This window comes from Myotis nattereri (assembly GCF_964212035.1).
Source record: "Myotis nattereri genome assembly, chromosome: 14".
In the NCBI taxonomy this organism is placed as follows: domain Eukaryota; kingdom Metazoa; phylum Chordata; class Mammalia; order Chiroptera; family Vespertilionidae; genus Myotis; species Myotis nattereri.
In genome coordinates, this window is record NC_138089.1 from 49,596,853 (window position 1) to 49,647,701 (window position 50,849).

Below are 50,849 nucleotides of genomic sequence, written 5' to 3' on the forward strand. Positions count from 1 at the left end.
TTAGTCCTGGCAAAAATTCTAAGACATTCCTAGGCACAGACCGGTCAAGGACAACTACGCCATTTCCGAGAGGAAACGGTGCTTACCGGTACAAAGCTGACCTTATTTTTTAAAAAACGATGGGCCGTCCCACAGAATGGAGGGAACAGCCGTGGATGTGTGTCTGGCCACGCCTCACCTATCCCCCCCAAAATGTCAGTCTTAACTTCTCTCCAATTTCAACGAACAATTAAAAAGAAGTCTCAAAGCTTCCGGACTATGTCCTGGTTCTCAGCTCATTTGCCCTCAGCAACATCACATTAAAAGGAAATAACCCATTATTCCAGCGGTTCTCAACCTGTGGGTCGCGACCATCGGAAAATACATATAGCATATCAGATATTTACATTACGATTCATAACAGTAGCAAAATTACAGTTATGAAGTAGCAACGAAAATAATTTTATGGTTGGGGGTCACCACAACATGAGGAACTGTATTAAAGGGTCGCAGCATTGGGAAGGTTGAGAACCGCTGCTCCCATTCCCAACACTTAAATATCTGTATCCTAAATAACACTGCTCTCAAATACTCCATTTATTATGCCTATTGCAAAAATGTCAGGTCATGGAGGCAGTCATTTTATTTCTTAAGAAGAAAAGAAGACAATAGTATGATGAAGCAAGAGGTGAGTTTTGATCTCGTGGTGGAATTAGGGCCCAAGCCCAGGTCTGGGGATGAGTGCGATTCATTCCAGGGCAGATGGCTGAGGAGATACCGACATGTGTGATGACACCATCAAAGCTGTCCTGCCAGGTACCTCAGAGATTACTTCTCAGCTTAGAAAACAAAGACCTGAGAGCAAAAGGCAAGCCCTCGTCCACCTGTTTCATGCTCTAGTGAACGATCAGTGTTTACCAATGTGATGTATCACAGTTCGTTTTCCTACCAAGTGGCCTTGGGTGAGCCCACGCTACCGCTGGCTAGACCTTCTCCATCTCAATCTGCTGGTGGTAGTGCCTAGCCTGCCGCTGGCCAACGTTCAGCTTGTACACGGAGCTCTTGTGCTGGCACCTGCGGTAGCCCCACACGGCCGCCACGCCTGCCAGGAGCAGCAGCAGGCACAGGACGGTGACGACCGTGGCGATGATGGGGCCTCTGCTGAAGCTGGGACACTCGTCTCCTACACATGGCTCCATGGTTGGAAGAAGCTCCTCAGTTGCACCTGGACCAGGGCCTTCCTGTCCCAAGAAGTCCTCTGACAGCAGGTATGGGAAGTTATCCTGGACCTCGGGAGCCGTGGTTTCCATGGGGACCTGGGTGGCTGCCATGGTAGTTGAGGGAATATGGTTGGGCGTCTTTGGGACAGCAGTTGTTACTGTCTCCAGAGTAGAGCTGGTGAGTTCATAGGGTGAGGTGGCCACAGGAGACTTCTCTATGGCAAACCTCCAAGGGACAGTTGACTGGTACCTGGTCAAGCCACCATCTCCCTTGCTGGGACCCTCGGTTTCAGACACACTCTTGGGTCTGAGAGCAGAAGCTTCTGCATCTAGTGTTTGAGTTGGAAGAACTGAACTGTGGGTCGTGTCCTCATTTGGTGTGAAGGTGGTACTCCTGGGCTTATTAACTTCCACAAGAATGGGCTGATGGGAAGTAAAGAGAGCACATTCTTCCAACCCTACTGACCCATCTCCCTTGTCCCCATCTTCTACTTCCTCCTCTTCTGCCTCTGTCTTCCTCCACGCCCCATCAGTCACAGGGTAGCCGTCTAACCAGGACTCGTCGCTGCTGCTCACCATCGGGTCCCCTGCCTTGCTGTCATTCCTGCCTACATATGGCCCCGAGGGTCCACCAGTGCTGCTATAGGTCACCTTGGTTTCAGGTTCACCTGGGGCCAACGTTATGCCCCTGTGGTTGTCTCCAGCAGGAAGCTGCTTTTTGGTGTCATCATCCATCTCCTTTTCCAGCTCAAGCTTGTGGAAGGTCTCGGCAGGAAGCCAGAACAAGTACTTCCCTTTCAGTACCGATCCTGGCAGGTCTGTGGGAACGCTGCTCCCAGTGCTGGGCAAGCCTGTGGTTGGCACAAAGGCTGTATCCTGGGCTATGTTATCTCTGCCCGCAGAAATGGAGACCAGACGGTCCTGTTTTGGGGCCTCCTCGGGGGCTTCTCTTTGACCCCTGTCCTCCTCGGCCTCTGTCCGGGCATCCTCCCTGAGCTCTCGGAATGACACAGACCTGTCATCAGGGAAATTATCTTCATAGTCAATATGTGCCTCAGCCTCATCTGGAAGGAAACGGAGGGAAAACTGTGTTAGGTCCAAGTTCACAGAGCTGGTGTAGAACACGAGAAAGGAAAATAAGAAGGATAGGGACCGAAACAGATGAAATAAAACTGTCACTCACAGATGATATGACTGTGTATGACAGATTAACCCAAAGAATCTATAGTAATAAAAGTGTAATATGCTAATTAGACTGGACAGCTGAACGACCTTCCAGACATCCTTCCGGATGTCCTTCCGGACAACCTTCTGGATGAAGCCTGGGCTGTGAGGGCTGAGCCCCTTGCACGAATTTCGTGCATCGAGCCTCTAGTCTACATATAAAAGCTGTTATAATTAATATGTGACTATCAAGAACACTGGGTCTATAGTCCATATAAAATATCAATTGTATTTCTATCTACCATCAATGAACAGAAAACAAAAATGTAAAAAGATGCCACTTGCCATAGCATTAAAAAAAAATCAAACACCTAGGAATAAATCTAACAAAAGATGTGCAATATTTCTAATGGCACAAAATATTGCTGAGAAAAATTAAAGGAGACCTAAATAAATGAAGGGGTGGACCATGTTCATGTAATGGGAGGCTCAAAGTGTTATCAAGTCTGTCCAAATTGATCTATCTAGATTTAATACAATCCTAACAAATCTGAGACACTGACAAGCTGATACTAAAATTTATAGAAATGCAAAGGGCCAAGAATAGACAAGGTATTCTTGAAAAAGAAGAGAAAAGCTGGAGGATGTACACTACAGGATTTCCAGATTTACTACAAAACTGGAGTACTTTTTAAGACTGTAGTATTGGCCCCAAAATTAATAACAGGATTACATTAACATTATGAACTTCTTGTTCATCAAAGCCACCAGGAAGAGAGTCAAAAGGCTAGCCACAGAGTTGAAGGTATTTGCAATACATATAATCCTCAAAGGTTTGTATCCAGAACTTATAAAGAGTTCCTACAAATGTATAATAAATGGACAGAGAAACCTTCACAAAGTTGGCAAGACACTTGAATTGGCACAAAAAAGAAATCTAAATAGACATTAAATGTGTAAAGACACTCAATCTCAATTGTAATAGAGAAATGCTAATTACAGCCATAATGAGATACCATTACATAGCACCAGAATGGCTAAAATGCAGCAGGCCGACCATGTCGAGTGTTCACAAGGATGTGCAGCACCGTCGGTGGGAGTGGGAATTGGAACAATTATTATGGAAAACTGCCCAGGTATTGCTGCCGAAATTGAACATTGTGTGTGCTCTATGGCACAGCAATTCCACTACTGAATGTACACTCAGCAGCAGTGTGTGCACATGGGTACAGAAAGACAGGCACCAGAATGTGCATAATAACCAAAACCCGGGAACAATTCAAATGTCCCCGAGCTGCAGAGCTGACACCTGCACCGTTGTATAAGTGTGGGGCAAAAGTAGGCTCGCAGTTGTTTGTATGGAAACTAACACAAGAATACAAAACTCTGTTTTGCATACTCCCCACTGTAGACCTACTTTTGCCCCACCCTTTATTCACACAATGCACATGAACCAACCACCACTCCGACAAGGGCACGGACGACTCTCTCAGCCGTCATGTTGGACATAAGAAGCCAGGCACAAAAGAACACATTCTGGGTGATTCTATTTACATAAAGTTCAAAAACAGACAAAACTACTCTATGGTGTTAAAAGTCAGGAAGGTGGTATAGGAGAGAGGGGTGACGACTGAGTCTGGGCATAAGCAGGGCTTTGGGGCAACGTTCATTCTACTTCTTGACCTGTGTGGCGGCTAACATTTCTTGTTTCTTTTCTGATAATTTACTAGTATTGATCATTCCCTTGTAATGTGTATGTTATAATTAAGTGAAAAGGTGCCTTTTGATTTGCTCTTTGTAAGACTACTCTGTGAAGTATTCTGAATCCAGCTGAGTAGCCATGAACGGAGGCCTCACAGTCAGGAGGCCCAGAAAGTAAGGTCAGCAGCTCAGGAAGGCTCAGGACGCTGTGTCCTCAGGAGAGAGCAGCCTGCTAGGCTTTCCCCATTCTCGGTGGTCTTTACAAGTCAAGTTCTACAGGAAGACATACTTAACTATTACAACAGAAACCCTCCCTGGATACTGGGATATAAGAAATATAGATGTGTCTTTGCCCCTGGTTCCTGGCATAGGGCCCCTAAAACCCTGGGAATTTCCTGAGGGATAAAGATAAGAACAACTGTTATTAAGAACAAGCTTCTTCACCATAGAGGGAGGAGTTTATGTTAATGAGGTGATTTGGTGGGCCCCTCGGTAGCTTCAGGATGTTGGGGGGCTGGTTGTCAGAGGAACCAACCATGTAATTAGAGGGTTGGAACTATCAGCCCCATTCCCTAACCTCTGGGGGGGGGAGGAGGGCGGAGGGGGGAGGGAGGAGGGAGGAAAGAGGAGGGAGGACGGAGGATGGAGGAGCTGGAGACTGAGTTCACTCCCAATGGCCGCGATTTCATCCATCATGCCTATGTAATGAAACTTCCATGGAAACCCAGAAACCACAGGGTTGGGAGAGCTCCAGGTTGGTGAATGCATCCATGTGCCAGGAGGGTGACTCACCCCAGCTTCACAGGGACAGGAGCTCCTGTGCTCCGGATCCTTCCAGACCTCTCCCTGTGCACCTCTTCCTCTGTATCCTTTCTAAGCTGGTCATTGTTCTGTGAGCCGTGCTAGCAGATTATGGAGCCTGAGGAGGGGGTGGTGAGAACCCGCAATTTAAAGCCAGTCAGTCAGCAATATGGGAGGCCCTGGACTTGCGGTTGATGTCTGAAGTCGGGCGGGAGAGGGGAGGGGGGAGGGGGGACACGGGGATTTTGTGGGACTGAGCCCTTAACCCGTGGGGTTGGCACTAGCTCTGGGTAGTTAACGTTAGAATTCAATTCAGTTGTAGGACACCCGGCTACTGCGGGGAGACTCGGAGAATTGGTTGTTAGCGCGAGACCCCACCCATCCCCCTCCGATGCACATTTTTGGTGTCAAAAGTGTTCTGTGGGCAGAAACAGATTTTAGTTTTTCCCACTTGGCTTTGCACCTTGGAAAGCACAGTGTAAGGAGCTTCAGAACCAAGGTCTGGGGCGGGGGGGTGGGGGGGGTGGGGGGGGTGGGGGGGTGGGGGGGGGATGCTGAGGCATCGTGTGGCACGTTCCCCGGCTCCGAGACCCGATTCGTGGACATTTGGCTTATTTCAAATGTCCACAGAAGAATGCCCAAACCTATAGAAAAGTTTCATAAGGGGCTATTTGAGCCAACATTTTGAGGACATGCCCGGAAGCAAGATCTCAACAGGCTGAGAAGATGGCCCAGAGAATGGCAGTTTTGCAGCTCATTTTACACTTTAGCATCAGAGGAGAAGGCTTGGAGAGGGTTACGTGAAATCCATCGGTGGCAGATTAAGGAGGCTGGAGAAAGCAAAGCAGGGGAATCTCTAGAATTGGATAAAAAGTAAAATGGAGAAGCGCTTCCTTAGCTAATAATTAACATTTACTGCAGGTAGAGATGGTATGCGGGAGAACAAGATAACAGTGAGGGGTCCGTGCTCCGGTGCCTGCTCTTGTGCCCTGAGGGGTCCAGATAAGAAAACCACTCTGTCATTTCAAAGGTATGTTATCCTCCATGCATAAGAAACAGGTACAGGGCTCACTTAAGGGCAAGACTGACCTTTGCTAGGGAAGCTGTAGGCCTGGCAGGTGACTACCCGCCACGACCTGCCCAGTTAGGGATTTATGATCCGAACACCCTGTGTGGTTGGTTACTTTTTGTCACTGAGCTTGTTAGGCCTGCCATGTACCACCCTACCCCCCTTCCTGAGCTTGCCAGGTTCATGACACTGATAAGACTCCATAGTGCTTGTTGCATGACTTGCAGAGTTATAAACAACATCTAAAATCCTTTCTAATCTGCTCCTGAAATTAAGGCCCATTCACTTGTGTCCTCAGTCAAAAAAGAAACGGTGGCTAAAGAGCAAACACCTCTGATAAATGTAAAATGCATGTATGTTTTATGCTAAAAAAAAAAAAAGCCCGGTTATCATTTCAGGAAATCCTTCCACCCCATGATGTCCCGTTCACCATCCCCAGACAAAAGCCACCTCAGATGGCTGGACCGTTCTTAGGTCTCATAGAATTCAAATGCGGGTCCCAGGGCTCGGTCAGGCTGCCCTCCTGCACCCTCACTGTGTGTCACTGCCTCGTTCTCGGTGCCACCGTCCTTCCGAGCACTGCACCCATCTACTCCCTCTTCCAACACTGAGTGTCCACTGTGTGTCTGATGGGCTCGGGGTCACTGGTGAATAGGACAGAGTCCCTGTCCCCATGGAACATGTGGTTCAGAATCCCTGCTCTGGAGACTGTCAGGTGGAGTTGCAAAGCTTTGTTGTGCACACGTTCTTGCCATCCTGCTGAGTAAACATGAGGTTTTGCATGGAAGTACCTCCCTTTCTTAAAAACACAGCAAATAAAATAAAACAAAAGCCACTATGACAAAACTTTCTCTAAGATTTACCAGTATATATATATATATATATATATATATATATATATATATATATGACAAGTCATCCTGAATCCAGATGGAGAGTCAAAGCCACGACTTAAATCTTTGACTTGAAGATAATGTGGTTGGATTGTTTCATGTGGTTTCTCTGACTGGTTATGGTAGACTGATTTAAAAAATGGCCGCAATTCTCTGCTCTCCCCCACATTAAGTCCTTTTGCAATGTGATTGTGTAGCTCTGGCCTTCAAGAAGTGGGGCCTGCCCTGGCCCGTTTGGCTCAGTGGATAGAGCATCAGCCTGTGGACTGAAGGTTCTAGGTTTGATTCTGGTCAAGGGCACATGCCTGGGTTGCAGGCTCGATCCCCAGTAGGGGGCATGCAGGAGGCAGCTGATCAATGATTCTCTTTTATCATTGATGTTTCTATCTATCTCTCCCTCTCTCTTCCTCTCTGAAATCAATAAGAATACATTTTTTTAAAAAGTGGGGCCTATTTTACCATTTCTTTTATATGGATGTGTTTATGATACAATTCAATGAGCTCTATAACCTTTGATTTTTGAAGCATTCTATATTTATGTTACTCTGAAAAATTTAAACAAACGATCAAAAACGGACACAGAATTTAGCTACTGAATGCCCAAGTTTAAAGGAATAATTCAATTGATAGCCAGGCAGAAAAGGCAAATCATGAGCAAGAACAAAAATTAAATCAGGCGTGCCTATAATTTCTCCTCAGCATTCAATAGAAGACAGAAGAACAATGCCTGTAATCTTCGAGGGAAAGGAAATTCAACAATATTATACTTTGTTAAGATGTCATTCAATTATAAACATAGTAGGCATTCATTTTTCTTAGGATGTTTTACTTTGAAATGTTTCAAGAATCCACTGTGTGATATTGTGTGTGTTACTGCCATTAAGCTGTAAACCAGTTGCTACCAAATAAGAATTTACAATTGAGGAGCAGACAGCATTTCATCAGGAAACATATTCTCTAGATGTGGCTACTATAAGTGCTTCTATTACCTGTATTTTTTTAAAATGTTTTTATTGATTTCAGAGAGGAAAGGAAAGGGAGAGAGAGATAGAAACATCAATGATGAGAGAGAACCATCGATCGGCTGCCTCCTGCATGCCCTCTACTGGGGATCAAGCTCGCAACCCGGGCATGTGCCCCTGACCAGAATTGAACCCGGAACCTTTCAGTCTGCAGGCCAACACTCTATTCACTGAGCCAAACTGGCCAGGGCTATTACCTGTATCTTGATCAAAACCATTGCTTTGCTAATTAGCACCCTGAATATCTAAAATGGCTTTCTATTGGTGACCGTAGTGGCTTGATAACTACAATAATAACCAAAAGAAATGGGCCGTCATGGGTGAAATGAAAGGTATTTATATTTATGATATGGGGATTGGCTAAGAATATTTCAGAGACACTTCTTACTTTTACACGGACAGGGTAAAACCAAACTCGACCTTGATGCTTGACACATAGACCTTAAATGGTCTCACTTGGAAGGAATGCGTTACTCACCGGAACTATGGGGACAGTACCCATCTGTGCTGGCAGTGACCTGCCACTTGACACGCCACCCTGCTCTCGCTGCACACCTGCCCAGCTCCCCTGCCCGGGGAACTCTGAGAACAGCGACATGTCTGCCTTGTGTTCCCAGCACACAGCCTGGTGCTTGGCACGTAGCAGACACTCCAGACCTGTCTGCTGAATGAATAAATGAGTGAGTGAAGAGGTGCATGAGTTTTGATACAGCTTGATTCAGTCTGGGAGTCCATCAGCCAGGGCATTATTTGCTTTGTGATAGTAGCAAAGAATAGTAAAGGACCCCTGAGTTCTAGTTTTGAACAGAATCCCTGCCTGCTAAATTCCTTCTCGCGGGCCACCCACCCCATGACCCTAAATACGCCGGAGTCAGAAGGTACCTGGAATATGGGCAGGAAACACTGGCCTAACATATAAGGTTAGAGCTGAGAATCTGGGAAAGGTCAGCCCACTGGCTATGGGGAGGCCTGCCTTGACCCGGACCCTTATGGTCAGTCTGAGCTCAGAGTGTGCGTATGTTTGTCTGTCTGTTGTCTGGAGGTTTTTGCCTCCACAGCTCCCTGAGCCAAAAGCATCTCTGGATGGCAGCCCTGGGCCCCGAGCTAAGCTCTTCTGATCTCCCCAAGTCAAGTCTCACAAGTCAAGGCTCTGGCTCAGAAACAGGCTCTCACTCGCTACGTCAGTTTTCCCCAAACCTCAAGTGAAGACGAGGACACCGAGTGTTTATAAATAGCCTGCTCATGAAAAAGTGTCCCAAGCCTGTTTTCCTCCTCATGAGCGACAGTCAAGTTTGTTACTCACTGAATTTCAACCAACAATGACGCTCCATCCCCCAGATGCAGCAGCCCAGCTCCTTGCCAGTTGAGGTGCTTTTTCTCTCTGCTCCCCTTGCGTTCCTGGGTCCCCACTCTCCTTCATCCTCCAGCAATCCCTTCCAGCCCTCCCCTCCCCTCCCCTCCCCCACCTCTCCCTGAAACCTGTGCGAACACAACACGGGGCCTTGTGAGTTAGACCAACGGGTCCAGGAAATGTAAACTTCGTGGGTTCTCTTGGCAAAAACCAGGCTGTTCCCTGTGTGTTTCTACCTTTAGGAAAACAGAGAGATAGAGCTGAGGGGTGAGAGGAGAAGGCTCACTTGTGCGCTGCCCGCGTTGTTTATCCGGGCGTGACAGGGTCAAGGGTGACGTACACAAGGCCGGAGCCAGCAGCCTGGCATGCTCCTAGGGCCGGTCATCTTTTTTCATGCTGTTGCATTTCTGGAAGCCCACACGGACCTTTTTTTTTTTCTCTCTCTCTCTGGTCTTGGCTACTCAGCCTTTAAAAATAGTAATTTTGAAAAAGACAACCAGACAAGCCAGAAATAACCACTGGCTCGATGAAGCTCTGAACAAATATGGCAATATTGACAAGGAAAGTCTGAATTCGGCTCCAGTCTCCTGTTTTATTCTGTAAAGGAAGTCAAGTCCCAGAGATGAAGAAAAATAGAAACTGAAGGTAATTTAAGGAAACAAAAGAAAAGCTTTAGAAATGACAGAAAAAGCAGAGGGACTCTCTGAGTGTTGGAACAACCCGTTTGCAGGGCGAGCCGAGGTTTAGACGCCCTGGCGGAAGCACAGACACGATACAGATGGTGGAGTGAGACCTGCCTGGCTTTCTGTCTTGGCCCTGCTTCTCTCTGGCTGTGTGACGCAGGCAAATCACTGAACCTTCCCGTGCCTCAGTTTCCCCATCTGTACATTGGAACGGGCCGTTTCTACTTGTGAAGATTAAAGGAGAAGCCCAGTGCGGAAGGCTCCTCGCCGAGAAAGGGGCACAGGAGGCCCGGGGAGGACGGGGATGGTCTTTGTTTTGGTTGTGGTGGTGGTTCCCTGGGTCACACACCTGTGACAGCTCAGAGACGTCTGTACTTTAAATGGGTACAGCCTACTGGATGCCAATTACACGTCAACAGAGCTGTTAAAGAACAGAATCTGGGAAAGGTCAGCCCACTGGACAGAGTCCCAACCAAGTCCCAGGACAGAGACAGCCAGGGCGCGTCTGGCCTGGTTGACGGCCACTCTTTTCTCAGGGCCTCACCGGGGAAGGCGCCCCGCTTCCACAGCTGCGACAGGCCTGGGGAGGGAGCGGCCGCCTATCTGCGGTTGAGCTCAGAGGTAGCGGGGCTGGTTGGGTGAGGCGTCACTCACTTTCCCGATCTACAGACTAGGAAGTGCAAGCAGAAGCCATGGGGCTTGGGGCGGAAGATCTTAAAGGCCTTTCGGAGCCTTTGTCACGGCAGCGTGGCCCACTCCCCACACACTCACTGGAAGTACCAGGCCGCCCGGACCTTCTCAGACTGCGAAGCCCAAGGTTGTTGAGCACTTCTTCCATCTGCAAACACACACTTCCTTTAAAAATGTCGCCTTCTGCGACACCTCCCCTCCCTTCTACTTCATCATCTGTCTCCTTTGAGGCAGCGGTTACTAGAGTTTTCTTTAGGGTTGGGACACTTTTGCCCAACTTGGCATACACAGCGGCGAGGACTCTGGCCAAGCGAAGGGATGTAGGGTGAGTGAATGAAGGAACAGCCAATCGGCCGGTACCAGGAATGTTGTTATCTGAACCCAGATGAGTCCAACTCCAAAACCCTTGTTTGACCCACTCTCCCAAGATGACTTTTCTCCAATTTCAAACAGTTCCTTTAATCAAACAAGGTGATGTTCACTGGAAAAATGCATGCGAAAGGGAGTGAAATACATGATGATGATATTCTTGTCTCATACACACACACACACACACACACACACACACTTATAATGACACGAAGACGTTAACTATTAAACCTACAGAGTATTGAAAACTGTAACGGTCTGTATACTCAGCCAAGTGTAGAAACCAAGATTCCTGCCCAGCAGCTGAAGGCTCTAACAACTCTGCTTTGCAGTGAGAAAATAAACACCATTTCAGACACACAAAACCCGCATTTAGTTCTCGCTCTACTGGGGCCAGTAAACATGTCATTTGGCTGGTAGGTGTGGCTCGGAATGGTGTGGCTTCGGTGCCTGAGCAGGAGAAAGCCAGCTCATGAACCATCTTGCGGTGAGTATGGGTGCGCTTTGAGGTGATGCAACAAACAGGAACTCGGGCTGGGCCTGCTGCCAGGTTTTCTGAGACAGGTGAACGATCAGAACTGACACAAAGGAAAGTGCTAGAAGATTGCTCCACTCATGCTTCTAGAACTTGTCCCAGTCGGTATCCCTTTGTTACCGGTATGCAACAAGGCAAGTAGGTACACCGAGAGGAAGTTTCTAGAGGCTTTTAAACAACATGACAGGTGAATTTTGTTCTTTTAATTTAACAAAAAAAAAATTGAGCTCCTATTTTGAATATCTTTGTTTAATTTAGTTTTATATTATTTCATGTATATTATTTCATTTTACTAAAGTATCAGTCTGCCAATGACTAGGAAAAAAATGTAATGGTTCACAGAAAATATGAGAAGTAGCAAAGTAGACAGTAATTAAAAAAAAAATATTACTCCACCATGTCAGGGCAGGTGGAGGCGGCCGGCCCAGGGCGGCTTACCTTTCCCGCAGGCCTGCACCAGGCCGTACCACTCCCCACAGCTGTTGCACAGCAAGGTGAAGGCGCTCTCGCGGTGGCCCGTGACATGGCCCGGGGCGCACACGTACAGCAGCTCATCCCCCATCTCCAGGCCGGTGCGTCCCTGCAGGATGGTGTGTGGGAATGAAGGCGGGTCTCCACATGGCTTCTCTGGGGAGGAGGAATCACAGTTAGCTTTCCCAAACGATGCAGACCTTGTGCAGTTTGGGAGAAAACAAAAGACAGCTCTCCCCCTCCCTGGGTGCTGCCTGCACCTTGACCTGGGATCACGGGGGCTGGTTCCCCTACAGGCTGGCATCCCAGGGCCTGGCAAAACACCTGGCACAGATGAGACACTCAGAAATATTTGTTGAATGAATAATTGTGCGTTTAAAATATGTATGTTCTCAGTAATACATCTATGCATTTTACTATTCCAGGCAACATTACCCTGTAATGGCTCCTTGAAAGGAGGAACCAGAGATGAGCAGCGCCCTCCCCCCCCCTTTTTTTATTGGCTGCAGAGAGGAAGGGAGAGGGAGAGAGAGAGAAATATCAATGATGAGAGAGAATCGTTGATTGGGTGCCTCCTGCACGCCCCGCACTGGGGACCGAGTCCACACCCCAGGCATGTGCCCTTGACCAGCACTGAACCCTGGACCTTTCAGTCTGCGGGCCGACGCTCTATCCATGGAACCAAACTGGCGAGGGCCAAGCTCCCCTTTTTGGCCTTATTGACATAAGTGAGTAGGTTCTCGTTGTCAAAAGCTAGAATGTTACCGACTGTAGAGTACAGCACTGGTGGCTCTCTCGTCCTCCAACCTCAGCCCTGATGATGGCAACTCTGGGATCAGTTGGTATATACAAACACATGCAGACACACACACACACACACACACACACACGGATAGATAGATATAGTTGTGTGTGTGTGTGTGTGTGTGTGTGTGGTTTTTAACATAAATGGGATCATATATGTGTTACTGAGAACATACATTTTTAAAAAGCAAACTATTTTTATAGCATTTTTAGGTTCCCAGCAAAACTGAACAGCAAGTACAGATAGTTCCTATGTCGCTACCCTTACGCATGCACAGCCTCAACACCCCATACTGAGTGATACATTTGTTACAATAGACGAACCTACACCCACACATGGTTATCACCCAATATGCAGCTTCCATTTGGGTTCACTCTGTGGGGGAGCCTTACTCTTGGATCTGAACATGGAGAAGATTCCCTACCTGGCCCTGGAACTTCTTACCATGCCTGCCCTCAAGCTGGCCCCAGAGTCAGTCTTGGGGGACACAGCCCATATCTCCTTTTAACTCCCTGCCCTAGTTCTCCCATGAGGTTTTTACTGGCGTGATTGCAAAAGGGACTATGCAATAAACCTGGCAAGCTCAGGGGCAGCCCAGGTGGCAGGCCTTACAGACTCCGTGACCAAAAGTACCCACACAGGATGTTCTGATCCTAAATCCCTAACGGGGCAGGCCGTGGAGGGCAGGCACGTCCTAGGCCCACAGCTTCCTTAGCAAAGGTCCATCTTTACCTGAAGTGAGCCCTGTCCATTGTTCTTATGCATCGAGAATAACGTACCTTTGAAATGTCAGATAGCTTTCTCTTCTAGGCCCCTTTGAGGCACAACCACAGGCATCAGAGCACAAGGCCACCAGCTCAGAGAACCCCTCACTGTTAGCATGTTCCCTGCATGCCATCGCTATGGCTGTAAATGTTAATTATTAACTACGCTGAACCCTCCAAAGTAAAAGAAGTATGTGTTTCTCCATTCTGCTTTTTACCCAATTCTAGAGATTTCCCCAGTTGGCTTTCTCCTGCCCTCTTACTCTACCCCTCTTGAATTTCACATGACTCTCTTTATGTCTCCTCCTTTGATTCTAATGTGTAAAATAAGCCGCTATTCTCCTGAGCATTTTCTCAATCCATTGAGATCTTGTTTTGGGGCATATCCTCAAAAATTTGGCTCAAATAAACTCTTAGAAACGCTTCCAGAGGATGGATATTCTTTCATTGACACTAGTGTATATATTTTTTTAAATTTTTCCCCCATGGAAACCAGCCTTTTAGAAATGAATGTAGACTGCTTTGTATTAAAACTTGTGAATTGCTTTTGAAAAATCTGTGGCTGGTCGGAGGCAGCCACTAAGGGACTCACCCTCGGCTTCAGCCAGTGAGGGAATCCAGAAGGTGAGGAGGGGAGGCCCAAGCCTTCCTCCTTCCACATCAGCGGGAGCTGCCACGCCCAGCTCAGGCGAGACTCTGGGCTCAGAGATCCATAGGACAGATCTAAACACAGCCCCATCATGGGAAATGACAGGTTCATTGATGTTAATTGAGGGAAGAGGTTAATGGTTACAGAGTTGGGGCCTGAGCCAACCAGGTCAGACTTCCAACCCCAAAGTGGCCAGTGGGTGTTCTCTAGTACTTACAGATAGAATCAATCCCATTTAAAATATAAAAAATATCTTAGTGGGTAAGCTTCAACGCCCCCCCCCCCCCCATTAAGCATGATGCCAGCTGTAGTTCTTGTTTGTTTGTTTGTTTGTTTGTTTGGTAAATATTCTTTATCAAGTTGAAGAAGTTGATAACTTCTATTCCTAGTTGGCTGAGTTTTATAACGGATGTTGGATTTTGTCAAATGCTTTTTCTGCATCTATCCATCTGCTCGTGTGCTTCCTCTTCTTCCTTGGCCCGTTTATGTGATGGATGACATTAATTGATTTTTTTAAATGTTGAACCAGCCTTGCACCCCTGGGATAAGTCCCACTCGGCTGTGGTCTATACATCTTTTTTTATATTGTTGGATTCAAATTGCTAATATTTTGTGGAGGACTTTTGTATCTATGCTAACTTGTATTGGTCTACACTTTTCTTATAATGTCTTTCTCTCCCTTTGAGCTTAGGGTTATGCTGGCCTCGTAGAATGAGTTAGGAAGTGTTCCCTCTGCTTCCAATTTCTGGAAGAGATTGTAGAGAAATGGCGTAATTTCTTCCTTCAATATTCGGTAGAATTCACCGGTGAACTCACTCTGTTTTAGAAGGTTATTAATTATTGATTCCATTTCTTTCCTTACAGGCTAAACCAGAAACTCAAAGTCATTTTCCCTCTAATATTTTAGCGGCCTTTCCACATGAGAACTACAAACTACCTCAGTCTTTTGAAAGGCTACATTACCACACACATTATTTAATCATTACACTGACATTTCTGTTGGTTCCAAGTTTTCACTGTTATAAGCAATGCTACAATGGGCAGCTCAGATGGACATTTTTGTACATATCTTATTTCATTAGGAAAAAACTTCTAGGCGTGGAATTGCTGCATCAAAGTGATGCACTGAGACCTTTTTCAAAAAAGGAAATAATATTAAGTTCAAATGTCCTCTTCTGGCTTTTATCTGTTGGAAAGGAAAGCCTTCAGTCCTTAGGCAGTCGAGTTACCTAAGCAGCATGTTGCTCAAAGGAAGACATGCTAAGAAAGGATGAAAATAGGAAATGACTTGTGCTGCAAGCCACCTGACTGGCCTCACAGCTTGTGGTTTGGGTGGCATTTTCTCAGAGAGCCATTGCTCTGCATGTTCTTTAACTGGAGGGGTTTTGAATGAAGAAGGGTGTGGTTGTGCTTTAGGAAGTCAGCACAGAATGTTGTGTTTTAACCAAAACTGCCTTGACTGTCGCCCAGGAGATCAGCTGTTTATCCCCTCCATGTGGCAAGGAGGAACAGGCTGCCATTTGAACGTGGCCACGAAGCCAGGGGCACCCCACTGAGCAGAGAGGCATCATCCTTGGGTTCACTTGGTCCGAGCAGGGCATTCTGAGAAGAATGGACCAAGTTCATGAGCCTCAGTCAAATAAGTTTGCGCCAAAGGCCAGCTGGTGTCTCAGGGGCAAAAGGCTCTGTCCCTCTCTCCAACATCCTCGGCCACCTACAGTTCATGCTGGACGTCCCAGTCTTTTCTCCTCGTACCAGATCCGGTTTAGGAAACGGTAGGTTCTTCATCAAACACTCACTCTCAAAGGACTAGTCAATACTTCCATCCTCTATCTGTGGGGCACAACACCAACTCTTCGGGAGGAAAAGCCAGGAGCAGGGTAACAGAGTCAAGGGGAACTTCTAGCCAAATCTACACCTTAGCAGACTCCTGGGACCTTCTCCCTCAGATGTCATTTCCAGAATGGCATGGGCTAGATTCTGGCTCAAAAAAACCACAGCAATGCTCCTGAGGCTGGCCACACATACCCTGTGTTTCTGGATTTCTCACAAATGCTGGAGACAGGAAACACTCCGCTTCTTAGGTGGTATGACTTCGGACGCTCCAAGATACCAATCCCATGCCTTAGCACAACCACCTGAGTGCCAAAACCACCACCCAAGGCCAGGTGCAACTTGAATTAGTTCCTTTCAGGAACCTTCCCACCTTTAACTTCACGAGGGAGCGATGGAAAACAGCTGTCTATATACCTGGGCCCTATTCTCCTCTTTAGGGAAACTTGCATTTGGGCCGTTTTCACTGCTATAGTCAGTTTATTCCACAGATAGTGATTGGAGTTTGGGGAGTCTCAAGAGCTGGGTTTCAATGGGAAGAGCAATCTCTATTATTTTCCCTTTCAAGGGATGAGATTTTATAAGAGATCTTATCTCTCGTTTAAAATATATATATTGATTTCAGAGAGGTAGGGAAAGGGAGAGATAGAAACATCAATGATGAGAGAGAATCATTGGTAGGCTGCCTCCTACTGGGGATGGAGCCCACAACCCAGGCATGCGCCCTGATGCGGAATGGAACCTTGACCTCCTGTTTTATAGGTCAGCACTTGACCACTGAACCACGCCAGCTGGGCAAAGCTCTTGTCTTTCAAACAAATAGTATTAATGAACAATGACTGATTTTCCATTTTTCTTTTTTTGTGCTTCCAAGTCCTGTATTGGGTGTGCCGCGCTCTCAGGCCTGCAGCATAGGCCGTGCCTTCTCTGCCTGCAGCTTCATTATGTCTTGGTCTCTGAGCTGGTCGAATCCACCTCTCCGCGCCCTCCAGGTGATCACCCCACCCCACCCCCGAGGGCGGAGCGCGGCGCAGGGCGTGGCTGCTCAGACCGCGGGTCAGGCGCCCACGCGGCGCTCCCGGCGCGAGATGAGCTCCCGTGGCCCACGGAGCCTGGACGTGCGCAGAGGCTGCCCTCGGGGCGCCTCGGCTTCTCCCGCGCAGTGGCTTCGCCTCGGGGGTCAGCGACGGGACCCAGAAGCTGGGCAGCATCTTGTCCTTGTCCTTGTCCTTGCGGGTGCCTGCGGGGCCCCGCTGGGTCCGGGTTGGGCAGCATCTGGGCGGGTCCCCCAGGAAGTCTTGGGCGTGAGGGGCTGGAGGGCCCGGCTCACCATGGCCGCCTCCTTCTCCAGGAAGCCCCGCACCTGGTCCTGCGCTGCAGCTCTTTGTGCTCCTCCCGCCGGACACCCGCTGCTTCTGAAGGCCTTCATCTGCCGGCATCTCCTTCTTCTGGTGCAGAATGTCCGCCGGGATTGCCTCGCGCATACAGGCAGCCATGTGGTGACGCGGGGTCATGGCCCGGCTGCTGAGAGGCGGCAGCAGTCCGCGTCCTCCAGGGCATCCGGCTCATCCAGTGCTGTGCGTCCCGCCACCTGAGGCCGCTGTGCCTGGCGGCCTCCTCCTCATGGTAGGTGCAGTTCTTGTCCAGTTGAGTCATCCTTGAGAGAGACCTGACGTTTGCTTGCAGAAGGGGGTGTCGGCAGGGTGTGCGTGAGGAGTTATCTGAAATCGCACGACCTTGACTCCTTGTTCCTTCCTTAATTCCTAGACTGTCTCATTTTCCATTTATTATTATTGTAAAAAATATATATATTTCTTTATTGATTTCAGAGAGGAAGGGAGAGAGAGATAGAAACATCCATGATGAGAGAAAATCATTGATTGGCTGCCTCCTGCACACCCCCCACTGGGGATTGAGCCCACAACTGGGGCATGTGCCCTGACTGGGAATTGAATCGTGACCTCGTGGTTCATAGGTCTATGCTCAACCACTGAGCCACCGTGGCTGGGCATTCCGCTGTGTTTTTGAGTTTCTCAGTCAGTAGGTCAAGGTTAGGGCCCAAGAATTTGCATTTATAATAAGCTCCCAGGTGATGTGAATAGTATTGGTCCAGAGACTACCCTTGGAGAACTACTGCTCTAGGTAACTATCACACCCTCAAAAAACAGGCAAAGTTAATATATGGTGACAGCAGTCAGAACAGAAATGGCCTCTGGCCCTAACCGGTTTGGCTCAGTGGATAGAGCGTCAGCCTGCGGACTCAAGGGTCCTGGGTTCGATTCCGATCAAGGGCATGTACTTTGGTTGCGGGCACATCCCCAGTAGGGAGTGTGCAGGAGGCAGCTGATCAATGCTTCTCTCTCATCGATGTTTCTAACTCTCTATCCCTCTCCCTTCCTCTCTGTAAAAAAAAAAAAATCAATAAAATATATTAAAAAAAAAAAAGAAAGAAATGGCCTCTGGCTCTGCTGGGAGAGGAGAGCACTTGTGGAAAAGGGCTCCCGGGAACTATCTGGGGTGAAGGAAATGTTCTACATCTGGACTGATTATGAGTGATTTTCACTTTCTTTATACTTTCCATAACAATGGCCGCATGTTCCTGTTTGTAATTTGGAAATATATTAAAATATAAAATGGAGCTAATGAAACCCATCTCATTAGGTTGTAAGCAGAATTCAATGAGCTTATGCCTTGCCCTGTGCCCAATAACATGTCTGGAACATAACAGGGACATAACTAAATATGAGTTCCATTTCCCAAGTAAGTTGAAGATTGCTAGTCTTTTGAATCATTCTTCAAGTAATGACGATAACTGAATGCCCAGTTCCCTCAAGCCAAATGCAGCCAAGCACAAGTTGGCTGAACAGGAAGTGAGGGAGAAAGGGCAAAACAAAATGGTTCGTAAGATCCATCAGAACACAGACCCATTGGCACAATTTCTCTGGCTGCTCAGACACCCTGTGCCGGGGTCCAACCCCAGCAGGTCCAGGGGTTCCCAAAGGCATAGACGGAGTCGGCGAAGAAGGAATGGCACGGAGACAGCGTTCAGTTGATCAGCAGCCTAGCCAGGATCTCCAGCCAAGTTCTGGTCTGGATCTCCAGAGAGGTTCTGCTTAGGATCTCCAGCGAAGTTCTGGTTAGGATCTCCAGCCAGGTTCTGTGTCCATGTTCTCTTGCTAGGTTCTCCAGCCAGGTTCAGTCACCAGGTTCTAGTCAGGTTCTCTTGCCATGTTCTATAGTCAGGTTCAGTCCAGGATCTTTTGCCATGTTCTCTCGCTAGGTTCTGTCTCTAGGTTCTGAGGCCAGTTTCTGTCCAGGATCTTTTGCCATGTTCTCTCCAGCGAAGTTCTTCTGTCTCTAGAGAATGTTCTGTGTAGGTTCTGTGCCTCCTGGTTCTGTCTTCTTACATCTGTATTTATACCAGTTGATTCCAATCCTATCAATCTCTATTACAAAGGTTAGGGCGTTTCTTATCTCCATTCCAGGGAGTAAAGATTATGTAGCTAAGCATGATTGTTCCTAGTTAAAGTGATTAATTACCCACCTGGCACTTAGTTAAGAGGTTTTATTCCCTCCCTAACTTCAGGGGAAAATCCCTACCTGGGGAAACAACCTTTCTCAGAGACCTTGGTTAAAACACATAGTGCCTAGAAGGTGAGCAAACATATTAAGAACAGTATGCCATATATGCCAGGTCCCTTGAAACAGCAAGCATGGACCAGCTCCCGGCAACCCTGTGTTCCTGGGAATTGACTGTTTGAGTGTCAGGACTGATCCAGCCTAGGTTTTTGGAAAGGAAGACCTGATACTGTCCGGGCCTGAGGTACAGGTGGCAGAGGAGGGGGCCTCACTGCTCACTGAGATGGGGATGATTTAGGCCAGTGGCCGGCAAACTGCGGCTCGCGAGCCACACGCGGCTCTTTGGCCCCTTGAGTGTGGCTCTTCCACAAAATACCGACTTCTGCTCATGGGCCACAAAGTTTCGATCGCACTGTATGTGTCGCCCGCACGTGATATTTTGTGGAAGAGCCACTCTCAAGGGGCCAAAGAGCCGCATGTGGCTCACGAGCCGCAGTTTGCTGACGACTGATTTAGGCTACCTCTGAATCTACCTCAGACATGCCCAGCAGCTACTCAAGCCACTGGGGATGTTCTGAATCCAACTCACTCTCCTGGAATGAGTACTATGGCTGTCCCAGAGCTAGTCTTCCCAAACCATTGTTCTCCCTGTCTGCCATGTCCTCTCCTCCCTTCCCTAATAATTATTTCCAGAAACAAAATCTTCAAATTTTACCTCAAATGGCATAGACTCAGGAAGTCTCCTAATTATTCTCCTCCTTTGTGTCAGGAAACATTCAACTCTAACTTACACTGTCAACTCCTTGAGGGTGGGGATGAGACCTCTATATCCAGCTGTCTGTCTATCTATCTATCTATCTATCTATCTATCTATCTATCCATCTATCCATCCATCCATCCATCCATCCATCCATCCATCCATCCATTCATCCATCCATCTATCCTTCCACTGAATCACCCACAAGTCTGAGCACTGGACTTTACATTACCCTCAACAAATAAACAAATGGCCAAGGTCAGGTCAATGGTAATAAGCTCAGAACCTTCCACACTCCCTTGGGTGACCCTGAACTAAATACGTCCTATCAGGTGTTCAAAGCACTACAGTTGATTTCCGTCGCCTGACTGCAGCCAAATAATTTTCCCCAAAGCCAATCCTGAGGCCTGGGGCCTCCTCCAGGGAGACCTGAGAATTGGTTACTCTCAAAAGTCCCTCATAGCTCTCAAGATGAGCATCCAGTTCTCTTCTTGATGACATAAAGAAGCGAATGATTCCACTTCTGTTTTTAAGGGAAGCATAGGCAATAGATAAATATGCAAGGGAGGTAGAACACGGTGCTCAGAAGGTGGGGTGGGTGAGGTGGGCTGGCAGGGAAGAGCAGCCAGCCAGCCTGGCTTGGGAGGTGGCGGACAGAAGCACACTCAGAGTGGAACCCTGTGGGTGCACTCCAGACCCCACACGTCGACCCCAGACAAACTGCCAAGAGAAGCAGAGCCAGAGAACCCAAGTGGAGGCAGCTTATTTCATCCACATCCCGTTGGTTAAAAATAACTTCACTTATTAGTTTAAGTGAGATCACCGCAGGACTGGAAATTCACTCTCGGTGAGACAAAGTACTGGAAGGAAAATGAGAAAAGTCTACATTCATGAAGGACTTTATTTCAAAAAAGAAACAGAGGAGGAAGCTGTCTAAATGTTCCACGGGCTCTGTTTTCCTTCTGGGCTCTTTATAAGGAAGCCGCCTGCCGTTTTCGGAGTTGGCACGCACAGAGCTAACCAGCACATGGAGCAGCATTGGTGAAAAGGCAACCTTTGGAGACGATACTGTGCAGGGTGGTATGCTGGACCAGACCTCGCAGACACTCACTCCTGAGGGACCACATGGAACCACCTGTCTCAGCTTCTGCTCGGGCACCACGCCTTCCTTCAGCACAGATTTCCCTATCGACCGCGCTGTCAACAAAGGCTCCACGAAGCAGGGCGGAGGACCATGTGGGCGCAGCTTACATGCTCTTCCTAAAGGATGAAAGGCGGGGGAACGGGAGCTCTCCCTGAGTGCCCAAGAGAGCAGCCCTCTGACCTCAGTCCCACCTCAGCATTCCTGGGTCCCCTAAACGGCCCACCTGCAGCCTCCTCACAATCAGGCCATTAGGACTAAGACTCCAGTCCACTCCACACAGCCTCTCCCGGTGACCGGGAGGTGGCCGGAGGCGAGGCTCAGGCAACTGCTCTGGGATGCAGGGCTCTTGAGCACGTTGACTCGAGTGATCCACATTCCGTGCAGGTTTCACTAAAACGGCATCAATCTTCACATACATTGATCGGCATCATGAATTTCCTTCACAGGCTGGCTCTTCATGACTCGGATTCCACACACACACACACCCGCCGTTGTTATAGTTGTGTTGTTTTTAGGAGTATGTAGATCATTTTATTTTTTTGACGTTTCTTATTTTTATATAATTTCAAAGTTACAGGAAAAGTGTAAGACTAAGTAAGGAACTCCCATAAAACCCTTCATCCAGATTGACCAGCATGTTTTTATTTGGCCCCATTTGCTTTATCATTCTTCTCTCTAGATAGATAGATAGATAGATATGTATAGATATATATCGATATCTATATAGAGAGACAAATATATGGAATATGTATGTATGTGTGTCAGTACCTGTAATTCTTTTCGGGACCATTTGCGAGGAAGTTGTAGATATGCCGTCCCTTTGTCCCTAAAAACCTTGGAATGTGTTTCCAAGAGCAAGGATATTCTCCTACATAACTGCTGTGCAGTTACCAAAATCAGGAAAATTTAAACATTGATACAATACTATTATCTAATTCATAATCCATATTCAGACTTCATCAATCATAGCTATTTTCTCATGGTCCAGGATACAATCTAGGATCGCAAATTTCATTTCATTGTCAAGTCTTTTTTAGTCTATTTTAATCTAGAAGAGTTGCTTAGTCTGTCTTTGTCTTCCTTATCCTTATACACGTTTTTAAAGAGTATAGGCCAGTCATTTTATAGAACGTTTCTTAATCTGAGTTTGGCTAATATTTCCTCACAATCATGCATTTGGGGCAGGAATACTACTGAGTTGAAGTTGTGTTCCTCTGAGTGCAATATATCAGGGGGCACATTATATTGGCTTGGCGATTACTCAAATTTGGAGTCACCATCACGGCTTTGACCTTGGTGCCCTATAGGATGTGAATGGATGTTTTCTACCTCTGGCTTCATACACTACCATTCTAGGTAAAAGGGGCACACACTTGCATACACACAACCTATGAAGTGGAAAGCCCAGGCTATCCTATGGACGATGAAAAATGCATGGCTCAGTCACCCCCAACACCCCAGCCAACAGCCAGCCCTCTCCCAGAAGCAAGGCCACCTAACTATCAACTCATGAATGAGCCCAGCTGAGCCCAGCAGACAAATACAACTTGTTGGCAAAAAAAAAAAAAAAAAGATCTAAATAAACAGTTATTGTTGTAAGCCACTACCTTTGGGATGCTACGTTACACAGCAAAAGCTAACTGATACCTCTTGTTTATCAGAGGAAGGAGAGAAGACTCAGACGCCCTGCATATTCACTTAAAAGCCCTAAAGAATGAAGGCCATGCTGCTTTTCTTCTCGCCCTGTCTTGTCTCCCTCAGGGATCTGAACCTTTGCCTGTTTGGGATTCATTTAACTTACTTAATGTGATTTTAGAAAAACAGCAATCTGCGAATACAGACCTTCCTGGAGGAAAACCCCATAGCGGCAGAGAATCCTGTCACTCACAAGCATCTAATAAGCACCAGCCAGGGCCTGCAGCCCTACTGTGGCTCCTGGACTTTTTAAAGGTTAGAATTTGGTGCCTCTAGAGTGCAGCGTGAGGGTTTGTATCTCTAAGAAGTTCACCTGGTATTTCCCATCTTCAGAGATTTGGGAAACTCTGCATTAGAGAAGCAGCTCTCAAACTGCTCGACATGTTAAAGTCACCAGGGAGCTTAAAAAAAACACCCCAATATGCAGAACATTTATATCAGATTATCCAGGGCTGACATCCGGGCATCAGTGTTTCTTAAAACTTCCCAGGTGAGACCAGTGTGCAGCGAAGGGGCCCCTGTGCGGAGGCCTGTGACTGATGGGTACGCAGCTGGCTTCCTCTCCATTTGCATGAACATTCCCTTCAAACAGCTTGTGTTTCTGGTAATGACCGTGGACTTATTTCAGTGCACACGAAATGCTGCCCTGCAGACTCCTTTATGGTTTTTCTCCTCATCACTCAGCTGATTTCCCAGGAGGAAGTTGAGTTTTCCTTCCTACGATCAGTTTCCTAAATCCTATACATTCCATTTGGGGGAAAAGGAATGTGATTTTTTTCCTTTTCAGTGTGCTGACTACCATGAAGAGAGACAGAAGGGTAGGCTGTATCAGTGACTGTAACAGACACATTTAGGGGTGGCTCACATTCCCTAGATCAGTGATGGCGAACCTATGACATGCGTGTCAGAGGTCACACGCAAACTCATTTTTTTTTTGTTGATTTGTTAAATGACATTTAAATATATAAAATAAATATCAAAAATATAAATCTTTGTTTTACTATGGTTGCAAATATCAAAAATTTCTATATGTGACACGGCACCAGAGTTAAGTTAGGGTTTTTCAAAATGCTGACACGCCGAGCTCAAAAGGTTCGCCATCACTGCCCTAGATACCTTTACCCTGCCCATGCACAGGGGCTCCTGGCGGGCACCTGTGCACCTGGGTTGGAGTGTGGCACCCAGGCTACTGGAACCCTTTGCCTGTGCACATCAAAAACCAGAGGAGCCCAGGAATTCACATCTCCCTGAAGCAGCCCTTAGCCAATGACTGACAGGTGCATTGATGTAAATACCCCTGCTCTCATACATGAGCCAAAGTTACCCCCCACCCCCACCTCAACGCCACTGTGGACTCTGCTTAGCATTTCACTATTGCTTGGTCTGCTTCCTTTTCCTGTTCCCTTCTCCCCTGTATTATTGGCTTTTCTTTGGAAGTCTCCCCGATACACCGTGTTGAGTGAATCCTCACCTCAAGGTCGGCTTCTAGAGAACACAACCTACGGTGGCAAACCCCACGGCCACACCCTCCAGAACCTTGACAAAGGCTCTGGCACTGACCTTCATCCTTAATACAAAGGGCATTGTATGTGCCGCCAGGAGCCGGGTTGCTCTCAATTCTCACGTCCACAGCTTTCATGATGTGCTGTTCACCACTCCCCTTGCTGCACACGGTTGTCCTGAAAGAGACAAAGAAGACAGAAAAAAGAAAGATGACAATTTTAGAAGAAAGGGTAGGAGAACTGACAGCTTGGAAGCAGCAGATATTTCTCTGATTCAGGAGCTTTGGCTGAAAGCATCAGAAACATTCTCCCCAAACAAAGGTCTAAAGTCAGGAAGACATAGGTGATGCTTAAGGTGAGGTCGTATGTATGAATTCAAGTTTCAGAGGCCATACATACATTGTGTATCTCTTCTAGTATATGTTTTTTTTTTTAATTTCATAAAATTCTGCTCTTCTCTTTTTGAGGGGGTTTGTTTTGCTCTTCATGTTCATATTTCTTTAGATGAATCATTAGTCATGAACCCTAAGCCTTTCCCCTCTTCTAACAGGAGCATTTAAATGCTTTACATTTCCCTCTAGGTATAGCTTTAGTAGCATCCCATGGGGTATGTTATATTTTTAATATCATACACCTCTACTGCCTGACCGCCTTCAGGAAGTCCCCAGGTTGTGCTGTTGGGCGGTGCTGTTTCCGAAGCCAGGCTGTGGGCAGAGATGGCAATGCTGCCCCTGGGAACCCTCTACTTATATGCGAATTTCCATTATAATTTATTTTTGTCCCATGGTTTATTTAGGAATACTGTATCTTTTTTAAACAGCAAATAGTAGAATTTTTAAAAATTCATATTTAATCTTTGTTTTCTAATTGGAGTATCTCATCTACTTAATTTAATCACAGATCTCTTTGAATTTAAGTCTGCCATCTTTCTACTGGTTCTTCCCATTCTTTCTTCCTTTCTCCCTCTTTTCTTTTCCCTATTTTGATTGCTTTAATTATGTTCTTGGCATTCTCTTTCCTCTGTTTTGGTTTGGAAGTTACATATCCTTTTACTATTCTTTTAGTGGCTACCCCAGAAGTTATAACATGTTTCCTCTACTTACTAAAATTTAATATTACTTTTACTTTCTTCCCCAATGACACAACTTAAAATACTTAAAATACTATGTACTAACATTTTTAAAATACTTATTGGTTGATAATACCATTTTTTAGTATTTAGTATTATTATTACTGCTTTATGGAATTATGGAATTTCAGTTTATTCCCACCTCCATTTACTCTTTCCATTCATTCTTTTGCATCTGCAACCTTCCACCTGCAATTATTTTCCTCCTGCCTTTACTGTTTCTTTTAGTGGAGGTCCAATTTGATGAATTTTCTTACCTTTTGTATGAAAATGTCTATTTTTTCTTTGTTCTTAGAAAATATCCTCCCTGGGTATAGAATTCTAGGCTGGCAGTAATTTTCTTTTAACACTTTGAAGGTATCATTCAATTATCTTTGGGCTTTTATTGTTGCTCCTTTGAAGTACTTTTTCTTATTATTACTTTTAATATTTTTTTTCTTCGTATTTGACTCTAATCAGATGTGCCAAGTTGTGAATTTCTTTTTGTTTGTCCTACTTGGGCTTTGTAGGGCTTTTTGAATCTGTGCCTGGATGTTTTTCTTCAACTGTGGATAAGTCTCATATTACTTTTCCTTCTCTTTTCCTTTGGAATTCAAATCACATACATCTTCTTTGCCTTTTATCCTTTCTTCTAAAAATTTCATCCTTTTTTTTTTTTTTTAAATTCTGAACATCTTCCTCTAAAATATCTTCCAGTTCACTAATTTTTTCTTTGGCTCTTTTTAATCAGTTGTTAGAACCATCTATTACATTCTAAATTTCAATGATTATATTTTTCATTTCTAGGGTTTCCATTTGGTTATTTTCATAGTTTTCAGTCTTCTGCCAAAATTACCTTTCTTGGCTCTGTATCTCTGAACACTCTAAAGAGTTATTTTAAAGAGTGCTTCTACCACTGCTAATACCTAGATTTTCTACTGGCTATTTTTGTTCTTGTTGGCTTAGCTTCTCATGAGACTGGTTATTTTATATTGTGTGACAAACCTTATGCTTGCTAAAATTATTTGTGGAAATCAACTGCCTAGGATAATGTTTTCTCCCTCTAGAAATGATTTTTAAAATCAGTTCTGCTAGCTACCTGGGGCACTGGGACTCCAGTATCATCTTAACCCAAATTCATGGATTAAGTTACGAGGATTTAAAGCTATGCTGCAGCTCCTCTGAGGACTTGTGTGTGCTTCTTGCAGTTTACTCCTACAGCCTTTGCAATGTTCCAACCCAAAGCAAAGGACTCCCTAGGCCCCCACCTGCACAAAACCTGAATTCAAATCTCTGTCCTCCTCGTCCAACAAGGCTATTGAAATTGCTAACCAGCTTTTCAGCCACCCTTTATTAGAATCTGCAACATCTCCTAGGAGACAAGTGGTCCCAAATTTTGTATTCTTTAGACCTCTGTCTTTCTCTGGATTTATGTATATACTCAAAATAAATTCATGGAGACACAGATCCTATCTACTATCTGTCTACTACGCCACCAGTTGCAGGATGCACTGTGCATTGAACAATTGGTTTTTGGTAGGGAAGGGGGAAGGCTGTGACTGAAAAACCCACAGTGAAATGTACATACTAATGGTTAGATACTTCTTGGTTCCAGTAACATTAAAATGGAAAACCTATTTTTAATATGTTATGAAGTAAATATATCAAGTTAAGTATGCGTGCTTTATAAAGAATTATCATCGTAGCAATGTAGAGATCCACCAAGATGTCTTAACACTACAGCAAACCCAGGGAGAATGGACCTTCCAGTGACTCAGTGCCGACCCGTAATGCCTGGGAGGCCTAAGCCTGGCTCTGAGCGGGCTCTTCAGAATCGCTGAATACCCTGGTTATCTGATGCCATGATGGTGACAGAATTATGAAAAATACCACACTTGACGACATAATGGAAAAATGCATGCACAGGACATATTTTGTGTATTTAGGAATCTGGATGTAAACATCTAAGGCAGAGAGGGTCACAGTTTCAGATCCACGGACAAGTTTTGGATGAAACCTCACGTGTCCTCTCTGCTCAATTGCTGCTTCACACGTAGCACATGGAGACGTGAGTCAGCACGGCTGTGTGTGTTTTCTATGGCCATCTGCCAGCCAGACATCTTCGGGGTCATTGTCTTGCTCTTGGAGCCCATTCCTTTCTCAGTGGAACGGCTCCTGCCTTCTCTCAGTCTAAAGAAGCAGTTAGCAGCATTAACAGGACGTTTTCTCCTAGCTGACCACAGGAATTACTTCTCCACAGGACTCCACAGGTCAGGAACTCAGACAGGGCACAATGAGATGGCTTGTCTCCGCTCCATAATGTCTAAGAACCTGAGCTGGGGAGACTCATAGGCTGGTGACAACTCCGCAGTGGAGGGCTGGAATCACCTGGCACCTTCCCTCACATTTCCGGCAGTTAGTGGTGGCTACTGGCCAGGACATTGGTTGGGGTTATTGGTGAAAGAACCGCTTTGGGGCATCTGGGCTGGGCTTCCTCGCAGCATCTCAGGACAGTCAGACTTCTTACATGGCGTCTCAAAAGTGAGAGCCCTCAGAAACCCGGACTTGATCTCAGACGTCACATAGGATCACGCCCGCTGTATTCCATTGCTCCTGGCAATACTCTGCTGGGCCTGACTCACAGGGAGAAGACACAGACCCCGCTTCTCAATGGAAGCAACGTGAACGAATCTGTGGCCATATTTTCACAGTCCAGACCATCTTCCTCTCCCTATGTGTGCAGATGCATATCCACAGAGAAGAACAGATAAAGAATATATACCAGACCGTTACCTCCGAGGTGGGGAAGAAGAGACAGACTCACTTTGTACTTTATACATACCTGTATTATTTGAAAATATTTTACAAGCATGTATTGTTTTTGTAATTTAATAAAGAAATTCAAAATAACCAAGTCAGGGGGAATAAACTGACAGAACTGCAGGGGAAAAAAATTTTTTTTTTATGTGAGAATTCAAAACAAGAATGCCCTGGAAGCCACTGCCCACTGCATTTTGCCTATCCTGACACCTCATTAAAACAATTATTTAGACCCCAAAGGGGCCCTGGTGGGGCAGCCAGATGAGTTGGATGGACAGTTGGATGGACAGCTAGCCTGGCTCATCTGACTTACCCCAGGGTGCCGTCCGCCAGCCAGCCCGTGGCGCACACCGCGGAGGTGCAGTCCTGCACCACCCTCCGCAGCTCCTCCGCAGACACCAGGTGAGCACCCCTGCTCTTGCAGGAAAGCCGAGCCGCCTCCAGGTCCAGCCCCAGAGAGCCGTTCTGAGACTCCAGCACAAAGAGCTTCCCTGTGTGGGGACAAGCACAAACACAGGCTGACTTGGGGATCCATGGAATGTAAGCTCCGCACACTCACTCTCTAGCAGACACCTGCTACAACTGTAGTTTTCTACTTGTCCCAAGACCCAACTGCAGCAACTACCCCGTGGCACGCATCCCTGGGACTAGGTGTTGACAATCACACTGGTGTTTTAACCCATTTTTCCCTCTTCTTTTTTAAAAAGGGTGGAGGAGGCCCAAGGGGGTGGAAATGGGGGACATTTGTAATACTGCCAATAATAATAATAATAATAATAATAATAATAATAATAATAGAACCATCTGCTCTGGCATGTTTTTCTGGATAAGCCCTTCAAATATTCTTTTTATTTTTTTATTATTATTTTTTAATATATTTTATTGATTCCTTACAGAGAAGAAGGGAGAGGGGCAGAGAGTTAGAAACATCGATGAGAGAGAAACATCGATCAGCTGCCTCCTGCACACCCCCCCACTGGGGATGTGCCCGCAACCAAGGTACATGCCCTTGACCAGAATCGAAACTGGAACCTTTGAGTCCGTAGGCCGATGCTCTATCCACTGAGCCAAACCAGTTAGGGCAGTGAGGGCGAACCTATGACACGCGTATCAGAGGTGACACGCAAACTCATTTTTTTGGTTGATTTTTCTTTGTTAAATGGCGTTTAAATATATAAAATAAATATCAAAAATATAAGTCGTTGTTTTACTATGGTTGCAAATATAAAAAAATTTCTATATGTGACACGGCACCAGAGTTAACAAATATAAAAAAATTTCTATATGTGACACGGCACCAGAGTTAAGTTAGGGTTTTTCAAAATGCTGACACACCGAGCTCAAAAGGTTCGCCATCACTGGGTTAGGGCTGAATATTCTTTTTAAAAAGGTTGTTTTTAAAAAACCACGTGGCAAAGCTCAGTGCCCCGTTTCCCTGAGTTGGGTTACTTGGTGTCTAAGGCACTGATTCAGGCTTCAGCTTTGCCTTCTTTTGCCCACCCCAGCCCTGGGGTGACCGCATACATAACAGGTTGCTCCCTTTCTGTCTGACCCTGTCTCTATCACATGTCCCATTTTCTCTGCCACTCGGTTTCTTTGCTGTTCCCTACTCAGACACTCTTTCTTCCCTCTCCTTGACTAGTTATACATACTCATCTTTCAGATTCTCTTACACCAAGTCAAAATCTCCTAGTATATGCTCTCACAGTACCTCTGTCCTTTAATCTTATGTATCAAAATCACAATGTGAGAGTAGGAGGAGGCTGCACGAACATGCTCCCAGGAACAAGCTGGAATTACCACTGAAATAAGGAAAGGCTTCCTGAATAATCAATGGAAAACTCTCAGGAGAGAACCCTGATACCCAAGGACCAAAGGTGGAGAACGCATTGAGACTGGTAGGAGGGGCGGAGGCGCGAAAAGGCTGGCTGAGCACCCACAGGTGGCAACTGAAGTCTGGAGAGATATCTCAGCTGTGTGGGAGGGGGGTGTGCCACTGAGAACTCTGGGATCTAATCCCGAAGCTGGGCTCTCCAGCAGAGAGCACCAAACTGAGGAGGGTACCTACATAACATCTAGCTGTGAAAAGCAGTGGGGTGCTGTCTGCCAGGGAGTGGCAGCTGAAAGTTTGGGCACACTCTTAAAGGGCCAATGCACATAAATGCCCTGTGGAGCCACCCTCCTTGTGCTCTGTCAGAGGGAGGGTGAAGTGGACTAGAGCTGTGAGAGCAGAACCCAGGACTGGGGACTCAGGGGGTAGAGCTCAGAAGGCAGACACCCCAGGTTTCCTGGACTGAGTCATTCCCTCACACAGCAGAGGACATCTTTCCCATATACACATCTGCCTTGCCTGGGGGGAAGACAGTCTACAGCACCTTATTGGAAAATACCTTGCCCTGAGGCCACTTAAGAGATTAAAAGAAACAGCCTCCAGGCAGAAGCAACTGCCCCACCCTTTTGAAAAAATTCTCACCACAATTGAGGATGATTGCCTGAGGGCAATTCAAGTCGGAATCCTATCAGTCTGTAGACAGAGGTGGCTCTGAAGGCTTTGAGTCTTTGCCTGATCCAATTAGTCAGAAACAGCATTTAACACTGTTCTGCACTAGAGATTGAGAGGTACACTAGAGATTTTAGGATCTACCTAAAACATAGTCACAAACCCAAACAGACAACCAAAATGAGGAAACAAAGAAATGACTCCCAAATGAAAGAACTAGTGAATTCTCCAGAAGAAGAGATAAATGAAGCAGAGATAAGAAATTTATCTGAGCTGAAACCGGTTTGGCTCAGTGGATAGAGCATCGGCCTGCGGACTGAAAGGTCCCAGGTTCGATTCCGGTCAAGGGCATGTACCTGGGTTGCGGGCACATCCCCAGTAGGAGATGTGCAGGAGGCGGCTGATCGATGTTTCCCTCTCATCGATGTTTCTAACTCTCTATCTCTCTCCCTTCCTCTCTGTAAAAAAATCAATAAAATATATTTAAAAAAAAAAGAAATTTATCTGAAACAGAGTTCAGAGTAATGATGTTAAAAATGCTTAACAGTATGAAAAAAAATATAGTAACTATGAAAAAAGAACAGTCTGAGATAAAGAATAACATAACACATTGGAAGGAATACACAGCAGATTAGGGGAAGCTGAGAATCGGATCAGTGAATTAGAAGACAGGGTTGAAAATATCACTCAATTACAGAACCAAAAAAGAAAGAACAATTAAAAAACAGGAGGACAGCTTAAGGGAACTGTGGGACAATGTGAAACGTAACAATATTAGAATGGTAAGTGTGCCAGAAGAGGCAGAAAGGGAGAAAGGAATAGAGAAGATGTTTGAAGAAATAATGGTAGAAAACTTCCCTAACCTGGTAAAGGAACAAGTCACACAAGTTCAGGAGGCACAGAGAACCCCAAACAAGAGGAACCCAAACAGACCCACACCCAGACACATCATAATTAAAATGCCAAAAATTAAAGATAGAATTTTAAAGGCAGCAAGAGAAAGGAAAACTTACCTACAAAGGAGCTCTCATAAGGCTCACACCTGATTTCTCATCAGAAACTTTACAGGCCAGAAGGGAATGGCATGAAGTACTCAAGGTAATGGAAAGCAAGGATCTGAGACCAAGATTACTATATCCAGCACAGCTATCATTCAAAATAGACAGTCAAATAAAGAGCTTCCCAGACAAAAAAAAAAAAGGCTAAAGGAGTTCACCACCACCAAGCCAGCATTACAAGAAATGCTAAAGGGATTGCTGTCAGGGATTGCTGAGAAGAAGAAACAGAGAGAAATCTAGCCATACAGAATTAAAATGGCTATAAATAAGTACTTCTCAATAATAACCCTAAACGTAAATGGATTAAATGCTCCAATCAAAAGGTGTAGGGTAGCAGAATGGATACAAAAACAGGACCCAACTATATGCTGTCTACAAGAGACCCACCTCAAAACAAAAGACACAACCAGGATGAAAGTGAAGGAATGGGAAAAAAATTTTCCATGCAAATGGAAAAGAAAAAAAAAAAAGCTGGAGTAGCAATACTCATATCCAACAAACTAGACTTTAAAAGCATCATGCTAAGCGAAATAAGTTGGAGAAAGATAAATATCATTTGATCTCACTCATTTGTAGACTATATTGAACAACATAAACTGATGAACAAAAATAGAGCAAGAGGGGGGGAAATATTCTAGAATGTAATAAAAGTCATCCTGTTATTTGCAGGTTTTTAATATTCCCTACAACTTTTGTGATCTATTATGTTAGTACAGTTTTGGTAATATTATTATACTTAAAAACCTTTAAAAAGTCGCAATGTCACATTTCATCCATATAATTATTTGCTTAATGCCTCTCTCTTCCATTGGATTTGATGTTCCCTGATAGCAAGAACCTGTTTCTCCTCACCATTCTATCCTCAACAGAAAGGACAATACTTAGCATATAGTAGATACTCAATAAATTACCTGTTGAATTATGAATTTTTTTCCTGTAATCATTACACAAATACAGTCATTTGCATTCAGTTCATATGAAGATTTTTCAGTTTCAAAAGTACTTTAAAAGCACAGTGGCAGGTCTCTTTTATGTATGAGATGCATATATACCTTAAATGTTTTTCATTTGAATTTACCTCATTGACTTATTTTTTAATAAGTCCATGTTTTAATAGTCCATAGAGTTTTTGATAAGTCCAATGCTCTCTCTTCGAATGTCTGTAATGCATCACAGTTTAGAAGAACATTTCTTCGCCCTCCTTTCATTACTGTTGAACACAAATTAAATGTGGAAAGTGGTGGTAGTTAAGCGTATATTTAGTAAAGAAAAGAATCCTTTCATAATATAGGTTATAATTCTTCAATGGCTCTACTATAAAAGTTGGAGCTCAGCAAATGGAGTTTCTTGAAAGGAAGCGTGCCTATAACCTTCCACTAGGGAAGAGGGGAGAAGGAAAGATAGAATGAGAGAGAAACAGGCATTTCTGGCAAATGGTAATACGGAAGCATGCTTGGATGCTGTTCTTACTGTCTCCTAGTCCCGTGGTCGGCAAACTGCGGCTCGCGAGCCACATGCGGCTCTTTGGCCCCTTGAGTGTGTCTCTTCCTAAGCCTTTGGAGTGCCCTAATTAAGTTAATAACAATGTACCTACCTATATAGTTTAAGTTTAAAAACTTTGGCTCTCAAAAGAAATTTCAATCATTGTACTGTTGATATTTGGCTCTGTTGACTAACGAGTTTGCCGACCACTGTCCTAGTCCAATGATATTTCTGCCTCCCATTTTCTGTGACCCACTTCCAGCCAGATAGACACAAAATATTGATCCATATCCATCTAGCATGGCATTATAACTTAAGCAGTTATAATGGGGTGAAACTCTAAAGCCTTGTAGATTGCAGAAATATTTCTTTAAAAGGAATTAAAATGGGTACAATAGTATACATTGTTCAAAAGTTAACACTACCTCCAATTTATTCCACTTGGATTCTTTAAAATCAGCTTAAGTTTCATGACTCAATGTCAGGCAAAAGGAAAAAATACAAGAATTAACAGTGGATTGACTGCTAATAGATATGGGATTTTTTTAAATGAAATTAATTTTTAGGAATTAGATAGTGGTGATGGCTGCACAACATAATGAATATTCTAAAAACCACTGAAGTGTACCTTTTAAAATGATAAGTTTTACACAAATTATATCTCAATTAAAAATTGACAGTGATCACCAGGAGCCTTTGAAGTTAAAAATGTTTCCTAACCCTTTCTCTGAGGACATGGAGAAAAAAGACATTCAATTCTCAATTATGAGCAAAGAGTTCTTCAAGTTCGCACTTGGGACCAAGAGCACCAAAAACTCTATGAAAATGCCGGGAGGTTTTTCTTGCTTTCCTCTTCCCTAAACACCATGCTTCTTTTTGTCATCTAGTTTCATCCAACACTGTTTGCTAAACAGCAATGACACTGAAACATATACAACGGCATCCTGAAGAAGCCACGGATTTTTCTCCTGCATCAGTCTAATTTGTCGCAAGCTTGGGCTTACTAGAAACCCTTTGGGGCTTCTTTTCTTTCGGATCTTCCTGCCCCAAATCAACGGGGTTTTGTTCCAAAATTAAAATACGGTTGAATTAGCTTTTGAAACTGAAGTGATAATAAGACTGTGATCCTGCTGATTTAAGGGAACTACTGAAAGCTCAATTCAGTTCTGAAAACAAACAAACAAAAACAAGAAAAGGTGGGCCAGTTTTCAGGACCTGCAGTAATCTGGTCCTTACTTATATGGAGCCTCGGGTCCAATGACATCCTCACCTGGCAGTCTGGGTCTAGCCACTCCATCCTTTATCCCATTTTCCCTGCCACTCGCAGCACAGGGCCTTTGCACGAGCTGTGCCCTCTACCCCAGGCCACTCTTCTCTCCCCTTTGCCTCGTTGATTCCCGCTCATCTTTCGGGTCTTCCTGGACCAAGCTAAAATCACTGGCCTTCCCTCAGGAGCACATTTAATCCCCGTGGAAAATTACCTCTCTGCAGAGGAGGGGTCGAGGGCACTCCAGACTTGATTTCATGTTAAAGACCTTTCATGCAGGTCGTGGGAAAGCTCGTGGCGGGACTGCAGGACCAATGCCCTGACTTTCTCCCGTGTGCGATGGAAGGATTCGGGGGGGGCTCAAGGGAGGCGTCTGGGCGAGCTGAGACTCCGTGGCCCGGGAGAGGATGCAGGGTCGCGGGACGCCGCTCACCTCGCTCTCTCCCAGGCTTAAGGTTTTCCGGGGCTCCTCCGGATGGGCACCCCAGCGAGCTTCGCTTTCCCAAACCCCACGCGCCACCCCGGACCCCGCCGCCTCGCGGACACTCACCATCCGCCCTCACGGAGAGGCACGGCAGACCGAGCAGGAGCAGCGCCGCCGTCCAGAGCCGGGCGCGGGGGCCGGGTCCCTGGGCGGCCATGGTCTGGGCGTCCATGGGCGGGCGGGATCCGGGCTGCCTGCGATCGGGGGTGCCTGGGATCGGGGCTGCCTGTGCTCGGGGCTGCCTGCACTAGGGGGTGCCTGGGATCGGGGCTGCCTGTGCTCGGGGCTGCCTGCACTCGGGGGTGTCTGGGATCGGGGCTGCCTGCACTCGGGGGTGTCTGGGATCGGGGCCGCCTGCGCTCGGGGCTGCCTGGGCCACCGCCCGGCGAGCGCCACTCGGCTCCGCGCGCTGCGCTCTGCTCGCGTCTCAGGCTTCGCGCCCGGCGCGCGGAGAGGGAGGAGCGCGGACAGCCCAGGAGGCTGGGGACGCCGCCGGAGCCTCAGGGTTGGGGCCACAAGCTCCCGGGGGTCCTGTCCGCGGCGCCGGGGAGGCGGCTGTAGCGGGCTCCGCCTCCGTGCTGGGCACCTGGAGGCCTCGGTGCCAAAAGGGGCTGCGCCGGACAGCTAGCTCCCAGGGCGCCGCCGGGGCGGAGGGCGCGGGCGCGGGCGCGGGTGGGCGTGTTGAGCAGAGTCGCCCGGCAGGGGGGACCCTCGACGGGAGGGTGACGCAGTCCCAGAGGCCGAGCTCCTCCCGAGGACCGTTAGGAAAGGGATGCCTCACTCCGTCCTCTGGTCCTCTGCCTGCTGACTTGCCAGCCGGCGTCATGTAGGGGAGGGACGTTTTCATGAAAAAGAAGAATCAGACTTGCCAACCTCACTCTAAGGAGCGAGACGCACGGAATAGCGAAGCTCTTCCCTAAAAACATAGATTGAGAGTCGCTCCCCTAGGGGCATCCTCGGGAGGGACGCTTCCTACTGACCTTTCCAGGTACCGGGTAACACCCGCCCCCCCACTCCCCCAGAACCAGGAGCGCGGGTGGGACTGGCACCTTCACCCCTCATCCCACACCGGGGCTGCTTGACCTAGAAACGGGGGTGGGGTGGGGGGCGAAGTTCGGTTCTTTCTGTCTGGGTGGGAAACTCCATTCTAAACAAGTGTCCTGCTGAATTCTGCCGCAGGGGCCCCTGCCAGGAATTGACTGCATCCTCCGTCTCACTCTGCCTGACTCCCAGCATCAGCACCATTGGGCGAGGGGATGCATTCTTCCGAGGTAGAGTGACAAAGCTCGGGGCGGTTATAACTGGGACACCGGGGGCAAGCTACAGTGTATACAGATATCTGCTGAGTGCCCACAGTGTGTCTGCCCCAGAGCTAGACCCCAGTGGGGCTACAATCCGCCCTAAAAGTGCTCACACTTAAATAAGACAGACCGGACAAGTGATCGGTGCTAAAAGGAGCAGGTGATTGTCTGCATGTGAATGATGGAGGACACAGACATTGGAAAATTATCTACTTCCCTTTTAAGGTAAGAAGGGAGATTTGAACCCACATCTGATTTACTGCAGGTGTCGTGCTCAGCTCACATAATTTTTGAAGTGCGCAGAACGCTGTCTCCTCTCCTCCTTCCTCCCCAAATGTCAACTACAAGGCTAGTGCTAGTGATTCATTCCTTTGTAAAATAAAAATTTGTTTTTAAAAATACAGATACTCTAGAGCAGTCGTTCTCAACCTTGGCTGCACATCCTAGAGGCCCAGAAAACAGGATTTTAAAAAGATTCCCAGGTGATTCTAATGTGCAGCCAAGGTTGAGAACCACTGCTCTAGAGTGTTAAATGCACTGAGGCCCGACAATCATTCTCACACGAGCGTAAATGAATTTACTGCCATTCACACACGAGCGTAAATGAATTTACTTGGACACTTCTCTTCCAACAGCCAGCTGGTGACCTAAGGGATGGGACTTCTGTGTCTGGGTGGCAGGGGATGTTTTAAAGCCTGGTTATTGCTGAGAATGGAGGGGAGGGGCCAGAAGGCAGCTGCAAGAGCTGCTGACTGACTCACCCGGGGAGCTGCACCTGCTGTCGACATACTTTTCACAGGCTGGGTCTCCTGGAATCCTTCTCTGATTTTCTTATTTCCTCTCTCCAGAGTTGTCAGGATGCCTGAATACATGGCACCCAACACTGGAGAGATGAGACCAATGGCAGTTTAATAGCCGCACACACTCAGAGCCTAGGGGAGGAAGACTCTGCGTGCTATGCAGGGCCATGCAGGGGTTGCACTTGGGAAGAGAGGGGCCAGCTAGGGGCTATGGAATATAGGCTTTGCAGTAATAAGAAGGTCAGGTGGACTCTGTTTCCCGTGGGAGGATGTGATTATCTTGTTTGAATAATTCCTCAGGATGGTGGGGAACTGGAGCCCTTTTACTCAGAAAAAGCAAACACACACACACACACACACACACACACACACACAGAAACTGTGGCTGGTCCCCATGCTAAGAAGGGTTGTTTGGCTAGGGGACCTCATTGTTGGGAGCACAATGGGGAGAACCTCTTGAGGTTAGCCATTGAGGCCCTTCTGATTTTACCAGATGTCGTGACCTTGGGAAACAATTTAAGAGCTGAGCCTCACATCCTTGTTTGTTACATGGGGATCATAATACCAACCCCGTAGAATTCTTGCTGTCCCAGCATACGGTGAACACCGTGAAGTAATGGGTTAAGCAATAGGTTCATAATTCATTCTCTTTATTACTTGGGAGACACAACCAGGAAAGAAAGAAGGTGATCAGTCAAATCCCTTTTTTAAACACATGAATGACAGAACTCCTAGCACACAAACTAATGGTATTTGCCAACAGGAGACTTGTCCTTGGAATGCTTTTAGAAGAATGTACCTGGTTGTCTAGGGTTGCTTGTGGCAAACCAATCTCTAGTCTGTGGATTTCTGAGGCATGGGTGCCTAGAAATACCAGGTAAGTTAGGTAACCGTCTAAATAGACAGTGGAGATATGCCGTGACTCAAATGGCTCCTTGTGTAGTAGGTGTCACGGAAGTGCAGACAATAACCAGTTATGTGAAGAAAACCTCTGATGTGATAGAGACCCAACCAGAGAAACAGGAAATAAGAGCAACCTAAAAGAGACAGAGACAATGCAGGGGCAAGAAAACTTCAACACAATAACCCCACTGCCCTCGGAGGACAGAGAAGAAACTGCATTGAAAAATATAGAATAAGGTGGTGGGCCAAAATATATATATATATATATTCAGAGTAAAAAAAAAAAAATCTTGAAATGTAAAATACGAGATAAGAAATAAAAAAAAAAAAACCTCAATAGATGAGTTGGAAGATAAAATTGAGAATATGTCCCAGAAAATAAAGCAAAAAGACAAAGAGGTAGAAACGAGGGGAGAAGGAAATAACACCCAGGAATGCCCTCTCTGCCTGCACCCTGCCTTGACCTCCCCACGTGACCCCTCGAAGCATACCAGGTACCTCCTCCAGGAACCTGTGAGGAATAAATTCCTCTATTTGGCTTTCCCTTCCATTCTTTTGTGTCTCTACTTAACAAATGTTAATATAATAAAGCCGCGGCATTCTGTGAAAAGTCCAAAGTCCATCCAAAGGTTTCTGAAAATTTCTGACCTATTTGAGTTTCAAATTCCTGCCCCCATTTCTGATTCTCCCTTTACTTCTGCCCCCGGTGACCACTCCAATGTGGAATTCAAGTTGGAGAACCTTAGAAACATGTTTTTAAACCAAAACTCTGTTCATGTAAGGCTTTTACTGAGGAAACAATCTTTTAGCAAAGGTTTTAGGAAAGTGGTGAGGTGTGTTTTGTTGCATAAATGCAAACAACTTAAAACGGAACATAGCAGTCCTCCCCCCCCCCCCCCCTTTATCCACTGTTTCTATTTCCATGGTTTCAGTTACCCATGGTCAACGGTGTTCTGAAAATGTCACATTGAAAATTCCGGGAATAAACAATTCGTAAGCTTTAAATTTCACATCGTTCTGAGTAGCATGATGAAATCTTGCACTGTTCTGCTCCATCCTCATCCTGCCCTGGATTTGAATCATCCCTTCGTCCAGTGTATTCGTCCTGTATACATGACGCTCCGTGAATCACTCAGTAGCTCTCTCAGTTATCAGTACTCTGGTAGTGTTGCGGTGCTGTGTTCAAGTAACCCGTATTTTACCTAGTAATGGCCCCCAAACAGAAGAGTAGTGCTGCTGGCAATTTGGATATGCCACAAAGGAGCCATAAAGTCCTTCCTTTAAGTGAAAAGGTGTATATGTATAGGGCAAAATATAATATGCACAGGGTTTGGTACTATCCACGGTTTCAGGCATCCACTGGACATCTTGAAACGTATCCCCCAAGGATCAGGAGGAGCTACTGTATTACACTTACCTATTCTTGACAGTCCTTTTGGCACTCCGCCATTTTCCATGGTCATCTTCTTTTGTTCTCTCCTCTCTGCCTCTTCTACTTAAAAAAAAAACCAAAAACATATATATATATATATGTTTATTATTGATTTCCGAAAGGAAGGGAGAGGAAGAGAGAGATAGAAACAATGATGAAAGAGAATCATTTATTGGCTGCCTCCTGCATGCCCCGCACTGGGGACTGGGACTGCAATCCCGGGCATGTGCCCTTGACTGAAATTGAACCCAGGACCTTTCAGTCCGAAGGCTGATGCTCTATCCATTGAGTCAAACTAGCTAGGGCTTTCCATATCTTCTCAACTTTCTCCCACCTCCAAGCTCACCCCCATTTCAGTTCTCCTTCTTCCCTAGCTTCCCATCATCACATACAAACACACCACTCATGAACAGTCTATGGTGATTACATTTGTAAATGGCATATGGAGTGAGCTTCGACTATACCTGAAAATCCCATTATTTGTATTCAAAAGATTTTGCTTTGGTTAAGTTATTTCAGAGTTCATGCATTTAAAATAATGTCTGTCTGTGCCCAAATCCCTAGATAATCCATAGACCAGTCTATATAGTCCCACCTTCCTGTTTAAAATCTGACCAAATATTCTATTGGCCTGGATCATTAAGTAGAATGTCTTGGTATAATCAATAAAGATTTCCAAATTTAGTTAGCCTAGCTGGCCCCATTCATATCGTATTATGTCCAGACTTCTCCTGGGCACATAGAGTCAGATGCCTTAATATTGATCATAGTTATTTAACAGTGAAGTAATGGATAGTGATTGTCCTAAATAAACTTAACATATTACTTTGGAACTGGAAATTTACTTCACAATGTTATATGTCCACTAAGAAGTATTTACCTTCTATTGATCACCTATGATAACAAGGAGCTTTAAATCTATATTTTTATTTGTAATCCTTACAACAACTCTATAGTCAGCTTGCAGATGAAAAACGGCACCTTTTTTTATATAGTAAAGGTGGAAATTTATTGAAGAACAAGTACAGACTCCCACGTGGGGAGGGGGAAAGAGTCCCACGGTTTATAAAGGCTGCAGATCTTTGTGCCTTGATATCCCCTCTGATTGGTCACCTCCCCTTCTGATTTGGTCACTATAGCAACTCCTGAGCTCAAAGGTCGACCTCACATGGGACACCTGAGGCTCTCCTCCCTCATTGTTCTCCTATTCCCTCTGGGCTTTCTTCCTCCTTCCCTTTATTCTGTAAACTAGAGGCCCAATGCACTTCAGCAGCGGTGGCTTGCCTTGGTGGCTTGCCTTGGCTCTCGCAGCCCCGGCTTTGTCTGGAAGGTCGTCTGTAAGACATCCAGAAGGTCATTCAGCTGTCCCGTCTAATTAGCATATTATGCTTTTATTATTATAGATATGTACCTTTTGCTACTCCCAGCTCCCTTATCTTATGGAAATATAACTTCTGCTGCTCCCAGCTCCCTTGTCTAATGGAAAATGTACCCTCTTGCAGCTCTGTAGCCCTGTGTTTTTTCCGTGGACCTCTTCATTTTTTAAAATTACCCAAACCTGCCTATTTCACACCCAAAAGTCTCATTTTACCCCCAAAACTCCTTTCAGTCCTCCCTCCGATTAGGAAACCCCAACTGCAGTTGGGGATAGGGGACGCAGGGTCTGTCAAGAAATGGCACTTTTTTCTGTGTAGGTTCTGCAAATTGCCCGAGGTCACACAGCTTGTATGGCTAAAGTGAGATTTGAACCCACCTGTATATGATGCTAAAGTCTCTACTCTTACCTTCACAGCATGCTGCCTCTTAGATACCCTGTGAGCATTTCTTCCCATTAAATTAGGTTTAAATTCTAGAAAGGCAGAATCTTATGCTGACATTCTGTGTCCAGGTGTGAGAAAGAACCCATAAAGTAACCTCTTGAACCCCTTGTGACTATACAGCTTAGGGCACTATATTATGATCATTTATTTATGGGTCTATCCCTGTCTATGGGGGTAGGAGCAGGGTCTCACCATCACTGTAGCTCCAGTGTCTATCTCAGCCACTATTCGGTGCCTGGCACATCACAGGTCCTCAATAAATGTCTGGTAAGTGAACGAGTGAGGTATTTTCCACGGTACTGTAGACATTCCGCTTCCCATAGTCCATCTGGCTGAACATACTCATCTTTCTTGCCTCAATACTAGCACCATCCTCTCTGTGAGGTCTTCTTTATGATCTGGTCCAATCTCTCCACTCTCCCCTGGGTGCTTTCACTGTATCCTGAACAGGTATCTTAGGAACTATAGTTCTACAGATCTGACTCTCCCTCTAGTCTGAATGTCGTTGACGGAGATCTGACTTTTCTATATATATACATATTTTTTTTTATCTCTGGGGTCTTGAGAAGTGCCTGGTTCATAGTAGGTTCTCAACCTTTGTTTGATGAATTAATAGAAAATTAACCCCTGATCTGTTGGCTTAACCCATCAAAGGACCCCAAGGAGAGAGCATGCCAAGGATCATGGTATTGCTCTCAGTCAAATAAGGAACTTGCCTAGGGGTCACGTGGGTCTCTTCTCAGCATCTTTTCAGGGCAGCGGCCATGTCCTTTTGGGCTCTTCTGTCTCTGGTAGCTAGTACAGTGCCTAGCACCCACAGTGAGCTTCGGTGAATGGAAGGAGGAATAAATGAGCCTCAAAAGCAACATACACCAGCCAACGTAGGATTTCAAACCTGATGGATCTGAAGCCGTCTCACAAATCATCTGCCACCAGCCTGAGGCCACATAACTGAAAAATCACTGCACAATGTAGCATTTACTTGCAGGCTGCCTTCGGGGCTGTGGAGGTTGTGGGCTGGATCCTGAGTAAACATAGGCTGCACTGAAGAGCCATTGTGGGCGCTGGTAGTTCTTTCAAGTTCCTCTGGGGTCTGCAGTTGATTTGCAGCTGGAGCCAAGTCCCTGCCAAGGCCCTCTCCTTTTTTGCAATTGAATTATTAACTAAAAGAAAACCATCCAGGGTGTAGGAGTTAGCAGCGGCCTGCCAATGGTAAGGAACTTTTGTTTACTCAGAGTGTTTGCACCTAATCTAATGAAAAGTAGGAATGAGCCCTCAGAAAGCAATTCTGAAGTTCTGGCCACGAAGAAAGACAGGCTTTGGACTTGGCAGGAAGGCATTTCAGGGCAGCCAAGAACTGGGGCTGCAGGTCTACCCCCCAGGATACGACTTATTTCCCGGTGGGTGTTATCCACGGGTTGCTTCTGTGCTTGTTTTTGGGGACCCTGGCAGGACCCCGGTGCTCCCATCTCCCAAATATCTCATCTCTCCAGTTTGAATCCTGCAGCTTTCACTGAAGACCTTGATCCTTCTGGAGATGCAAATGCCACTGAGAGGGACAGCTCTGCAAAGGGGTCAAGAACTGAGTTCACATCTGATTTTTGCAACGTAATGTCTATGGAACCGTGAACACATCACTTTACAACTCTGGGCCTCATTTTCTTTACCTATAAAATGGACATGAGCCCTGACTGGTTTGGCTCAGTGGATAGAGCGTCGGCCTGCAGACTGAAGGGTCCCGGGTTCGATTCCAGTCAAGGGCATGTACCTTGGTTGCAGGCACATCCCCAGTAAGGGGTGTGCAGGAGGCAGCTGATCAATGTTTCTAACTCTCTATCCCTCTCCCTTCTTCTCTGTAAAAAATCAATAAAATATAAAAAATAAAATAAAATGGAGATGATAGTGCTACCTACCATACAGGGTTTTTGGTATTGGAATTACTTTGTAAGTCAGAAAACTTTCTACAGGTAAAACAATGTCCGTAATAATTTCTACATGCAGAGTACTTAGCACATTGTCTTGTTTTGTAAGCCACTTGAGGGCAAGGGCTGTGTCTTATTTTGTATCTAGCTCCTATCTCAGTACATGACACAGAGTAGGTGGCCAGTAAAGGGCAGGCTAATTTACAGCAGCAGGAGAGATAAGCATACTCCTGTCTTCTGTCATGTCTGATATTGAGATTCTCTCTTGAAAGAGCTCATCTTGGTCCATATGTTGATTTTTCTTTTTACTGACCTGTAACAAGGCATAGATATTTTTAATTTTACTTTGAGCCCTAGCTGGTTTGGCTCAGAGGATTGAGTGTCGGCCTGCAGACTGAAAGGTCCTGGGTTTGATTCTGGTCAAAGGCACATTCCTTGGTTGCAGGCTTGATCCCCAGCCCTGATGGGGCATGTGTGGGAGACAAACGATCGATGTATCTCTCTCACATCAGTGTCTCTCTCTCTCTCTCTCTCTCTCTCTCTCTCTCTCTCTCTCTCTCTCTCTCTCTCCTCCCTTCTCCTCCTTTCCACTCTCTCTAAAAATCAATGGAAGAATATCCTTGGGTAAGGATTAAAAAAAAAAATTTAGTTTGCAAAGTAGTGTAATAGAAGGGCCCAGTATACCTGGCCATGAAAAAACTGGATTCTACTCTTGGTCTATCATAAACCTCTTGTTGGGCTCATCATTATTTTGCCCTTCATTTCTTGCTCAGTAAAGCCCAGCAATAGAGAGATGACTTCTAAGGAGACTTCCATTATTCTGTTTGGGTCCAATGGCCCCTTTCCTCATTCATAGTTGTCCTCTGTGTTTAGAATGTCTCCTGTTGGCCAGGCTGGAGTCTCCAGTCCCATGCTCCCAACATTTGTCAGAGCATGGGACAAATGTGGGTCCTGCTGGAAAGAGAGTTATCCTGGGGTTGTCTTGGTCCTGCCATACAAGGCCATCTGGAAAGGCAAAGAGACTTCAGCAGGAAGAGGACAGTGTTTTAGGGGAACTGCCCAAGGACTGAGCAAAGAGCTGTAAGGGCTCCCAAAACAAAGATGCATCCACAAGGGACAAGGGAGCCCAAACAGGTGGAGAGGAGATGACTTACTGCCAAGCAAAGTTGTGTATTTCAAAAGTTAAGTGTCTAGTGCCAATTTCTGAAACAAATTGTATTTGTAAATTTAAGTGGTAGTAGGACCACACCTTAAAGTGGGAAAAAACATGGACCCACTGGCAGTTGGGGATGATTATTCCCATTAAATAATTTTCAAAAGAACTATACACTTGTGCTTTGATCACAATTCATGTATCCTCTTTGTTCAACATACCAACTCATATACTTTAAATATATTTTTTATTCACTTGGATCCTTGGTTCACTGTTTGAAGATATATATCAAGCTCTGTGCAAATGTTTTCCCTTTTCAATATTATGTATTGGAAGGTAAAACCACTCACCGCTGGGTTAGCAAATCAACAATTAGGTTAAGTTATCTATAAATAACATACATTCACTTCTATAGGAATATACACATGACAATTTTCCAGGCACTTAACTAAAATGGACTTGAACTCAGATAGGTAATGGGAAAAGGGGAGAGATATATTTTGTGTTTCTCCTCTATTTCCTGCAGTGAGTACCAGAGTGCTGAATAGAGAAACAAGTGGGTTCTGCCATTTGGTAGTAGTGTGACCATGAACAAATTGCTTAGCTTTCATTCATTCAAAAAACAACTGATGAGCAAACAAGAAGTTGAGAAGCAGTCTCAAGGAACATTCAAGTTGGAGGAGGTTGACTAGTAGAGTCTAGAGATGAAGCCGGGTTGGAGTTAAGAGAGAGCAGCCACAGCACATGGGAGATACTATATAGGAATATAGCCCCTGAGGAGCCCCCACACTCAGACATTGAATTAATGCCCAATTAAACCCTGTAGCAGGGCGTCTCTACTCTGGGAAGACTTGCATTATCTGCATCTTGGATTGCTAGGCACGCCATCTGCTGCCTCAGTCCCTGTTTACTTTTTATGCAACCCATAAAAAGGTGGCCAAGCTTTCTTTAATTTATTGAAAAGCATAGAAATAGCCTTGGGAGAATAATTAGAAGCCCACTGTTTTTCATTATATTATAAGACAGCATATTTTCCTGTCTACTGCCTTTTAAGAGGGCCCTGCCAAATAGTCTGTGTAAGAGTCAATGAGCAAATAAAAGGATCGCTCTGTAGCTGTTTGGACTTGGTTTTTAAGGAACTTTATCTTCATTCACATGAAAAAATAAACAAATTCTCAACTTCAGCGTCCCCAGGTCCCACAAAAATGCACAATGTGTGCCTACAGAAACAAAAGGGAAAAAATGATGGAAAAAATGACTCAGTATTTCGAGCAAAATATTCTGCTACCAGTGAACAGAGGGCGCTGCATGGATTGATTAGGTGGTGATATTGACCAAACTATTGGGGGGAAATGGAGCAGTAGGATCTTTTGAAATGCCGCAGAGGAAAAGCTATTATAGACACAATATGTTAAAAATAACCCCAAATGCTAAAGAAGTTGCCGGGCAAAATGATGCTCTTACCCAAAGGTCTTCTGTTTGTACTCCAAAATGCCCTTTTTACCAGTATAAGACTACTTATTTTTCAAATTTTTAACTATAGAAGTCAGAATGAATTCATTCACCTTGTAAAAAAATCAAGATGTTATATAAAAACCAAAGTACCGCCGAAACCGGTTTGGCTCAGGGGATAGAGCGTCGGCCTGCGGACTGAGGGGTCCCAGGTTCGATTCCGATCAAGGGCATGTACCTGGGTTGCGGGCACATCCCCAGTGGGAGATGTGCTAGAGGCAGCTGATCGATGTTTCTCTCTCATCGATGTTTCTAACTATCTCTCTCCCTTCCTCTCTGTGAAAAATCAATAAAATATATTTTTAAAAAAACCAAAAAAATACCCACCAAAGTACCCTTTGACTACCAACTGAACCAAACACATACATATGCCCTACCCGGGATATCCATCATTCTGAGTTTAGTGAGTATTATTCAAACAAGAATAAGGAAGTTCAAGACATACTGTTAAGAAAACAAATAAATTTACTAAAATATATGTGATGATAGTGTTCATGTAAAAGATATATACTCTAGACAATACTATATAGTACCTATATCTATATCCTATTTATGCTAATGATATCTGTATCTCTATAGCACATAAATAGAAAAGGTTTAAGGGAATTTTCACTTCTGGTAATGGTGAAATAATTTAGGTAAGTCTCTTTCTGAGGATGAGAGCAATTTACAAATCTGTACAAAATCTGATAACATCTACTTAAAGGCATCAAGCAGCTAATAACAGTGTACAATTGTTAGGCTAGGACCCACGGAAGGGAAGGAGCTCAGAGAGATGATCCTATTGATTAAAACCTCTTTTCTTCTGGGGGATAATTGACTTATTATAGAAGGGATTGTTGCCGAGACCGGTTTGGCTCAGTGGATAGAGCGTCGACCTGCGGACTGAAAGGTCCCAGGTTCGATTCCAGTCAAGGGCATGTGCCTGGGTTGCGGGCACATCCCCAGTAGGAGATGTGCAGGAGGCAGCTGATCGATGTTTCTCTCTCATCGATGTTTCTAACTTTCTATCTCTCTCCCTTCCTCTCTGTAAAAAAATCAATAAAATTAAAAAAAAAGAAAAAAAAAAAGAAGGGATTGTTGGGAGGACGAGAAACTGAAGACTCTTTGGATAGCCTTGTCAGGCTAAGGAAACAGCAAAAGGACATGGTTCAACCAAGAAGGGGTGTTCCTTTGCTTTGTGTAGGGATCTCAATGCACCACAGTGTAGTAGTAAGGGTATCCAAGAAAAGGCAGGCTCTTGCAGAAATTGCAGCTCAGTTTTGAATAATTTTAGTCACTGAATTTGGCTGAAGGTTAGCTCATATTACTTGGTGAAGAGTGTCAAGTGCCTACCAGAAATAAATAAAAACTTCTCTAGAGGAAGAATACCTCATTCTGTAGACAAATTACAAACAATTTGGCAAATTCATACCTGGCCTACAATTTAAAATAAACAGGCACATAAAAGACAAAAAGAAGGAAAACAAAAGCAGTTACAGACTTTAACTCTATTCATTATATTCAGGGAGATAAAATAAGAGCCTTCGAAATTTGGCAGAGGACTAGGAACTATAAAAATTTCAAAAAAGCAAAGCCTGCAGCTAAAAATTAAAACTGAAATGAAAACCCCAGTGGGTATTTTTAATAGCAGATTAAATATCACTGAGGAGAGATTTAGTGAGCTGGAGTGTATGTTGAAAGAAAATATCTAAAATGAAGCATAAAGCGACAAGAGGAAGAAGATATAAAATAAAAAAAGAAAATTACAGACATAGAGAATGTGTGAAGATCAAACATATGGTAGTTTAAGTGCTAGAAGGGAAGGAGAGTAAGAATGGGACAGAAAAAGTTTGAAGGGATTATGGCTGAGAGTTTTTCTCAATTGATAAAATATATAAAGCCATAAGTAGAAGACATACAAAGCCAAGAAGGATAAGTTCAAAGAAAGCCATACTTAGGCACATCATAGTAAAACTGCTAAAACTCAAAGGCCTCTCTGCTCCCTGTCTCCCTCCTCCCCCCTCCCCCAAACAAACTTAAAGTGCTAAAGAAAAAAGAGAGAGTTCACCTTCAAAGGAGAAAGAACAAAACCTACAGATGTTTACCCATAGAAACAATGAAAATCCAAAGACAAAATAACAATATATTTAAATTACAGAGAGAAAACGACTGCCAATAGAGAATTCTATGCTAAGTAAAATATTCTTTGTGAAAGAATAAGGACCTTTTGTGTTCAAAAACTACAGAACATCAGCATACCCACATTAAAATGAATACCAAAGGTGTTCTTCCGGCAGAAGGAAAACAATCCATAAAGGAGAGAGAGACACATGGATTGATTGCCTTCCTTTTGCACACATGCCTGATTAAGGCCAGGAGCCTGCCGTCTGTGGGCTGATGCTCTGTCCACTGGCCAAACCAGTGAGGGTGGAAGTATCAATTAAATTGATGAGTACTTCTGAAGTTGACCAAGATGGAGTATGTCTACTTCAGACTATCTATGTTTTATTGAAACAAAATACTGTGGGGCAGAACAGGAAAAGCAAGTACCAGAGAACTCTGAAAAAGCATTGGACAAAATTTAATATTCAGGGGTGGGCAAAAGTAGGCCTACAGTTGTAAGTATGGGAAACACAGAGTTTATTTTTGTATTATTATTATTTCTTAATTACTATATTATGTCTTTGTATTATAACTGTAAATCCACTTTTGCCCACTCCTGTATAGTCAGTAAAACAAGGCACAAAAGCAACAGCAAAAGAGTCCCAGCAGCCAAAACCAGTTTGGCTCAGTGGATAGAGCGTTGGCCTGCGGACTGAAAGGTCCCAGGTTTGATTCCGGTCAAGGGCATGTACCTGGGTTGCGGGCACATCCCCAGTAGGAGATGTGCAGGAGGCAGCTGATCGATGTTTCTCTCTCATCGATATTTCTAACTCTCTATCTCTCACCCTTCCTCTCTGTAAAAAATCAATAAAATATATTTTAAAAAAAAAAAGAGTTCCAGCAAATTAGGAATAAAAGGCAAGTTCCTTAACTCAATAAAGACACCTACAAAAAATATACAGCTAACATCAGGCTTAATGAGGAGATATTGAATGATTTCTCCCTGTAACCCAGAAATCCCAGTCCTGGTTATCTATCCAAATGAGTTAAAAATCAATGTGCACACAAAAATCTGTATGTGAATGCCCATAGCAGCTTTATTCAAAATTTCCCCAAACTGGAAACAACCCAGATGTTCAACAACAGGTGACTAGATAGCAAAATGTGGTATGTCTATTCAACAGAATACTGCTCAGCAATGAAAAGGGAAGAACTATTGATCCACATAACAACATGGCTGAGTCTCAATTGCACTTTACTAAATGAAAGATCCAAAAGTCTATACATTTTATGATTCCATTTATATAAGGAAAATAATCCATAAAGGAAAGAGAGAGACACATCAATTGTTGCCTTCCTTTCCCACGCATGCCTGACCAAGGCTGGGAGCCTGCCGTCTGTGGGCTGACGCTCTGTCCACGGGCCAAGCCAGCTAGGGCGGAAGTATCAATTAAGATGAATCTGAGAATTCATTTTTAAAAATATATTTTATTGATTTTTTTTTTTTTTACAGAGAAGAAGGAGGGATAGAGAGAGAGAAACATCAATCAGCTGCCTCCTGCACAACCTCCTACTGGGGATGTGCCCGCAACCAAGGTACATACCCTTGACCGGAATTGAACCTGAGACCCTTCAGTCCACAGGCCAACGCTCTATCCACCGAGCCAAACCAGTTAGGGCTTATATGATATTCTTTAAAAAACAAAGCTATAGGGATGAAAAATAGTAGTTGCTAGGGGTAGGCGTGGGGTGTTTTGGGATGATGGAGCTGATCTACTTCCTATGTCTATCGATTCTCTTTCCCTCCACAGGGCTCTCGGTTGTTGATTCTTGAGGGCTGCAGTTGTCCAGTTAGTGACTTTTCCATAGTACTTTTGCAAAGATTGTCATGTGTGGTCACCAAAGTCTCTGTTGTGTTATCCCAGCAGTCAGCAAGTGATGGGAAGATAGTTTCTTAAATGCCTAGAGACAAAAACAGAAAAAAAACTCCTGTAGTCTTTGCATATTGGCTCTGAGCTAGGATACTCCTTCAATGCTGAGCCAAGCTGACTCCAACTTTGCCTTAGCCTGTATCTCCTGTTTATTGTGGAATCCAAATATCAGCCAGAGATGTAAATCTCAGATCCTCTCAGGTCTTTTCTGAGCATGTGTCTGGCCGAGGGCATGCATTTCATACCTCAGATTCCCCTGTGTGCTCAGGAGCCCTTCTCAGCTCTTATTCCCCCAAGAACCTTCCTCATCATACCCAGGCTTTTGGGCCTGCCTGTTTGCCTCATCCTCCATTCCTTGCCCCAGACAGCAATGAGTAGCATACATCTTTAAGTGCTTTCATCAAACGCCACCCAGAAAGCCACTTCAATCTGACAGGGGCGAAATAAAGGTCAATCTCGGTGCTGGTCCCTTAGGGAACCACCAGACAGGGCAAATGCATGACCACAGTGTTTAAGAATGAGGTCCATATTTATTGCTTTCCCTGGTACCTGTAAGCTGTCCCGGAAACATGAGCCATGGAATTAGCAGAGTTCC

At 45.2% G+C, this 50,849-nt stretch overlaps 1 protein-coding gene across 1 annotated transcript; it reads right to left on the reverse strand.

The window, feature by feature from the left end:
- Window positions 1-962: 962 nt before the first annotated feature.
- On the reverse strand, window positions 963-35,552 carry SUSD5 (sushi domain containing 5; the record flags this gene model as incomplete). Its single annotated transcript, XM_081105549.1, has 5 exons — window positions 963-2,263; window positions 11,916-12,104; window positions 24,735-24,853; window positions 28,918-29,095; window positions 35,462-35,552. The coding sequence occupies 5 exons, from the start codon at window positions 35,550-35,552 to the stop codon at window positions 963-965; spliced, it is 1,878 nt and encodes a 625-aa protein (XP_080961675.1).
- Between the last annotated feature and the right edge of the window lie 15,297 nt (window positions 35,553-50,849).